Below are 72,089 nucleotides of genomic sequence, written 5' to 3'. Positions count from 1 at the left end.
AATTTCTTTTGTTATTGTAAAAACAATAAAACAAACCAGGGACCGAAAATAACAGTTATTTTTTAAAATGCGAACAAAAAAATCTTCATGTTAGAGACATGGGACACCAATAGTGTCATATACCAATAGATTCGTACTGAGGAGCCCATTAAGGATATTGAGTCATCTTGAGAAAACACTCTCAGTTCCCATGTTAAGGATTATTTTTTAACGGAAAAAATAAACGTTGATTTTTAACTGTTAAAAATGATTTTTATTTTTTCCGTCAAAAATAACAGTCTTTTTGGGACTTTTATTTTTTCCGTCAAAAATAAAAGTCTTTTTGGGATTTTTATTTTTTCCGTCAGAAAATAAAAGTCTTTTTGGGATTTTTATTTTTTCCGTCAGGAAATAAAACTTTTTTTATGTAAAGAAGTTTATACAACTTGTAATCAGTTATAAAATTACAATTTATAAATCTCTGTCCTTATTACAATAAGTGTACACATAAGTAATCAAGATCAAGGGTAAAAAATATTTGTTATGAATTTTTAAAAAATAGTCTAGTGTACCAAATCATGAATATAAATTAAAGAATCATTCCCCTGACTATTAGGTCAAAGGTTATATAACTGGTACCAAACTCTATATGTTTATTTACGTAAAAAGACTTTTATTTTCTGACGGAAAAAATAAAAATCACAAAAAGACTTTTATTATTGACGGAAAAAATAAAAGTCCCAAAAATACTTTTATTTTTGACGGAAAAAATAAAAGTCCCAAAAAGACTGTTATTTTTGACGGAAAAAATAAAAGTCCCAAAAAGACTTTTATTTTTGACGGAAAAAATAAAAGTCCCAAAAAGACTGTTATTTTTGACGGAAAAAATAAAAGTCCCAAAAAGTCTTTTATTTTTGACGGAAAAAATAAAAATCATTTTTAACAGTTAAAAATCAACGTTTATTTTTTTCGTTAAAAAATAAATAATTAAAGTGGATTTTTTTTATTTAGGTCACATAATAACAGTTATTTTTTACCTGATTTGATATAAGTTATAACCGTTACGGTCCCTGAAACAAACAAATGAAATTGTTGTAAAATAGACAATATCGATTGTTAAAAAGTTACAGAATACAGGGGCAGTTTTCCAAATTGAATGCCTGTACTTTGAATATTTTGTCTAAGGCAAGAACAACATACTACCTCATAATGTAACAACAACATACTACCTCATAATGAACAACATACTACCATGTAAGTGTTCCGAGCGATTAAAGGTATTTTGAATGCATACCACGCTGTGGAGGGTATAAAAAATTCGGCCCGGCCGAACTCAACAATCTTTTAATTGTTTTATGAAAATTGATGACCTTAAAATCATTTAAAATATATATTTAGCTGTTACTGGTATATAAAATCAATTACATTGTCTGGCTGGCCGGGTAGAGGCTCGACATTTATCGCTCTGCTGTTATTTGGAGCATAAAGTAATTGGCCACAATTCGTAGCGGTACAAGGTCCACAATTATCATGCATATTAAAATTATTAACCTATTTTTTTAAGAAAATGTAAAAATAAATTTGCCAATGACACGGATTAATTTCGTGTTGAAATTGAACCAAAAAAAAAAAAAAAAAATATATATATATATATATATATTCAAGCATTGATGGCATGGGAAAAATAAGAATAAGAAAAAATACCGCAATAAAAAATTGAATTAGATCCATAGGCATTTGATCGACCCCGACATCTTATACAACAATGGGGGCTTTCTCCTCTTATCAGTAATTGCTGTTTTTTTAATAGTCTAATAAGACTACTAAATAATGCGATTTGTGTGTATGTGCCATAGCAATGTGAAGACAGGCTGATCTAGTAGCATCAAGTTGAGTGATTGCATGGACGATATGTCAATCAAAAAACCTGGGTGAATGGAAAATTTTTCTGTCCTGCGTTGCATTTTTTATGTGTAATAAAATACTAAGGGATATTATTATTATTACTTTTTATTCTATGCACGTGTATTTGTTTTTATTATTTCTTTTAGATGATAGTTAGGATATTAAAAATACTTAAAAGTTAGTTTGGTCACCTTGACCGCATTAACGTACATGTATAAAAATAACAGTTTCTTTGGTATTTAAATGTATATTTTGATTTAACATCTATCGGATACAAAAGCTAATATAAAGCTTTCTGCAAATGTTTTATGTTATAAAAAGCTTCTGTTAATATTAAGGTGAGTTTACAATTAACACTAGTAAAACTGTTAATTGGGTAATGCTTTGTTAAGCTCAATGCCAGAATATTTTATCAATTTAAAATCAAATAACATAAGAAAAGATGGGCCGATGGTAGAGAAAAATAATTTTTAATGCAAATGTCAAATGGCCCAGTAAACACTTAGTGTTGCATACTCCAGAAATGTTGTCGACAATCACTCGATCAATGAGCAAAAACAAGGGATACGAGTTTCAGAACCACACTGGTAGTACAAAGTTTAGATAAAAGTTTACATAAAGTAGACATTACTAATCTCACGACAAAGAAGAATCTATCTGATATTGAACAGATTGAACCAGAAGATTTGTCCTGTGAATAACAAATTCGCCATGGGTGAATTTTATGAGTTATGACGAGAGATGGGCGGTGGGTAAATACCCATTTGTGGGTATTTATTTGGGTATTTACTATACTGAATCGGTAATACAAAATCTTAAACCCTATTTCCGGGTTTATGTTATCAAATCGATTTAGAATGGATAGTTTTACGATACTTTAAAGACGTGGGTAAATACTTCGGTGACTAGCCGAGTATTTACCCAAAAATTGGCCCACACGTTTTTAATGTCTCAGCAAATATTGGAATGGAAAATGGGATCTCTGGGTTCAAGTTTTGATATAGGCCCCATATTACCGTACTTCCCGATTTAAAGTATTTTTATACCCTTAACCACACTGTGGTATAGGGTATTATGTCTTTGTGCATATGTTTGTAACAGGCAAAAGGAAACGAGTTAGACATATGGTCCATATTCTAAGTCGATTTATGCATGTCCGTCCGTCTGTCTGTCCATGTTAAATAGTAAACAAAGTACAGGTCGCATTTATGATCCGAATTGGATGAAATTTGGCATAGGTCACCTATTTGACCCAAGGACAAACCCTATTGAAATTGGGTTTGGGGTTTCGTTCGATTTAAGGTAAATGGTGTACCTAAGTCCCTATATATCTTGCGATTTGCACGAAATTTGGCACAGCGTAATGAATTAGGTCTAGAATGATGTGTTAAGTTTCCTGAAAATTGGTTCAGATTTATATATAGCTCCCCTATATATTTTCGTCCGATTAAATGTAAATGATGTACCAATATCCCTATATATCTTTCGATTTGCACAATATGGGCATGGAGTACTGAATAAAATCTAGAATGATGTGTGCTAAGTTTCGTGGAAATCGGTTCAAATTTAGATATAGCTCCTATATATTTTTTCTTCCGATTTTGTGTAAATCGTGCACTAAAGACCCAAAGTTTGTCCGATTGCCACATAATTCTATACAATGAACTGTAGTTATTATAAAGTCTTGTTGAAATCGATTCAGATTTAGATATAGGAGCACCAAACTCCTCATGTTTATTAGATATTTAAAATAAATCAACCAAATAATCAACGGGTGTCCGGTTGACATTTGCTTTAAATTGATTTACATAATTTGTCCCATTGTAAGAAGCAACTCTATATCTGACCAACTCTATTTTCTTCCTTCCTTTTATGTCATTTTTTAAATGACATGTCTTACGTCAAAACCTATGGGAAAATGCATATATACTCCTTCGAACTCGAGTACTGTCCATTTATTTGAACCGTAAATTACATGCCACAATACGCAATGTTTCGGCCGTCAAATATTCTACAAGAGGTTTCAGATGAAGTCGTCAAAGACAAGACATCGATATTTGTATATGTTCATCGCCATTTTCCTCTTATGCCTGAATTTTTGTGTTTTTAATATACTAGCCAATGGGCTGTATCCCCATAAGAAATTGCCCACCCACACACGATGAGTTCCATTTTGTAGGATGGTGTAATAAATATATATTTTATTTAAATTACCCCACAAAATATTTTTTTGTTTTGTTTATTTAACGCAAAATTTGTTTCAAAGTTTCCGGTTTCCGAGATAAAAGTTATTAAATGTATTTGCTTTGTATTTTTTTTTTGCAACATATATAATTTATGGTTTTTTAAATATGAGTCTGAGCAATTAAATAATATCGATTACATCATAAATTTTAATAACAGCAACAACAACAAACAACAAATTTATAATGTAACGATTTGTTTTTGTTTTGTTTAAACAAAATCGTTGAAATTGTCATAAATCAAAGGCAATGACTGTGAACAGAAACTGAAAAACACACAGCAGCCAAACAAGTGGCGCTTAAATTCAAGAACATTGTCAACTGAAGTAGAAAAATTATTGCAATTTATAATTGAAAAACAAAAACTACAAAATCTAACTCCCTCTAACAAAAAATGAAAAAAACAACTAACTTTCGAACAAAAAAAAAACAACTTTCATCAAACAAAAAAGGCAATAAAAATTATTTTTAATGGTCTGTGAAATGTAATTAAGAAATTAGAGTCAGTATTTTTCTAATTTTTTTTCTACTTCTATTCATTCGAAGGTATATTCATTTTAACGTTACATTTGCAACATATATATTTACCTTAGACATACCATATGGGTACTTTTATCATATTCTATATACGAGCAATGTGTTAGCGTGAACATGGGATTTAATAGGAATTCTAATGGCGGTGGAGTCTAAATTGCTCGCTTATAACAACTATAGCTTATTGCGATCAATTCCGCCAGTTATATGCGATATCCACTAAAGTTGATACTGGCCGATATTGGTTCATTTCTAGCTCTGTTGCACCCCCCACTATAACATAAAGATTAAATTCGGAATAATTATATATCCAAAATTATCAGGAACGAATATAGCCCAAAGAAACGTGTATATATTACCATTGGAATAAAATGCATGAGGATGTAATGGGAAAGAACAGGCAATTTCTTTTCCGTTAACGATACAGGGCAAACTCTGGAGATTTCAGGTTACTATTTTTGGTCGAATCTCAATGATGGGATTATCTATAATCGTGGTATTGGCGAAGTTCGCTTAATTTTAATTGTCTCTAGTTATTTGTATGGCAAAAGTTCGGTTCAACCGTATTATAATTTGATCTTAGATCTATAATTTCGTATATTGGTATGGAATTGTCGAATGGGACATATTTGACCCAACCTTCGTAGCCCACCCCATAAAATGCTATGTCGATTAAGCCATTCCGTATGTCTGTCCGTCTTTTGAAATCACGATAGATATCGCAATATTTAAGATAGAGCTCTGAAATTTTGCACAGACATTGCTAATACTTCTAGGATGTTGGTTATGGGTCCACATTTTTCAAGCTAATCAGCTACAATTTTGTATTTTGCGTTCTCACTGGCTAGGATATCCTTCTACTAAAAATTATGAATGCTAATCCCCTTTTTTGAATTGGCTGCAATTCAATATATAGCTCGCATGTAACGGTGCCGACCCATATTCGGTATATGATATTAACCGCATTTCGCTACTGATATAGCTGTAATTTCGTATAAAGGGTTCTTGAATGTTGACATACATATATACAGAAAATGATCAATATGGGTCTATGTTTGTAGGCGTTTAAAGTTTTTACCAGCATTTTCCCATTGCAGGGGCTTAAATTTGGTGAAGCACATTTTTTAATCTATATATGTCCCTATATCTTTATATCACCCATATCTTTCTCACAGTATCTACTAGTCCCAAAAGTGCTTGGGATAAAATATTCCGTCTGGACTACCTCAACACATTTCTAATTATTATAATAATTTAGTTTTATTTTCATTTCAAAATGTTTGTAGTTTCTAAAATTTCTATTATTTTTGTGTCGCCCAAACAAATATGGTTGTTGAAAACAAACCCCAAAAAGGAACTAACCTAACTAATTTGAAATGTTGTAAAATTTTGTAATGAAATCGTTCTAATAAATGACAAACAAAAATGTCATTTAAATTTAAGTATGAGCGAGTGTGTGTGTGAGTATGCAACAAGTACGTAATGTACCAGCGTCACATGCTTTTACTAACTTCCTTTACGGAAATTGAATTTTTAATACCAAAATAAAGACAAAAAAACAAAAATTACCGTAAATATGTAAATTGTGGTTAACAAAGAAGTCGATCAACTCTATCGCGCACACTCACAACTCATTGAACAACGATTACGAATAAAAGTAAAATTACTTTGATTTATGTCAACCGAGAGAAATTATGATTTTCTGTTTTGTTGTTTTTTTATATGGCCTGAATAATTTTGTAATAACCAATTTGTTGTTGTAATTGATAAACAAACAACCGATTTGTTATTTTGTTTTGAGGATTTTTGAGAAGTGCATACACATTACGTCGATGAATAATTTATGTGCTAACACGTGCTAAATTTTAAACGAAATTTGAAAGACATTTACGAAATTACATCATTTACTTCATCAAAAATTTAGTTTAACAAAATTAAACAATTAATTTTAAATAAAGTTGCTAATTTGTCTCAAAATTATGGAAATCTTTACAGACTGCATGTCATTTAGATTGTAATGAGATTAATATGTGCGATGATATTTGTTTTGTTGTTATTCTGTTTGTGTGTTATTCTGTTCAATTTCTTACGAGGGATGTCCATGAAAAAATATTCTTTAAAAAATCCCCGCCTCTGATAGCCTTTGAAAAAAAATATTCTTTAAAAAATCCCCGCCTCTGATAGCCTTTGAAAAAAAATATTCTTTAAAAAATCCCCGCCTCTGATAGGCCCTTAAAAAAAATATTCTTTAAAAAATCCACGCCTCTGATAGCCTTTGAAAAAAATATTCTTTAAAAAATCCACGCCTCTGATAGCCTTTGAAAAAAATATTCTTTAAAAAATCCACGCCTCTGATAGCCTTTGAAAAAACTATTCTTTAAAAAATCCACGCCTCTGATAGCCTTTGAAAAAACTATTCTTTAAAAAATCCACGCCTCTGATAGCCTTTGAAAAAAATATTCTTTAAAAAATCCACGCCTCTGATAGCCTTTGAAAAAAATATTCTTTAAAAAATCCACGCCTCTGATAGCCTTTGAAAAAAATATTCTTTAAAAAATCCACGCCTCTGATAGCCTTTGAAAAAAATATTCTTTAAAAAATCCACGCCTCTGATAGCCTTTGAAAAAAATATTCTTTAAAAAATCCACGCCTCTGATAGCCTTTGAAAAAAATATTCTTTAAAAAATCCACGCCTCTGATAGCCTTTGAAAAAAATATTCTTTAAAAAATCCACGCCTCTGATAGCCTTTGAAAAAAATATTCTTTAAAAAATCCACGCCTCTGATAGCCTTTGAAAAAAATATTCTTTAAAAAATCCACGCCTCTGATAGCCTTTGAAAAAAATATTCTTTAAAAAATCCACGCCTCTGATAGCCTTTGAAAAAAATATTCTTTAAAAAATCCACGCCTCTGATAGCCTTTGAAAAAAATATTCTTTAAAAAATCCACGCCTCTGATAGCCTTTGAAAAAAATATTCTTTAAAAAATCCATAGCCTTTGAAAAAAAAATTCTTTAAAAAATCCACGCCTCTGATAGCCTTTGAAAAATATATTCTTTAAAAAATCCACGCTTCTGATAGCCTTTGAAAAAATATTCTTTAAAAAATCCACGCCTCTGATAGCCTTTGAAAAAATACTCTTTAAAAAATCCACGCCTCTAATAGCCTTTGAAAGATATTCTTTTAAAAATCCACGCCTCTGATAGCCTTTAAAAAACAATATCCTTTAAAAAATACACGCCTCCGATAGTCTTTGAAAAAATATTCTTAAAAAAACCCAGCTGACATGTGTTTTTTATAAATTTGTTTCGAATTCCCTATATTTGTTATTAAATTTTTCCAAAAGAACTCGTAATATCGATTATCCTTAATATAGAATTCAGAACACATACTTAACTATGGTCATTGGTATAAAAATACATTTTCACACTTCAAGGTTATAAATACACATTATTTTTATTTTAAACTTTACAAACGACAATGTTTGGCTTTGTTTAAAGACTTAGCATAACACTTCGTTAATATGACTTAATATTACCGGGTAACATAACCGGTTACTTAGGAAATTTTTGTATTGAATTTAAGTAGAAATTAATTATATTAAATCATTTAATAATCAATTTGTTATTAAAATCAGTTGAAAGGGATAAATAAATGAAGTACCCAGCAACAATAACTTGGCAAAGGAAACAGGATTGTTTAAAAGTTACCTACCCTGGATGTCTTACAATGATATGATAACTAATTCCTAATGAAGTATCAATGCAATTTACTTGAGTTCACTTGTTCCCTAAATAATCGAGACAATAGGCGAATATTCGTCATTCATAACAAAAGAACCGCAAACTGATGAGAATCTGCAGGTAGTTCCAAAACAATAACTTAGCCCTAATCCTTGATGAATAATGGCATCTGACTAATAATCTAAAAGAAAATTCCCCCTGATTTCCCATATCTCATTTTTGTTCTATATAATTACCCAGTATGGGTACCAAAGTACTACATATTACATATATCGGTGAAATTGACATATTTTGAAAGTTGTAGACATTAGACTGCCTGTGGCGCTTAGATATGATTGAATTTGTCACCATTTATATGTATTTTTGACATTAAAAACACACTTATTATTTTCATGTATTAATACACAAATTCTTTGAAAAAATGTCAAATAAAATTTCAAGAGTAATTCATTTAATTGCTTTCGTACACCATTAAAAGCGTATGGCAAATGATGGATCCGCTATCACACGTTCTATTAATAAAAAAACAATATCTAAACCCAAAAATTAGAAAATATGTCAAATTAATATTGATTTTTTGAAAAAATTCCATTTTATTGATATTATATTATTTATCGTTGTTTATTCTCAAGAAAGAAAAACAAGAACTCGTGTACTTATTTCAATCGCGATGCAAAAAAAGCACATTGGCGCAGTTAAGATTAATTTTTTTTTGACGGGCACTGCAGTCTAATGGATTGAAAAATAGGTAAACAATTGATGAGATAGTGATTGGCATTTTTTTTCTAATATCTCGTGAGTAGTTAAGTGTGTCCTATATATATATATATATTTTGATATTTAAAATGGTGCATCACATGATTTTAGTCACATTTCATAAAATCGTGAATTTGCAAAACCTAAGGACTTTCGTACCCTTGAAAACATTCTTCAAAAAATCCATGCCTATGGTAAGCTTGGAAAATATTTTTTAAAAAATAAGCAACCGTTGAAAAATATTTTTTAAAAAATAAACGCCTTTATTAACCTTTGGAAAAATATTTAAAAAAAATGCACGACTTTGGTAGACTCTAAAAAAAAATCTTTAAAAAATCTACGACTTTGGGAACCCTTAAAATTTCACTCCTCAGGTAACTGTTTGAAAAAAATATTCTTTATAAAATCTACGCCTCTGGCAACCTAACAAATTCACGCTTAAAAACAAATTCCTTAAAAAATTAACGTCTCTATTAAGGGAACCCCACCCATTCTCGATTTTAATTTTTCAAGATTTTCAATGGGCTGGTAAATGAATACAAATGCTTGTTAAGGTTTGTAACTTTGCACATATATAATTGAAGATTTAAAAGAGAAGAAAAATAATTTACAAAAAAATTTTGTTATTGTTTTGTTGTTGTTTTTTGTAATTAAAGAAAAGTCCTTATTTTTGATGGCGGGCATGATAACTCCTCACTGGAACATCGGAATCCGAAAATTCCAACGGTGTTAGAAAGAGTACATGTCTTTCTCTCGTATGAACTAGGATTATTGACTTCGCTATAAAATTAACAAAATGGTGGACCTTTGAAAAAATATTTTTGGAAAATCACCGATTTTTTTTACCTAAATCCAAGTTAAAAAATAAGGAAGATCTTCACCGATTGGCTTTATCCTAGTTCATGCGAGAGCTATACACTCCCAGAGAAACGTTGCAAAATTTGGAACCGATTGGATTATTAGTTTTTGAGTTATCGTGCCCGCCATTCGCAAAAAAAAATGTTTAGAGAAAAACGCGTTTAAAGTCATTTGATGCTGACACAATAAATCGGCTATATCTTCAAGAGTTCTAGAGATTTTCACTTGAAATTTTGTAGAGACATTCTTTAATCAGTGTAGATTCGAATTATATAAACAAAGATTTTGACCCCGAGAATGCGGGGGGGGGTCCCCTTAAATCATTAAAAATATTATTTTAAAAATCCACGCCTCTGATAATGCATGCGAAAACATTCGTTAAGAAATCCAAACCTTGAATAAAAGTTATTTAATTGTTTATTTCATAACTGTTCCTTGTTCTGCGAACAACTATCATAACCTTTCCAGCTAATTTCCAACAACAAATACTGGTATTACCATGAAATGTCATTCTTAGTTCTAAATGATTTCTAGCAAACATCTATGAGTAATTGTTAGCTAAACAAACGACTTGGCATTGCTATATTTCAAGATATTTGACTTCATTTAAATAATACAAGACATTAGCTTAATATTTGCCATATTAGCATATCATTCAAGGTTTAATACGATTTTGCAAATGAGATAGTTTAAGTTCGGCAGTACTTGTTGACGTATACATGCGTGTTCTTCCCCGAATATAAAGAACAAATTCGAAACAAATATATTGAATTAATATAAGATGTATACTAGCGACCTTTGATCTTTATATCGTATATAGATGTAGAAGTAAAGTGGGACCTAATGGGTTGGAAAATATATAAATATTGAAATAACAAATTCTAAATACATTAAATTTTCGAGCTATCACTTGATTTATACACTTTTTCGTGCGTTCAAACAAATTGTCTAACACCTTCTTCGCTTCGATTATGGCATGATTGAATCATGATTTTTGAACGCTTCAAAAGCTTTGTCTATCGATGAAAATCGATGACTATGCATTTATTGTTGATGTGCGGGACTAAAGATAAGTCATTGTGGGTTGCGTAAGTCTGTACATAAAAACGCGACAAATAGCATGCGAATTTAAAAGGGAGATCAGTGAAAATATCTCCAAATTGAGATCAATATTGAACGACAAATCTAAATACTAACTGATGGAAACATCGACAGCGAAGGTGCTTCGCTAATGTTAGTAGCGAAACACACATTCAAACCTTTTAGGCTTTTCGGCTTGACCAACTGGGTTAGTGACATGCTAAACTGCAGATTGCATGGCCTAACCCTTAGATACATAGTAGGAAATGGGATGCCAAAAGGAAGCTCCTGTTGGTTGCCAATATAAATTGTACATTAAGGGCCTTAAACCAGAAATGTTTTGAACCATACTGTTATTGCGTTATGATACTGTTTTGAGGGAATGTATAAAATCTTGTAAATATATAGAGAACTAATTATTGTAAGGCCTATCCATAGTATCCAGGTTGTTATAAATTTTTCGAAAGAATTCGCAAAAATATGTTCACTCAATACATACAAACACGAAGGCAAAATCGGACATAATTTTTGTCATTAAATATGTACAGCCTACGGGTGCTTAATTTCCATCCAGAAAGAAAAAAAAAATAACAGAAATCTTCCTTTTCAAATGGAAATGTTGTGTCCTTTCGAAAAGCCAAAATTCGAAATCGAAATGATAGTCATCCCAAATATGGTTAAATATTTTAGAGTAATTCTAGATAGGAAACTTCAATTTTTGCACATTGGAAGTGAATATGGGAGCCTTCATTTGCTGTAACCCGATTTCATTATTTTTAAGATTTTAGCCGATTTTTTCAAACGAAATTTATAATAGTGCTAGTGCTATTAATTATACCCTTCACCACACTGTGGTACAGGGTATGGTCTTTGTGCATATGTTTGTAACAGGCGAAAGGAAACGAGATAGACACATGGTTTCTTTTTGAGAATATGTAGATATAGATGTTAAATTGTAAACAAAGTACAGGTCGCATTTATTATCCGAATTGGATGAAATTTGGCATATGTCACTTATTTGCCCCAAGGACGAACTCTATTGAAAATGGGAAAAATCAGTTCCGATTTAGATATAGCTCCCATATATATTTTGGTCGATTTAAGATAAATGGTGCACCAAAGTACCTATATATCTTTCGATTTGCACGAAATTTTGCATAGCGTACTGAATTAAGTCTACAACGATGTGTGTTAAATTTCGTGAAAATCGGTTCCGATTTAGATATAGCTCCCATATATATGTTCGACCGATTTAAGGCAAATGGTTCACCAAGGTCCCTATATATCATTCGATTTCCACGAAATTTGGCATAGCGTACTGACTTGAGTCTAGAATGATGTGTGTAAAATTTTTTGAAAATCGGTTAAGATTTAGATGTAGCTCCCGTTTATATGATCGACCGATTTAATGTAAATGCTGTACCGAAGTCATTATATATCTTTCGATTTGGCATAGCGTTCTGAACTGAGACTAGAATAATGTGTGTAAATTTTCTTGAACATCGGTTGAGATTTAGATGTAGCTCCTATATATATTTTCGTCCGATTTAATGTAAATGATGCACCAAAGTCCCTACATATCTTTCGATTTGCACAGCGTACTAAATTAAGTCATGAATGATGTGTGTTAAGTTTCCTGAAAATCGGTTCAGATTTATCAGGCATATTGGGCTATGTGGCTTTACAAATATCGTACACGTTGATAACTTGTATTTATTCCGCTCTGAATCGAAACTTGCATATGCGAATTAAATTCAAATTTGGCAAAGTTCAACATTTGTCTTCATTCTAGGAACAGTCCTTTCGAAAGCAGATTTTTGCTGTAGCGATGGATAATTAATCCACACACCTACAATTGCTTCCATGGTATACACATGTTTTTGCGCAACCGATTTTGGAAGCGTGTTGATGGCTCAGAACGTTAAGTGGTCTGGCAACATTTGTGTTGCTCCGAGGACATAGGTTCACGGCTAGGGCTCGAAATTAAATTTTGTTATTTGAATTTTGCCTTGTAAGGGCAGTGATCATTTGAAATTAATTTTAAGTGATTATTTATACTTTCGAGTCTTGATGATGCTGTGAAAAGGAAAGCCAGGAGAAGAACATTATTATCGGTATTGTTAAAATTAAAAAAAAAAGGTAATAACTTGAATTTCTTCCGCCCTGATGCGAAACTTGCATATGCGAATTAAATTCAAATTGGCATATTAGATATTTGATAAACAAAAATATTGGTTTATTTTTTAAAATAGTCCCCCGCAAATATCCTGTTTTATATTCGGTATATTGAAGTTCCTACCCCAGTTTTCCAAACTGAGTGTCTCTAATTTGGAATATTTTTGTTTTATAACATGAAAAACGTACTACTGCATAATACAATAAAATAAGGTCCTGGTCGACCTATTGATTTCGGAATGAGCCTGGTGGAGTAAACAATTTTGACCCTTTTAACGACTTTTTCACTCGTTTTTTTCAGTATCGATTTGTATATAATTTGTCATTTCTTATCTAATTTTCTGTTTGTTTGTAATTGTAACTTACACTTCTTGTCACTGGTGCTTGCCACATCCAGTGCAGTGGCAGTAGCAACATCCTTTCCGGCACCGACAGAATTCACGTTCATTGAACCGTTTTTATTTAAAATATTTGGTATTTTCATTTTGACACAAGTTTGCAGGGCGGTTGTTGGTGTCTGGTGAGGTATTTTAAAACCGTAATTAAATCAAACAAAAATTTTAATTGCACATAAATTAGAATATTCTGTTCATTTCACGTTTTTGTTTCTTTCTATATTGTTTTTGTTATTTTTTTATTGTAAAAATATATTATTGTTATAACAACTTTTTTTTTGCTATGTTGATCAGTTAATTATTGTTGTAACTCAACTGAAACAAACAAAAAAAAATCAGTTCGCAATAAATTTCACATAGAACACCAGACAAATAATGGGAGAGATTGGTAGGTAGGTGATCGCACACACGGGTGGCAGTTATTGGTGGCAGTTCGCAAAACTTTAACTATATTCCGTGATTTATTTTTTAATGGTTATTTTGTTTTTAGATATATTGAATATTTGAAATTTTCTCTCTGGCTCTCTGTAGAACACAAGTGAAATTAAACACAAAAATTCGTTATTGTCATTAACCATAAAAAAATTGTCTCCTGTGGCAATTAGAGGTGTTCGATTGGTTGTGTTTTAAATTAGTTTAAAACTAATTCTCGTTTTTTTATATTTTTCACTTCGTTGCTTTTGTATTTTTTGTTGTGTGTTTTTTATATTTTGTATAATTCTTTGTTCATTTTGTGTTTGGTTTTGTTTCTTTGCAAATTGTTTGTGGGAATTTTGTTTCCAGTTGACTGGAATTATTATTGGTGGTTCTACCGCCCGTGGGTCTGTCTGTTTCTTTGCATTTAAATTAGATTCTTTCTTTTCTTATTGTTCTTTTGGATATACAACTGTTGGCTGTTGCTGGAGTTGCGTTCGAACACCTTGATTGTGATTTTATAATGAATATTATATTTTAATTCGATTTTAATTTTGATTTTCAAATGCCACCGCCGTTGTCGTGTTTGCCGCGACAATTTCAACCTGACTGAACATTCTGTTAGCGTTACAATTCAATTTATATTGTCTGTTGATTTGTTGCTGTATTCGGTATTCGTTGGCCCGGCTTGCTTTCGAAGTATTTCTTTCTTTTATATTTATTTATGTTTTTTGTTGTTGTTGTTGCTGCTGCTGTTGTCTTTCTTCTTATTAATAAATATTTTGATTTTTGTTGTTGTTATTAAAAGCGCGTACCGCTTAGCTAAGTAGCAAGCCAGCCGGCCAGCCAGTATATGAGGATCTTGTTAAGCGTTCGATCGCACCTCTATGGCTGAACGGTGGTGTTAGCTAGGCGGGGGAGATCGCTAAGTTGTTGGTTGTGTGTTAAGTGCTGCTGTTGCTGCTGCCGATACGATAGCTTGCTTTAGACCTGCTACTGCCACCACAATTATTTACCTGTCTACCTTCCTTGCAATTGATTGGTGATAACTTATCCAGGTTGTTTGATTTTTCGATTTTTTGCTGCAAGGCATTGTTGAATATCCGTTTTTTTTTATTTACGAGCATTTCATGTTCAATTGTCTATCTATTCGTCAAAAGTTTTTTTATTATTGTTTATAAAGAAATTAGATGTATGGGTAGTTTTTGTGTGACAGGGTTTTTATTAGCATTATCAGTTGTAATTAATTGTAAGTATGTGTATATTAATTATGTATGTAAGATGTACAGATACATCATATCAGAATGTCTATGTCTACGATCCCTTGAAGACTTAAAGGATAATAAAATTAATTCGCATATGTTTGTTGTTTTTGTAATTAAAGATTTTTTTTCTTTTCGATGGCAGGTATGATTTCCGACCACTTGGACGTCCGAATCCAAAAATTATATTAAAATTTTTGGAAAATTCTCTATTTTTGACCACAAACCAATAGGATTAGATTATCCGTAAAACACTATTTTGAGAAAAGAAAAAAAAAAACGAGATTAAAGTTTGAGAAGCACTCTTGCCGTCACTTGATGCGAACACAATAAATCGGCTATATATTCAATAGTTGTTGAGTTTTTAAAGAGACATTCTTGAAGTAGTGCGGGTTTTCTATTTACCAAAATTGAATTTTTGAAACCGAAGAGGGGGGTCGGATAATATTTAGGAGATCTCTGTTTTTCTAGTTCCTCTAGAGAACATAATTTTTAGCCGAACTTACACATAGAAGAGGGTCTGGAAACGAATAGGCGTGGCTCTTTTCATGTTTATCGGACCAACAAATTCGTGTACTAGTCTCCTATTTTGGACACGTCTATCATTCGAACTGGGTGCAATTTTATATTTTGAGTATAATATAGGTCTGGTGTTATTTATAGCATCAATATTAGGATACCTTCCGAATTGTAATAGCAAAACTACATAGACTTCTTGGTATAACCTCCATATAACGGTCCCCTTTTTATTGTCGGTGTTTTGTGGGGTTAAAAACGAGCATATGGCTAGCTGTGGAGTAGTCTATGTCTTGTTGAGTGGGGTTACAAAACTAACCCTCGACTACAAGTGAAGTAGCTGCTGTCTAGTCGAGTGGGGTTGAAAAATTAGCCCTCTGATGGAATAGAAAGGAGTTCTTTTTCGTCTGGGTCAAGTGGAGTTGAAAAACGACCCATTGGCTTCAAGACGAAATATGGGGCAGCCGCTGTGCCAAGCTATCGTCAACCTACGAAACCGTCATTTCTGTGTGCCGTCGCCGCTTATTGGGCTGCTTCTGTGTGTCATCGCCGATCATCGGGCCGCCGCTATACCAAAATACCGACTACCAGTGAAGTATCTGCAGACTAGCCGATTGACAAGCCCTCGGCTGCCAGTGGAAGTAGTTGTGTTGTAGTCGCTGTCTAGTCGAGTGGGGTTACAAACCTAGCCCTCGACTACCAATGAAGTAGCTTCTGTCTAGTTGATTGGGGTTCGTCGTTTTGGTCTGGGTCAAGTGGAGTTGAAAAACGAGCCATTGGTTTTAGTGCAAAACATCGGGCAGACCGTGGTCTACACCTTCTCGGATCCACATTGTGTAATGAAGAACAATCAAGTTATCGTTATTAATAGAAAATAAAATCTTGTTATAATGTTATAAAATGCCTTGTTAACCACGAAGTCATCCATCAACGTCCTTCTCTTTGAGGTGGTACGCTGGCAACGTAAGTACTTTGATTTGTTATAAGAGACATTTGGGTATGAAAGGTTTTTTTTGTAAAGATTCTATAAATAGCTTCTGAGGAGAAAATCCAAAAAAAAAAAAACTAAAAAAAAAAACTAAGGGATGAGGATCATTGGCAAGATCCGAAACTATAGTCTTTACTGGTCCTAATGGACCATGAACAACAAAAAAAAACAACAACAAACTGGGATTCAGCCTGAATGTTTTGCGGTAACAAAAAAGTTTTAAAAGTACGTTACGCGCTCTTTCTCTCTCACTCTCTCTCTTAAAAACCTAAAAACGAAAAAAAATTATTATGAAGACCCTGAACCCCGCTAAACCTAACTTAAATAGGTTGTCACATTTTCGGCATTTCTGTATTTTGTGGTCTATTTTATTATTTTTGCTTCCTAGTGAGTTAGAAAATCTGGAAAATATTATCGGTGTAGGTAAAATTTTGGGTATATTGAGTACATAATGCCAGCAGTCTTTCGTTACACCTTTCAATATCATTAGCTACAGCTTAGTCGAGTTCCAATAAATGTCAGTATTCCGAAATGGGCCGATAGTTCACATATTCGGACATGACTTAGTTTAATAAAAATTATACGTTTATATTTCATGATTTTTAAAAATATTGACATTTTGAGGAGGAGGTGCTTGAAAGAGGAAAAATTTAGATTCCATTTTTGAGATTAACGTACGATATGTATCAAATCGTATACTTTATTGGCATAATATAATATTTAAACTTTTTTAATATTTTTATCATCAAACTTGGTATCATCAAACTTGCTATTGGACTACAAAATTCTGTGTTTTGAATTGAATTATTTTTCGATATGTTCAAGTTCCTCGTCTAGCTTTTTCACCTGAGTGCCTATAATTCGGTATTTTAATAACCTACTAACCTACTACTAGTCAATGACATAGACCCGATATAGAGGTCCCTACCATCGATAGACACATTCTAACTAGTTCACATCAAATATGCCGATACAATGTCAAAAGTTAATATTACTCATCAATTGCATTATAACTGCATCCTCAACAAAACAACAACTACAAAAATATACAAAATTCAATGACAATAATTGCACTTATTTTCTATATAATCGAACAATAATGTCCACTCACGATAAGCAATCTTAAAAAACACTTGGTGATTGATTATCTTTTGAAGATGTTACGTTTTAGATTTGTTTGTGATATGAATAAAACAAGCATGTCATTGCCATTATTGCAAATCAATAATTGTTAGTTATTTAATATCGATTTATTGACGTGCTGTTGCTTTTTTCATTATTTATTTAAAATTAAAATTAAAAAAACGAAATCAATAAAACAATTCACTTATTTAGTTCTTAAGTATTGTGTCACGGCTACAGAGACTATCTCAAGTGCTGTAATGTTGATATATATTCTCTATATTTTCGAAAGAAAAGTACGACGTTTAACTAAATACTCATAAGGTATCAATTTCATTGTTTATAAATAACAACAGTAATTGTTATTAAAAGTCAGTTAACCGTAAAGTTTTCATATTTTTATTTATCAAAAATTTGCTAAATACTGAAGAGTAAAATCAATTTGTGATGACAATAATATTTATTGGAGAACATATATATATATATTTATAACTGAACATATCAAGTTGTAAATGTGTAAAAGAGATATTGCAACTTTCTAAAAGGCAATTTATATCCTCCTTACATAGTTCATCATTAGCGTTACGGCATAACTCCTCTATCTGCTTAAGATATTTATATTTAGCGTCAGGGGGTACTGCTGCCAACTAGAACAAATACCTCTGAATAGTAATAACAAGTAAATCCCACACAATATCAATGCGAAGAATTACTTAAAAATCACAAATCTTTGAATTTATAAATTAATGCAAATCTTAATTAAAATTAATGAGGGTGATTTACACCAGAGATGATAAAGTTTATTGTAATAATGACGTTTTCGACACAGATGTTTAACATATACCATTAATCAAAAATTTCGAATACCTTTTTTATTTAATCGAATTATTTAGAACCTGTGTTACATTTTTTTTAATTTTTATACATTTATATTAGTAGACAGACCATCTCTGAATGCCGGGTATTTTTTGCGACATTAGCATCTTCATTTCCACTAAATTATGCAAAGTAATTTAATAATGGAAATTATTGAAACAAACACAAATAACAATAAAAAAAAATTTTCCACTTCCAAAGATAGCCATCCCATATGTTAATATGTTGGGGTACATGCACAAAGAAAATTTATGTTTTGTCATAAATATTCAATGTAAATCACTCTTAAATTAGGTATTTAAAGTATTATGCGATCACTACCAATAAACGTGAATAGTAGCGAAGATGTACAGTAGATCTCAAATGTGAATGTATATTTAATAAGAAATGCTTTTAATTTGAAAAAATATAAAAAACAATATTTTTTTAGAATCCACTAAAACTCCTGTCTGCTCGATTTTTATTAAATTTTAGACAGGAGACCGATTTTAACCTAGGCGAGTGTCAAGTTTGACGTAAATCGGTTCAGATACATCTATATGTCCCAGATATAATTTCGACAGCTTTGATATAAATTGTACTTTAGAGACACACCCAATTAAGTGTCGAATAAAGTATTTCAAGTTTTCAAAAAATCTTCGCAAAACATTTATTTTTGTTCCCTTCTCCACAAAGTGTTGTGAGAGAAATAGTCTTCGGAGACACCAAAATTGCACATAATTGGCTGTTACAGTATCGTCTTTGCCAAAGAAAAACTGTAAAATGTACCGAATTTTCTCTTTGTTCACTTCCATTTTTAACACAATGTAACTCACAACTGAAATTGTTTGATCGATACTTTAGGAGAAATCTATCAGTACAACCATCTGCCGAAAAAATAATGGGGTTCTTTGTCCCCATCCTAATATATAACGTTTTTCTCTCTACCTGAAATGGACTTAAAAAAACTGAATTCCAGGCCCATAGTGGGTCATTCCCCCCTTTTGGAATTTTTAAACTAAAGCCTTATTTTCCCATCGAAATGGCTGTAATTTAGCATTTCAATTATTGCAAGTTAAAAATTCATTTTGTACACAATATTAAGACCGCTCCCAGTTTTCGGTATTTTTATAGATTATGTTTATAAAATTAAAAAAATAGGTCCATGTTTAGATCTAGTGAAGAATCCTTTCTGACACAGAAAGTTTAATGCCACGACTCGTTTTAGATATTTTGAAGGTTTTCAGAAAATAAAAGACATATACTCAGATATTTTTATACCCTACACAACTATGTTGTCAGGGTATTATAGCTTTGTGCAGCCCCAAAAGTTTGTAACGCCGCGAAATATTGGTCCTAGACCCACCGATCGCCATATCTCGACTAGCTGAGTCGATCTAGACATGTCCGTCCGTCTGTCCATTATAATTTGTAAACACGATACAGGCCACAGTTATGGACCAATCTTCACGAAATTTTGCATGTAGGATGGGTTCTGGCCAATGAAGACCCCTATTGTTTTTGGAAAAGATCGGTTAATATTTAGGGAATGAAATGGACCAAAAACTTTATTTTTGTTGGTTATTCTGATCGCTCCAGAGACCGCAATTATGGTTCAAATCCCGCGAATTTTTGCACGGAGAAGGGGATCGAACCTGTTTTGATAAAGATCGGTCAATATTTAGCGGGCCAAATGGACCCTAACTTTTGTGTGAAAAATGACAATATTTGTATTCTATAGCGTATATATTTACCACTGAAGGACATAGACCCGAGAAGTTGACAGTATATCCAAGAGGAGTGGTTGAAATTTAAATTGATACCAATTATATTGTCTTATAGCCTAGACAGACGACAGCCTTAATTTGCATTAACAGCCTTAATTCAAATTAACTTGTACATTATCCTCATTTTTAGGTGTTGTTAATGCACAAAATCAAACTGAATTTATACTGAATCTGGAATCTGGACAAGTAATTAGAGGGGCTGTACTGATTATTAGTAACATTTGCTGACCTCTAGCCAGTCAAAGTGTGCAAATATCGCGAAATATTACCCAATATAGAACCACAGAATGTAAGATTTTCATGGAAGTTGTGTAGGGTATCGTATGGTCTGCCCCGTCCGACTATACTGCTCCGCTCACTGGTTAAATATAGGCCAATTTTTTTAAACAGCACCAAATTAAAAGACCTTTGTATATACTCTCCACCTTTGTGTATATGTATACTTTTGTTGACATAGCCCCGATATAAACACGCCATCCCACATTAAGTATTCTGAAGGTAATAATTAATTTATTCTAATCAAGACGTTATAATTAACCCAAAATTACGAAAATTTATTCAGTATTTTGATATTGAAAATCTTGTATTGTGATAACAAGGTTACGGTTCAAAAAAAAAAAAAAACCCCAAGAATTCAAGTTACAAGCATTTGGCCAGATTCCCTTCACCGTGTGAAATGTGCGACGTTCTGCATATAATAATGGCTTCTAGAGCGACTAGAAAATTTGACGACCCTTAAATATTATCTCAACATAACCGGAACTCCATTTAAAATTTCAAAAACGATCAGTGTCCTCTGGTGGTAATACTAAGACTAAACAATATCATAACTCATAGACACCTTTACACAATTGAGTATGACTCCTACATCTACATAAAACAATAAAATTAGTATCAATTTTACAGGTCAACCACTCTTCTTGGATAATATTTACCGATATTCATCAAAACTTTCTCTGTGTAAAATTTCATGATATTCGGATCATAATTGTGGCCTCTAGGTCGACCTGGAAAACAGACAAAAATAAAGTTTTGGTCCATTTCATGCCCTAAACCTAAACCCGTCCTACATGTAAAATTTAGTGTCGTAGGACAGTCCTAATTCCTGAAAACTGAGGAGCGAGGAATCGACACATTCGGGTCTTCGGCAACACTTTCACTTACAGCAGCGATTTTTTTATATTTATTTTATATTGGGGCTGCATAAAACTATAATACCCTGACAACATAGTTGTGTAGGGTATAAAAACTATGCCACAACTCAAAATCTTGACCTAGGCGAATTTGTCATTCGGGGTTCCTAATGCACTTTGCCAAGGGCTTTCATAGCCATAAGATATGTTCAACCTGCAGACCATGAGCTCCATTTTGTCGCATAATGTTGTAGGCTTATGCATGCCTTTTTATAACCTCCACCATAGTATGGAGGGTATATTAGTTTTGTTTTTCCGTTTGTAACGCATCGAAATAATCATTTCCGACCCTAAAAAGTATAATATTCTTGATCAGCGTAAAATGCTAAGACGATTTAAGCATGTCCGTCTGTCTGTTGTAATCACTCTAGCGTCTAAACGAATTGAGATAGAGCCCCAAAATTTTGCATAGAGTCTTTTGTCTGCAGGCAGGTCAAATTCGAAGATGGGCTATATCGGCCCACGTTTAGGCATAAATCCCATCTTATTGGGTATTTTGGGAGTTTTGATCGTATTTTTCAGCTGTAATTTAGTAATTTGAGTTCTTATTGGGTACCAAATCTCCCCACAAAAAATATGAATATAGGTCAATTTTTTGCATGGTCCCCATATGAGAGTACCCCAAAGTTTCGGTATTTTTCTTGAGCGCGTTTTTTAACCGAATTTGCTGCAATTTGGTATTTGGTAGTGGTATATGGTAACAAATCTCCCTACCAAAAATAATTAATATTCGCCCCCTTTTTTCCGCGTTTTGAGTTTGGTTTTAAGACTCTGTTGTAATCATTTCTCCTATAGCCGCATTTAGACCTAGCCCCTGTGTGGAGGTTTCAGAAGGAGTGGACCGATATTCCCCATCTTTGAATTTGAACTAAGTTTGGAAGAAATAATAAGATGGGCAAAGTGTGGATGAAATCTTAAATTTTCTAAAACGGATTTGGTCAAAGAAACATACGGTCTATAACCAAAATTTCGATGAAGCACATTTTCACCGTGTTAAATTGTATAAACCTTCATTAGCCATAAGGCTGAGGGTATAATTATCCATTAAAAATTTGTGAAATTTGTATTATGGTTTACATAATCCCTTTTTAGAAATGTCGGTATAGCTCCACTTTTTGGTATGTTCCTTATATTTTCATTTCAAGTATCTGTCAGTATATCTATGGTGGAGGGTATCCAAAGTTCGGCCTTCCGAACTTAACGCTTTTCCACTTGTTACTATGTCAAACCTCGAAAACCAGAGTCTTGCCTTCCTTTGTTCCGGGTGCAACAGCTTGACCCAGTAATAATGTTAATTTCAATTTACATAGCATCTTCCAACAATAAAAATTACTAACAATAGAACAATTGAAAATAAAAATCGACTGAAGTGCAAGTCATCTGAAGAGAAATGGTATATAAAAATTTTACTTTCTCTTTGATAGATTTTTCTCAGAATCGATTGTCATTGAAATCGATGGCATTACAACATTTTCCCTTACTGGGAAAATAATAATATTGATTCGTAAGTCAATAGAAATGAGGAATTCTCTCAAAACGCAGCATAAAACAATTAAAACACTTGATCGACATATAAACAAACTACTGTTTATGATTGTTGTATAGTTGCTGCTGTAAAATCCAGTAATCATGAGTAATCGTTAATTTGATTGTCACTTTGTTGCCTCCCCTCAGTTGACAGGTTACAGTAGTTGTGAAAAGAAAACGGTCAAGTGAATAATTTCACATTCACATTTTGTATGTGTGATGCTATAATAATTATTGTTGTTGATTTTTACATTGAGCTGTTGATTGATGTGAAAGTATTTGAAATTGTTATCAATTAAATCGAGAGAATTTGAAATCGGATTTAATTGTTAGAACATAAGATTGTTGGGTGATTGATACATTTGATAATTACCGTTTGATGGCGTGAAAAGTTAAATATATGGTTTAAATTTATTTATACACTTAAGTGGTGTACGGTGTCATATAGTAACCTGAGTCCGAATTTGGTCCTTTTCTTACAAGTAGTTGAAAATATAATTGAAAAAATAAGTAGTTTTTAGATTTTCCAAAATTATGAATATCTCCAAATGATTATGTTGATATTTTTGAACGTCGCAACTTGAGATAACTCTGTATAAAATATATATTTACCAATTTCAATAAACAAATTGATAAAAATGCAGTTAATTTGTTTTAGAAGTATGCATTTCATAAACATATTTATTAAGTGTTATTATTATTTAGTATATCAGAAAATAAGGAATTTTCAAAAGTGACATTAACAATGACAGCAATATCAAGAGATAAGTAAGAATTGTAAAAATGTCCATTGTATTGTTGATACAAGTTGCAGAGGTTAATCACATTTTTCGCGTCTGAAGTACATAGGAATTTTCCGGTGTGAAAAAAATATGAAGAAGAGCTATGTCAACAGAATATCTATCTGACAGTTAGTAAACGTGAATGACTTTACGGCATTTTTTGTTGCTGTTGTTGTTATTATTATTTTTATTTTTTACAATTTATCAGATAGCCAAAACACGTAAATGTAGAACAAGTATATATGAACGAATAATGCGGCACGAGGTGACAACTTAAGTGTAGGCCAAGGCTCGATAAATGTCTGTTTGCTCTTTACACAGTAAGTGTTTTGGAATGATAAATATCCCTTGGACATTGACGTAAATTCTGAGAGTGGTTAGGCAATAATTGACATATAGAAATCTTAAGGATTTGAAATTGTTAATTTTTTGTTAAAAAATTAACTCCATGTTAAAACCAGTAAGGAAAGTAGTAAAGTCGGACGGCGCCGACTATATGATACCCTTCACCACTTTGGATATATTCAATAGACGAATCTTAACAGACGTCTCATTTTTAAGGATTAAAGTACCAAATTTCAGCGAATTCGGTTGAAAAAAGGGCTCAAGAACCCAAAAATAACGACAATTGGGGGTACCCTTATATGAGGGCTAACCGAAAAAATTGACCTATATTTTTAATTTTTTGTGAAGAGATTTGATACCCAATATGAACTCAAAGTAGTAAATTACAGCCAATTCTGTGAAAAAATCCGGTCAAAACCCCCCAAAAACTGAAAATTGGGAGGTACCGTTATATGGGAGCTACCAGAAAAAGTGGACCTATATCTATACTTTTCAGTGGAGAAATTTGGTATCCAAAAAGAACCCATTTTACCAAATTTCAGCGAATTCGGTTGAAAAACGCGCTCAAGAACCTTAAAATATTGAAAATTTGGGTGGTACCCTTATATGGAAGCTATGCCTAAACGTGGACCTATTTTCACGAAACTTAACACACATCATTCTAGACTATGTTCAATACGCTGTGCCAAATTTCGTGCAAATCGAAAGATATTTAGGGACATTGGGGCACCATTTACCTTAAATCGGACAAAAATATATATGGGAGCTATATCTAAATCTGAACCGATTTTTCCCAATTTCAATAGGGTTCCTTGGACCAAATAAGTGACGTATGCCAAATTTCATCCAATTCTGATAATAAATGTGACCTGTACCTTGTTTACAATTTAACATGGACAGACAGACGGGCGGACGGACGGACGGACGGACATGCATAAAGCGACTTAAAAAGTGATTCTATGCATATTCTCAAAAGGAACTATGTGTCTATCTCATTTCCTTTTGCCTGTTACAAACATATGCACAAAGACAATACCCTGTACCACAGTGTGGTGAAGGGTATAAAAAGAAACAATATAAGCCGTTGAAATATTTCCAATCGTAGACCAATTGTAAATATACTCAATATTGTGTAATTCCTTTAAATATCTCGCCTACAAAAGACCTAAATTTTGAAACATTTTAGCATAAGTCACATTCCTCCAAGACTAACTTCGTTTAACCCCTGTCATGGAAAAACTGCATTAGCATTGCCTACATAAATCGAAAACTTAGTCGATACTTGGATTTTTATACCCTACGTAACTATGTTGTACGGGTATTATAGTTTTGTGTGGCCCAGAGAGTTTTTGGACCCACATTTTAGTATACAGATCGTCATATCAGGACTAGCTGAGTTCATTATAATTTGGAATCACAGTACATGCCACAGTTATGGACCAATCGTCACGGAAATTTAAACATAGGTTCAGTTCAGGTCCAAGAAGACCCCTTTGAATACCTAATGATCCGTTAATGTTTAGAGCCGCTCTAGACGCCACAATTATCACACGAACATCATGAAATTTTAATCGGAGAAAAGAAGCTGCCCCAGCATGACTATTTTCATGATAATCAGTCAATATTTATCGGGTCAAATGGACTAAGAATTTTATGTGAATAATTGCAATGATTTCTTCTGAAGAACATAGACCGGAAAAACGAAAACCTTTTTTTTAGTGTTTTTTTTTTAAGTTACTCTATATACCATAATTATAAGCCCAACAGCACAACACTACTTATAGAGAAGGCAATCTGGCAAATTTATTATAAGGGCTGTTTTGACAACATTCAGTGTGTTCAACTCTGGAACAATATATTCGGATAATATGTCAATATGAAGAGGAGCTAATCGGTCAAGAGGGTGCCAATATTGCGAAATACTATTCAGATTCGGAATATACATGGCCAGAAAGTTAGAGTTCCGTGATAGTTGCCCAACTATACTGCTCCGCTCATTGATTACACCCTCAGCAATATGGCTTATTATACCCTCAGCCCTCAGGCTAATTAAGGTATATACACTTTGATACGGCAAAAATGTTCATAGAAATATTGGTTTTAGACCCCATGTTTCTGTGGACCAAATCCGTTTCAGACAATTTGGAGTCTTTTCACAAATGTCTGTGTGTCCGTCCGTATGTCTAGCCGTCTAGTGTGCCCGATAGCTCTTGAAGGGAATAACCGATTTCATACAAGCTTTGCACATCGTATTATTTGTTCCAACTCCTTTCGGTACCTCCCTCATAAAATTTTCAAAATTTTGCTCAAAATTAATTTTATCATATCAGGCGATCCGAATTTCCGATTTGAATCAAACTTTGCACAATCTAGTATCCTTACCAAGTCCGAAAATGGGACCCATTGGTTCACTCCATCTTGTACCTTCTCCACAAAGTGTAAAAATGTTCAATATTAGGCTAATGGAATGTCGGATTTGATCCAAACCTGTGCATCGTAACATTTCTTTCAAACTCAAACTGATTTCGAAGATGGGGAAATTTCTCTTCTTCTTGTATCTTCCCCCATGATATGGTCAAAATTGTGTTGAAAATACTTTGTATAATAGCATGCCAATAAAGCATCTGATTCAAACCAAACATCGCATAACCTAATATTTTAACCATATGGGAGATGGGACTTATCGGTCTACTTCTTCTAGTATCTCCCACACAAACTGGATCGGTTACAATTTTTGTAAGTCCTGTGCATCATCGATTCGATCGTTCCGCTTGATCTATCCCTGCTATCAGTGAAAGTGTCGCCCAAGACCCGAATGTGTCGATTCCGTTCTTAGAATTAGGACTTCTTACGGCACATTATGGCACACTTTGTATTTGATCTACACTTACATCCATATAAAGTCTATCTCACTTAAAAACTTTAACCAGCTCACCATTCACAAAATCGTAGATACGGATAGAAAGAATTTTTAGGAAGAATGAAGCACCTTGCTCAGTCTATAAGTATGTGTATAAACAAAATTGTCGCATTTGGGGTGTTCAAGGAATCCTAGGAAGGCCAACGAATCAATCCTTGCAAAAGTTTTCGAAGATATATAGCTACCATATAACGAAACAGTTTCTGCAGTTCGGGACCCACCAAAGCAGCATAAATTGGCCATTCAGGGTGCTCGTAGGTTGAAAAGCATCTTTGTAGAAGCTCTTCGACGTATGTCCATATTTAGACATTATCCCCATTAAAAACTTTTGTATGTCCACAACATGATGGAGGGTATGAAGAGTTCGGCCGAGACTAACTTCATGACATTTTACTTTTTAACCTTTTTTAGCTTATCTAATTTTTATATGTAATTACGCAATTTTAGTACACTTATGTTAACACGTATACATAAATACGACATATAATAGTCGCTCAATATTACCTCTGATTGCATTTGATTCAAATGTATTTATTGAAACGAGCCTAACAAAGTAAACAACAAAAAAAAAAAACCGTGAAATTCAGTAATTTTATTAGGTACTTTACTCATGGTACTTTTTTCAAGACATTCGACTACAACATATCTACACATGGAAATTTGAATATAATCAGAAGAAACAATAAATAAATGATCTACATTGATCTTCGATTTTAATGGCCATCATGTGCAGATTCTTTATGACTTTTATGACAATTTTGATAATATGAGTGCATTCAAATGTTTTGGGCATGAAAAAGAACGGTAGTACCTTGCAAAAAAAACAAATATTCTTTAGCAAATACCAATTGGTATTTATAAATTATTTCCACTGCTACCATATTCGTCTCCACAAGCTCGTAGGCCTCATCATATTTCAAGTTTAGGATCAACATGTACGCCACGTCTCACTGGTCACAGCCAGTGTTCCGCCAATGATAATCAACATTAAAATATGAATTATATGCCGCTTGGCAATTGTTTATCAAATAGAATCAACAATCAAAAATTTTACATGATCGTTTGTATGCAAAACAGATTCGTTCTCATGTGCATTTATTTTTTGTTTTTCATTTAAGTCAAAGTGGTAGCCTTAATTGTTTACGGACTGCTTGACTAACTGACAGACAAATAACTAACAAAATTTGCCGAAAAAATAAACAAAATAAATATTAAACAAAAAAACAGTAATAATAAAATAAAGATAAATAAAACACTATAACGTCATGAACTTGAATTTTAAAAACCGGCGCTCGTTACAGAAATGGCAGTGATGACCAAATACGTTTGCAAAAACCACCGATTACTAACCTACATGCTAATGACGTTCGATGGACGTTTTATAAAAAACGTTGTTGGAATTTATAAGATAGCTAATGTGAATGAACAAAAAACAAATACTGATTATAAATAGGGAACTAAGAAAAAATAAAAAATATATATTATAATTGTTTATACCCTACACAATATGTTGCCAGGGTTTTATAGCTTTGTGCAGCCCCAAAATATTGGTCCGCGAAATATTGGTCCTAAACCCATGAAATTTTGCATGAGGAGTGGTTGGCCTTTAAATTGATACCAATTATATTGTTGTATATATTCGGATGTGTGAGTTACAAGAAAATATTTACAGGTTTGTACGTATTCTGATATTATTTAGTAACCTATTATCACACTATAGGGCGGAAATATAGCGATGATCAGTTTGAAATTTTCCACGAAGTTCCAGTTATGGTCAAGGACAAAGCCTTCGTGATGATTTAGTAATTATTTTGGAATCATTAAATTTTTTTCCATTCGACCTATAGGCCACAATTCAAAACCGAACATCACAACACAACCTATGTTGAAGGGAATCTGGACAAGTACACAAGGGCTGTGCTGAAAATTAGTTGACATACATCCGCAGAAAATTTGAGTTCCGTGATAGTTGTGTAGCATATGGTATGGTCGGCCCCGTCCGACTATACTGCTCCGCTCACTGGTTTAAATATAAAAATAAAAAATGTCACAGATTGCACTGTGCAACAATATTTTGAGGGGTTTATTTTCTTGAACTGCAAACTAAATACAGGGTTATTAATTTAGTGGTTTCAAAAGTAAACGTAAATAAAACACATATACAATATTTTTGTTATACAAAAATTTCAATGGTGTCAAATCACATGGTCTTGGTGGCCAGTTGATATCCTCACTTGAGTTGGGTAGCATTTGACAATGTCTTCTTGATACCACATAGTTTCCAAGTCGTATTTAGTAATAGCACCCAACAAAAAATGCCGGTGTTCATATGTCCATAACGCTCCGAATTGACGGTCCAATAACACCTTTGGACCAAAGAACGAATCAAACAGGGACATTTTCTGGATGCAATGGCTTCTATTCAATTACTTGGGGACTTTACGACGATTTTGTTTATGAAGAAATGCGTTGCATGGCTGATTCCACCTTCTATTTTTCAATCTACGACGTTGTGAATTTGTCAAGTGGTTTCAGATTTTGCGTAAGCTGGACTATGGATGTATGTGCATATCTAAATGATAAATACGTTATAAATAAAGTGCCGTAAGGTAGTCCAAATTCCTGAGAACGACGAGAAACCGACTTAATCAGTCCTTCGCTTACACTTTCACCTACATCAGGGATATTTTCAGCGGAACGGGCGCCACAATGACTATACCCTTCACCACACTGTGGTACAGGGTATTATGTCTTTGTGCATATGTTTTGTAACAGGCAAAAGGAAACGAGATAGACACGTGGTCCCATTTGAGAATATGCATAGAATCTCTTTCTGAGTCGATTTATGCATGCCCGTCCGTCTGTCTGTCCATGTTAAATTGTAAACAATGTACAGGTTGCATTTATGATCCGAATTGGATGGAATTTGCACAGCTCATCTATTTGGCCCAAGAACGAACCCTATTGAAATTGAGAAAAATCAGTTCAGATTTAGATATAGCTCCAATATATACTTTAGTCCGATTAATTGTAAATGGGGCACCAAAGTCCCTACATATCTTTCAATTTGCACGAAATTTGGCATAGCGTACTGAATGAAGTCTAGAGTGGTGTGTGTTAAGTTTCGTGAACATCGGTTCAGATTTAGATATAGCTCATCATTCGATTTGCACGAAATTTGGCACATCTTACAGAATTAAGTCAATAATAATGTGTTTTAAGTTTTGTGAAAATTGGATCAGATTTAGATACAGCTCTCATATATATTTTTTCGTCTGATTTTATGTAAATTGTGCACCAAAAACCATATATATCTTTCGATTTTCACGAAATTTGGCATATCGTACTGAAATAAGTCTAGAATAACGTGTGTTAAGTTTCGAGAAAATCGGTTAAGATTTAGATTTAGCTCTCATATATATTTTCGTCCGATTTAAGGAAATGGTGTACCAAAGTCCCTTTATATCTTTCGATTTGCACGAAATTTGGCGCAGCGTACTGAATTATGTCTAGAATGATGTGTGTTAAGTTTCGTGAAAATCGGCTCCGATTAAGATAAAGCTCCCCTATATATTTTCGTCCAATTTAATGTAAATGGTGCACCAAATATCCAAAGTTAAGCCGATTGGCACCAAATTTTGCACAGCATACTGAATTAGGTCCAGAACGATGTTTGTAAAGCTTTGTTAAAATCGGATTTATATATAGCTTCCATATAGTTTCGTCCGATTTTAAGTCAATTGTGCACCAAAGACCCAAGGTTACGCAGATTGTCACCAAATGTTGCACAACGTACTAAAGTTAGAGTAGTCTAACATGTGCCAAGTTTTATTTAAATCGGTTCAGATTTGGATGTAGCTCCCATATATGTTTTCCTTCCATTATAAGTAAATGATGATTGTTCCATATTTGGATATAGTTCTTATAGTTCTGACTTCGTGTTTATTGGGTTCCAAATATTCAACGGGTGTCCGATATATATTTGCTTTAAATCGATTTACATATCGATCGATTTACAATCGATTTGTCCTTTTATAACAAACGAATGACATATATTCACATATTTTAGAGTATTGGCATACTGTCGAGACTTCTGATGTAAGGAATAATGGGGGATATATGGAATATACCAAAAAGTGGATCTATACCGACAATTGTGTCAAGCGATTGTTGTAAGCCATAATGCACACGAATTTTTAAAGGGGATTTTTTAATATCTCAAAATCTCAACCCTAGGTCCGATATTGATGACGCATGGTAGGGAGGAAAATGTGTATAAATTCCTGAAAATACTGCAATTTAGAGGGCAAAGTTTTATGCGGGGATATACATAAAGGATGACCATTATTGATTACATAGTGTAGGCATTAAAATTCCATATTATGTAGGGTATAAACTGAGGGAAGTTTGGTTCAATTCCTACATTCCATTCGACTGATATTGAATATATTTATAAAATTTGGATCCTTTTTGGGGGAGGAACCAGAAGGAGTTGACCAATGGTTTGGTTTAAAACGGATGATCCATTCGCATGATATTATAATTTTTTTTTTTTTTTTTGCATAAGATAGACTATTTTGTGGGGAGTATAAATATGCAAAGTTTAGTATAAATAAGCAAAGTTTGGATGAGCAAAGTTTGGATTAAATTGGATACTCCCTTCGAGATTTATCGTGCGCATCAGCCGGCCAGATAGACGGACATTTGTAAATTTACTCCAAATAGTCTGAAACGGATTTGTCCAAAGAAACATGGGTTTAAAACTAATATTTTGAAGAGGCTCATTTTTACCATATCAAAGTGTATATACTCTCATTAGCAATAAGGCTGAGGGTATAATTAATATAAACATTAGTGTTATATGGGGACTACCCCTAAATGGGGTTAATATAAATAAATTTTGGGATGGAGATTTGTTACCAAGTACGACTACAAAATACCAAATTACAGGGAAGTCGATTGAAAAAGTGGACCTATATAATTTTTAGTAGTGGGGAATGTGGTACCAACACGAAATGGGGGCGACCATACAAAATGGACGTATATTTATAATTTTTAGTAGAGAAATTTTGTACGCAATACGAAAACAATGTACCAAATTTCAACGATTTCGGTTTAAAAACGAGCTCAAGAACTCCAAAATACCGAAAATTTGGGGGTACCCTTATATGGTGTCTATGCTTAAACGTGGACCGATATATCCCATTTCGAACTTGACCTGCAGACAAAAGACATCTCTATACAAAATGTTAGCAATCTATCTAAATTCATTTAGAGGCTAGAGTGATTACAACCGACAGACGGACATGTTTAAATCGTCATAGAATTTTACGCTTTACAGTTTCTCAAATAGTTTATAACAAATTCCAATTTGAACTATTTTTTCCCTTATCAATATCTTTCCGATTACTTTTTATTTACGATTTCACTTAATATTTCACACATTTTTGAGCAACTTTTAAATTATTAGGGAACAAACAATAAATTAGGAGAAATACGGGTGTTTTGACGAGATTAATAGTAAATGTTTACGATGCCGGCTACCGTTTAGGTTACTATTACGAAAAGTTTCGCCGAATGATTCACACAATTTAAAGTGTTTTGGATGATATTGGTCTGATTTCCATGACTAAATTTTGGCGAAATTAAGGTGCAAATTTTTACACTTACAAAATGAATTGATTTCTTTTAAAAGTGGCCACTATTCTTTTCTTAAAGGCCTATTTATAGTAAATATACTGAACAAATGTTTGTCTATGCGAGTATTTTTGAGTCGAAGGCAAATAGCGATGAAATTTGGCCGACAAATATAATCGGCTTAAGACGAATTCTATTAATATTATTAATAACCAGAACAAATAACAATAATGTTAATATTTTCTACCCCATTTGTAGTAGCAACAATGTTTGATTTTTTATTAATTTTAATTTAATTTATTTTTTTCCTGTGGAATCTTCAATGTTAACAATATATCCACCGAAAATTTAATTGGAATCTTCAATGTTAACATTATATCCACCGAAAATTTAATTTAACAATAACCATGTCTACTCCTCCCTCGCGTGTTAACAACTTGGCAACGCAACATTCAAATTATATTTATTGAAGCATACTTTGGGGGATAGTACGAAATATAAAACTGGTGAAATAAAAAAGCCATGCAAGAATAGAATTTTTTAATAATTTATATCGTTTTAATTTTATTGTTTATATTTATAACAATATAGTTTAATAACAAATATTCAAGCAAGTATCATATATCACATTACATTTCTATATAAATATATTGTACATATTTACAAAATTACATATACTATATTTTTTTGAAGGCGCTTAATCCTAACCTATATTTTATTATTTTGATAATCAACTTGTTGGTGATTGGGCATTGTTTCTAAATCACTAAAATTACTTTTATAGCTATGCCATTCGTTGTCGGTATCGTCGGACGGTAGGTAATCTTCAGAATTCCAGGATTGTGTTTCAGCGGTGCCGAATATTATGAACAATAGATTACCGACAATAAAAATCCCAGCAGCTATGACAAATACCACTTGCCATTGATAGCGATTGTGCTGAAAATACAATTTTATTATCTTTAAAAAAATACTTTTTTAAAACCACCAAGCCTGTGACAGTCGTTAAACAAACATTTTTATTAAAAAATCCAGTCTTTAAAAAATCCACGCCTCCGATAGTCTCCTTGGAAAAATATTCTTGAAAACCCCCACGCCTGTGACAGTCTGTAAAAACCCCACGCATGTGACAGTCTTTAAAAACCTCACGCCTGTGACAGTGTTTAAAAAATCCACGCCTGAGACAGTCAGTAAAAACCCCACGCATGCGACAGTCTTTAAAAACCTCACGCCTGTGACAGTGTTTAAAAAATCCACGCCTGTGACAGTCTGTAAAAACCCCACGCATGTGACAGTCTTTAAAATCCTCACGCCTGTGACAGTGTTTAAAAAATCCACGCCTCTGAAAGTCTCCTTGGGAAAATATTCTTTAAAAAATCCACGCCTCTGATAGTCTCCTTGGAAAAATATTCTTTAAAAAATCCACGCCTCTGATAGTCTTCTTGGAAAAATATTCTTTAACAAATCCACGCCTCTGATAGTCTCCTTGGAAAAATATTCTTTAAAAAATCCACGCCTCTGATAGTCTTCTTGGAAAAATATTCTTTAACAAATCCACGCCTCTGATAGTCTCCTTGGAAAAATATTCTTTAAAAAATCCACGCCTCTGATAGTCTCCTTGGAAAAATGTTCTTTAAAAAATCCACGCCTCTGATAGTCTCCTTGGAAAAATGTTCTTTAAAAAATCCACGCCTCTGATAGTCTCCTTGGAAAAATATTCTTTAAAAAATCCACGCCTCTGATAGTCTCCTTGGAAAAATATTCTTTAAAAAATCCACGCCTCTGATAGTCTCCTTGGAAAAATATTCCTTAAAAAATCCACGCCTCTGATAGTCTCCTTGGAAAAATATTCTTTAAAAAATCCACGCCTCTGATAGTCTCCTTGGAAAAATATTCCTTAAAAAATCCACGCCTCTGATAGTCTCCATGGAAAAATATTCTTTAAAAAATCCACGCCTCTGATAGTCTCCTTGGAAAAATATTCTTTAAAAAATCCACGCCTCTGATAGTCTCCTTGGAAATATATTATCATAAAAAATCCACGCCTCTGATAGTCTCCTTGGAAAAATATTCTCTTAAAAAAATCCACGCCTCTGATAGTCTCCTTGGAAAAATATTCTCTTAAAAAAATCCACGCCTCTGATAGTCTCCTTGGAAAAATATTCTCTTAAAAAAATCCACGCCTCTGATAGTCTCCTTGGAAAAATATTATTTAAAAAAATACATTTTCATAAAATCTATGCCTCTGATAGTCTTCAGAAAAAAAATTTCATAAAATCCACGCCTCTGATAGTCTTCAGAAAAAATATTCATTAAGAAATCCACGCCTCTGATCTTGAAAATTTATTTTTTTAAAAAAACCTCGCCTTTTTTACCCTTAGAATACTATAACTAAAAAATCAACACTCACCACATCCGTAACAATAAATCCCACAGCAAGTGGTGACAACAATGCCACAATACTGGCCACCGTATTGATTATGGAATACAACAACCCAGCATGAGTGGGTGACAAATCAATAACATTCAGCGAGCTACCAATTGTCTCGCCACTATTTATGGCATTACTGAGCGTTATTAAAAACAATGCCATCTCATTGTTGTTCTCATCCAAAAATCCAATAGCAATGAAACCTAGGGCGGGTATCCAAAATGCGACGCTATTGAATATTTTACGTAATGTGGTCAGCGATACAATTTTACGTTCCTGCAAAACATCTGCCATGAACATAAACACATAGGACATTAACCAACTGCCAATGAAGGGCAAGGCCGAGAAGAAGGCATTCGTTTTGATTTCCACATTAAGGACACCATGAAAATATGAGGGTATTTGTGATTCCAAGGTGGTTAAACCCCACATTTCGGCAGATCTTGTAATCAGCAGAGCCATAAAGGGTACCGATGTGAATATTGCCTTCCACGGTACAGCGATATTTCCCTCATGAAATGTATCCTCGTGGGCATTCGATGAGGTGATATAGAATTTTTCGCTGGCCGATACAAAACTTGAGTCGCCGGGATTGCTGGAACCAAACACCTGCCATAACAGGAACCAAACGATACAAAGTCCCGCTGAGCTATATGAAATTCCTGGCCATCCCATACAACTTTCAGCAATTATACCACTCAAACCCATGGCCAAGACCATACCACAATCGTAGCCACTTTGACTTAATCCACCCAAACGGTTGCGTTCTTCTAAAGGTGACCATTTGGCCAGATGATCGAACACGCAGGGCATTACCAAACCTTGTGCCAATCCCAGTAATATTCGTATGACGCACAAAGCCTGCCAGCCACCCCAGTTAACGCACCACGGCGTAATGGCACTTAACACACCGGAGAAGAATATTGCCATGCCCATAATAAATTTGGCACCATAACGTCTGCACAGAAATCCGCCGGGTAGCTGGGTCACACAGAATCCCCAAAAGAAACTCGACAGGATATAGGAAATTTGTCGTTCATTCCATTTGAATTCCTGAAGCAACGACAAATGACTGTATTATTTTATAGAATAAAATATTGAATTTAACTTACGGGAAAATTAGGATTTGTGCTATTGGCATCTGTCATGGCAACCACAGCAACTCCGATATTCACACGACTAAAATGCATAGCCACCAATGCAATAAAAAGTAGCGAAGCTTGAACGTACCGTATCAACATAATGAGGCCTAAATAAATAAAAAAAAATATATATAGGGAATGAATATTAAATATGTCATATAAAAAAAAAAAAAATTGGGGGATGAAAGACTGAAATTTCCCGGAACTTTGAAGTCCCATAACACATTCCATTGTAATCACCTTATTTATTTCAATTATCACTGCATTTATTTTATTCCATTAAAAATCAAAATTTCTATTTACAACTCGTGTTACCCAAAAACGAAAAGAAGAACAAAGCAAACAAAAGAACAGTTCTGAAAGATAACACAACATTTTAGTACAGAGTTTGATAGATAACAAAGAGAAAAAGAGTACAATGTGTAATGAGAGTAATATGTACTAAAAGTGACCACAATATCATCACTACATTGTGTGGGAAAAAAGCTAAGTCCAATATTAAAAAAAAAACGGTAAGGAAAGTAGTAAAGTCGGACGGGGCCGACTATATGATACCCTTCACCACTTTGGGTATATTCAACAGATGAATCCTAACAGACGTCGCATTTGTAAAGGATCAGTAAAATTAAATTGGATCCATAAACAAGTCATTCTGCAACCGATACAAAATTTTTCATATGGCCAGATATAGAAGCTATATCTAAATCTGAATCGATTTCAGGAAACTTACACACATCATTCCAGACCTAATTCAATACGCTGTGCCAAATTTCGTGCAAATCGAAAGATATATAGGGACTTTGGTGGACCATTTACATTAAATCGGACGAAAATATATATGGGAGCTATATTTAAATCTGAACCGATTTTCACGAAACTTTGCACACATCATTCTAGACCTAATTCATTACGCTGTGCCAAATTTCCTGCAAATCGAAAGATATATAGGGACTTTGGTGCACCAGTTACAATAAATCGGACGAAAATATATATTGGAGCTATATCTAAATTTGAACCGATTTCCAGGAAACTTAACACACATCATTATACCTAGTTCATTACACTGTGCAAAATTTCGTGCAAATCGAAATATATATAGGGACTTTGGTGGACATTTACATTAAATCGGACGAAAATATATATGGAAGCTATATTTAAATCTGAACCGATTTTCACGAAACTTTGCACACATCATTCTAGACCTAATTCATTACGCCGTGCCAAATTTCGTGCAAATCAAAAGATATATAGGGACTTTGGTGCACCAGTTACATTAAATCGGACGAAAATATATATAGGAGCTATATCTAAATCTGAACCGACTTTCATGAAACTTAGCAGACATAATTCTAAACCTTATTCATTACGCTGTGCCAAATTTCGTGCAAGTCAAAAGATTTCCAGGGACTTTTTTGGACTATTTACCTAAAATCGGGCGAAGCGATATATGGGAGCTATATCTCAATCTGAACCGATTTTCACGAAATTTTGCACACATCATTCTAGACCTTATTCATTACGCTGTGCTAAATTTCGTGCAAATCGAAAGATATATAGGGACTTTTGTTCGCCATTTTCCTTAAATCGGACGAAAATATATATGGGAGCTATATCTAAATCTGAACCGATTTTTCCCAATTTCAATAGGGTTCGTCCTTGGGCCAAACAAATGAGCTGTGCCAAATTTCATCCAAATCGAATCATAAATGCGACCTGTACTTTGTTTACAATTTAGCATGGACAGACGGACATGCATAAATCGACTCACAACATGATTCTATGCATATTCTCAAAAGGAACCATGGGTCTATCTCGATTATTTTTGCCTGTTACAAACATATGCACAAAGACATAATACCCTGTACCATAGTGCGGTGAAGGGTATAAAAACATAAAAGAGTTTAGTGATAAGTGAGTGACTGACTGACAGACCATCGCCTAAACGAAATGGCTGAAGCTAGAAGCTTGAAATCTTGAGTGTGGGTTGTTGTTGAAGTGTAGGCGTGAGATAAGCCTGAGTACTAAATGGTACCCTTTGAATTAAGCAAACGGGAAAAGCTAGAATTCTGAAAATCGGAATGTGGGTCACTTATGGAAAGTTAGAAAGATATACAAAAGGATTCGACCCATAATAGGTAGCTATTAATATCCTGAAATTCGTAAATGAAAATAATGTTGTGACTGAGGGATCATCGCTCAGACGGAAGGGCAGCAGCTAGAACCTTGAAATTTTGAGTGTGGATCACTGATGGAAAGTTAAAAAGATATACAAAAGGATTCGACCCATAAGTGTATGAAAAGTACAAAACTTTACAAAATTATAGCTAGAATCTTAAAATTGCATACAGGTTGGAAAGTTGGGTTTATGTATGGAAACGATTTGAGAAATTTGTATTTACATGTATGAAAGTACTATATGGTACTAAATATGGAACTATTTGTATTAAGTTGACAATATAAAAATAGAATTCTGAAAATGGGAATTAATTGGAGTACAAGATTGAGGTAGCTATAAAAATCGTACGTATGTATAAGAAAATAACTAAAATTGGTACAAGTTCGATTTTGGTGAATATGTAGAGCTGGAGTCTTGAAATTGGGAATTAAAATGACCGTTTTAGTGTAGGATTTAGGTAGTTTAGGAAATTTGTACTTATGGGTACGAAAACTACTAACGAAAAGCACTAAATGGTACTAATTATGGTACAATGGTTTGTGTGAACGGGCAGAGGAGGAATCCTCAAATTAGGAATTAAAATAATTGTTGGAAGTGTAGAAAGTATGTAATTTTGAAAATTTGTAACTATGTGTACTAAAAAAAAATTGTATCAAATTTAGATTTGAGTGAACGGATAGAAGTGCAAAGATTATGTTTGAAATTAAAATTACTGTCAGAAATTGGGAAATTAAAATGACTGTTTTAGTGTAGGATTTAGGTAGTTTAGGAAATTTGTACTTATGGGTACGAAAAGTACTAACCGATACTAAGTTTAGTACAATTTGAATTTTCGGTGAACGGATGCAGCTGAAAACCTGAAAATAGTAATTAGGTATCAGAATTTCGTACTTCAGAAAACGAAAAGCACTAAATGGTACTAATTATGGTACAATGGTTTGTGTGAACGGGCAGAAGGGGAATCCTAAAATTAAGAATTAAAATTAATGTTAGAAGTGTAGGAGGTATGTAATTTTGAAAATTTGTAACTATGTGTACTAAAAAAATTGTATTAAATTTAGATTTGAATGAACGGATAGAAATGGAAAGCTGATGTTTGAAATTAAAATTACTGTTAGAATACATAATTGAGGTAGTGTAGGATATTCGAAATACGAAAAGTACTAAATATGGTACAACTTAGATCTATGTGAACGGATAGGGCTGGTATTCTGAAATTGTTACTGTTGGAGTTTAGAATTGAGCAAGTTTTAGAAAATCGAAAATTACTAAATTTGGTACAATTGACTTTGGAAAACGTGTAGAACTGGAATCCTGAACGCTGCAACTAAGACCACTGTCGGAGTGTAGCATTGAGATAGTTTTGGTATATGGGTATGAAAAGTGGAGAATGGTACCAAATCTAGTACAATTTGGATTTTGGTGAACAGATAGAGCTTTGACTTATAATTACTATTTGAAAGCAGGATTAATTAAAGTACTAAATTTTATGCAATTTGGACTTTGATGGTATTTAGAATAATGTTAGAGCATAGGATTGATGTTTAGAAATTCTTTTTTATGAGTACGACATGCATTGAATGGTACTAAATTTAGTACAATTTGGATGAGATTTGGAATTTAGATTACTGTTGAAGGGTAGGATTGAACTATGAAGACAGCTTTGGAAATACGAATTTATGTGCACTAAATTTGTTACAATTTGGATTTTGGAAGTGCCAAAGGGTTTTTGGTACAAACTCGTACCAAATTTAGTGAAATTAGAAGTACGATTGATATATGCAGGTAGTCATGAAAATTTGAACTTTTGTCTTCGAAAAGTGCTGAATGGAACTAAATGTGGAACCTGTATATATTTGCCAAAATATATAATTGGAATTCTGATCACTTTGGAATCTGTATAATGGAAACCATTAAGCGGAGCAATATAATCGGACGGGGTTGACCATACGATACGCTACACAACTACCACAACCTGGGCAATATTTTGTGATATTTGCATCCTCTTGACCGATTAGAGATCGGTCCTTACACTTACATATTTTCCGAATATAATATTAGTAATATTCGGACAGCCCTTCTACAGCCATACAGCCTTTTTTTAATTACTTGTCCAGATTCCCTTCACCTTGGGTTGTTTTGTGATGTTCGGTTTATAATTGAAATCTATAGATCGACTCGAAAAAACACAAAAAAATAAGTTTTCGGTTCACTTCATCCCTTATGATATGTCCTTGATTTTCATCACCGAAAATTATATACGTTGTCCTTGATCATAACTGGAACCTCATGCAAAATTTTAAAGGAGTCAGCGCTATATTCCTTCCGCCTTCTAGTGTGGTAATTGGTTACTAAATAATATCTGAATACAAATCCACATCCGAAAGGTCAACCACTTCAATATAATATCAACTTCTTTGGTCTAATTCCTTCAGGAGTGAATATATACGCCATAGAATACAAATCTTGTAATTTTTCACACAAAAATCAGGGTCCTAACCGTTCGTTAAAAACAAAATGTCTGTAATTTGGTCATAGGGCAAAGTTTGTTCAGAGGGTATCAATATATGTATTATGTATTTTGAACGCCTTGTCATTGTTTGATTTAAATCAAATCATTTATTCATAGAATTTCGATTTTATTATCATAGCCACAAATACTCTTCCTCTTGTCATCATTCTTTTCAAGATAATCCACGGCAGTCCAGGGTTGTGTTTCAGCAGTACCAAAGAGAATATAAAACAAATTGCCGAAAAAATAAAATCGCAGCAGCAATGATGAACACAATTTGCCACATAGAGCGGTTGGTCTGAAATTTAATAAAAAAAAGTTTAAATTTTAATAAAATGTCACAACAAAAATATATGCAATTTACACTTACCACATCGGTAACCACCACGCCCACAATTAAAGGCGAAACCAAGTTAGTAATATTAGCAATAGCATTTACCAGAGACATCATGAAACCAGCATGATTGGGCGCCAAGTCAATCATATTTAAAGCACTGCCAATAACGTTACCACTATTTACGGCCACAATCAAAGTCATCAGAACAATGGCCAAAGTTTTATGTTGTTCATTTAAAAATCCAATAATAACCAATCCCAGAGCTGGCAACCAACTTCCTAAGCTATTAAATAGTTTGCGTAATGTTGTTAAGCTTATTTTAGTTTTATGTTGCAGTATATCGGCTATGAACATATATACATAGCCCATAATCCACATGGCTATAAACGGCAAGGCAGAATATAAACCATTCGATTTTATATCCATATTGAGCACGCCGCCAAGATATGATGGTATTTCAGCTTGCATAGTCGATAAACCCCAATTTGTGGCTGATCTTGCTAATATTAGGACACAGAATGGTATTGAACGTAAAACAGCATTCCAGGGAAATGGTATTTTCTTTTTATGAAAATCATCATCAGTGTGTGAAATTTCCTATACAATATAACTTTTTTCTTGGGGGCTAATAAATTTTGATTCTTCGGGATTATTTTCACCAAAAATTAACCACAAAACACACCAAGTGAATCATATAGCCGCCGATGTGTAATAGATACCAGGCCAACCCCATGGACCTTTGGCTATAATACCACTTAGGGACATTGCCAATATAGTACCAAACTCAGCACCGGACAAGGTAAAAGCTCCCAAACGATTACGTTCCTTTAATGGTACCCATTTGGCCAAATGTTCATAAATACAGGGAAAAGGTATTCCTTGAACCACACCTTGTGTAATGCGTTTTAAACAAAAAATACGCCAACCTCCCCTTCCAATACACCATGGCGTAGCGGCACTCAACAATGCTGTAATACTGGTGGCCACGCTCATTCACAATTTAGCTCCAAATTTTTTACACAAATATCCCCCGACAAATTGTGTACAAACATAACTCCAAAAGAAACTGCATATAATATAAGAGACTTCCTTTTCGCTCCATTTAAATTCCTAAAAAATGTGAAAATATTTAGAGCATACAATTTAAGGGACTCTACACGGTCGTTACTTACAGGAAAATCGGGGTTAGCTGCTCCGGAATTGGTCATGGCCACCACTGCGACACCAATATTTAAACGACTGCAATATATCGAAGTAACATTAAAGAACAGTAGGAAAATTTGCAAATGCCCCATAAAGAATATTATTGATCGGAATACAATTCTGAAATTAGCCATTTCCGTCCGTCTGTTGAAAACCCCACACAACCCAAAATATTTAAGATAAAGCTTTCTGCATATACATTGCTACTGCTCTTAGGATGTTTGATATTGCAAACGAGACAAACCCGTCGACGTGTAGGTCCCCAAAAACTATACCTCCCAAATGTCGGAATTTTGGGGAGTGTTGCCACATTTGTCTAGCAAATGTTTGGGAATAGTCCCCATATAATGGTACCCACCAATATTCGGTATTTTGAAACCATTGGACACGTTGTTCAAGCAAATCAGCCGAAAGTTGGGATTTTGGATTCTCACTAGGTATACAATGTCCGTACTAAAATAAATTTGGAAATTTTGTTATTTTTTGGAGTTGGGAACCTTTTTCAACGGAATCGGATTTAATTGTATGTTTAGGATTCTCATCAATATTGGCGCAAGTTTCCAGGTAAACACCATGCCCTATTATCCGGGATTTTTGAAGTCTTTGGCGTATTTTCCAACCGCTTTGACTGTCAATTGATTTTTTTAGGTTCCCTACCAAAATTTATATATTGGTTTACGCTCCTTATAGCGACAATCATCAATATCCGGTACATTGAAGGCTTTAGCAAAATTTTCCACCGATGTGGCTGTAATTTGTTGTAGAGGGTTCATGAAGTTTGACATATTTTTATACAGAAAATTATTACCAAAAAATACCATTTTCCTAGATTTTGTAATATACTTGATCTTTCCGTTGGATTCGTGACCTTCCCCTTCTACGGGAACCATCAGTACGCTAGCTTTTATATGCCTTTTGAGCTGGGGCATTCTCATTCATTTGCACAGCATGACCTAGCCACCGTAGTCGCTGCAACTCAATACGACTGACTATGTCGATGTCCGCGTATAAATTGTAAAGCTCGTGGTTCATTCGACGCCGATATTCACCGTCGACGCAGGTGGGCCCGTAGATATTTCGGAGAATTTTTCTTTCAACCGTAGTCGCTGCTGCTCAGTACGACTGACTATGTCGATGTCCGCGTATAAATTGTAAAGCTCGTGTTTCATTCGACGCCGATATTTACCGTCGACGCAGATCGGCCCGTAGATCTTTCGGAGAATTTTTCTTCCAAACAACCCAAGAGCTGTCTCATCTGCTAGTGCAAGTACCCATGCTTCAGATCAATATAACAGCACGGGTAGTATCAGCGTCTTGGAAAATGTGAGTTTGGTCTGGAGGGAGGTAGCCTTGTTTCTAAACTGCTTACTTAGACTATAGTAGCATCTCTGAATTTCAAAACGAGTAACGAGTTGTTTGGTGTACAGAGTGGTCATTTCTGTCCACCTTTGCGTCTCCAATGACCTTTTCCAGTAGGATGTTAAAAAGATCACACGACAAACTGTCACCTTGTCTGAATCCTCGTTCGGTATTGAAGGGCTCCAATAGGCTATCCTGTATAGCCGTATTAATTTTGCAGGAATGCCGAGCGTAGACATGGCTTTAAACACCTCTGAATGGATAGGGCTGTCGAATTCGGCTTTATAGTCGACGAATAGGTATCCTTCCCATCGCGTATAAAGTGCTATCCAGCGTGCTGTGTGACCGACTGAAGCCAATGGTCAATGACATTATTGGACCATACCAATGCGGCTTCAGACCTGGCAAATCCACCATTGACCAGATTTTCACTCTGCGCCAAATCCTGGGTCTGTGGGTCTTTTCCATAATTTGGCGCAGAGTGAAAATCTGGTCAATGGTGGATTTGCCAGGTCTGAAGCCGCATTGGTATGGTCCAATAATGTCCATTGGCTTCAGTCGCTCACACAACACGCTTGATAGCACTTTATATTCGATGGGAACGAGACATATTCCTCTATAGTTGGCACATATATATTTGTCTCCTTTTATGTGCTCGGGAAACAGGATGCTGATGGTCCAATCATTGGGCATGTATTCCACTATCCAAATTGTACTAATAAGCTGGTGCATGATCCTGGCCAGCATCTGACCACCGCTTTGAATAACTCGCCTAGCATCCAGCTGCTTTATTGTTCTTCTTGGCTAGGTGGTATACACTCTATACCGGCATCTCTTATTGGCTCTAGGGCATCTTCTTCATCGCCACTATTTGATACTTCTGGTATTTGATACTTCTGGCTTTTCAAAATGCTCCCTCCACATCCTCAACACGCTATCTTTATCTATATCTGTCATGTTAACATCTTCATTTTTACAGGAGGTTGTGCCTGCACCTATCATTTGACATATCATTTTCCTGGTGAACAAAACGCTTCTATCCGGAAGTTATTTAAAATAAAAACAATTTATTTAATTTTTAATTATTTGAATTATTTTATGCTACAAAAAAATAAATAAAATTTATTTAATTTTTAATTATGTGAATATATTATTATTCAATTATTTGAATTAATATATATATATATATTTTATATTCTCTGTACATTATTATTTTCAGACTTCAAATTTCCGTCATTTGATTCAAAGCATTTAACTTTTATTTGTAATATTTCAATATTATTATCATATCCATGAATAGTCTTCCTCCTTCCAGCCTCCTTCTCGAGAAAATCGACAGCATTCCATGGTTGTGTTTCCGCAGAACCGAAGAGAATATAAAACAAATTGCCAAAGAAGAGAACGGCAGCGGCAATAATGAAAACAATTTGCCACAGAGTACGATTAGTCTGAAAAAAAGAAAATAATACAAATTTGTCACAAAATTTCCAAATTAAAATAGACGTCACCCAACTCACCACATCTGTAACCACAACACCCACAACGAGTGGTGATATAAATGGTGTTACATTGGAGACAGCATTTACCAGGGACATCATGAAACCAGCATGATTGGGCGCCAAATCAATCATATTTAAGGCACTACCAATAATGTTGCCACTATTCAGGGCCACAATCAAAGTCATTAGAATTATTGCAAGGGTTTTGTGGCGTTCATCTAAAAATCCAATTATCACCAATCCCAGTGCTGGCAACCAACTGCCTAAACTATTGAAAAGTCTACGTAATGTTGTTAAACTTATATTGGTTTTATTCTGCAATATATCCGCCAGTGACAGGTAGACATAACTCATTATCCACATAGCTATAAAGGGTAATGATGAATACAGACCATTCGATTTAATTTCCATATTTAGCACTCCACTAAGATATGATGGTATTTGAGCATGTATGGTGGATAAACCCCAATTTTGACATGATCTTGCCAAAATAAGAACATAAAAGGGTGTTGATCGTAAAACCGCATTCCAGGGGAATGCTATTTTCTTTTTATGGAAATCATCACTGAGCGCCATTTCGGAGGCTATGTAACTTTTCTCTTTGGTGCCAATAAATTTCGAGTCATCTGGATTATTTTCACCAAATATTAACCAAAATATACACCATGAAAAACATATACCAGCCGAGATGTAATAGATACCGGGCCAACCCCATGCGCCTTTGGCTATAATACCACTTAGAGACATTGCCAATATGGTGCCGCAATCAGATCCCGATAAGGCGAATGCACCCAAACGATTACGTTCCTTTAATGGCACCCATTTGGCCAAGTGTTCATAAACACAGGGAAATATTACACCCTGTGCCAGACCTTGTACGATTCGTATAACACATAAAATACGCCAACTTCCCCAACCCACACACCATGGTGTTGCGGCACTTAATAATGCGGAAATACTGGTGGCAACAATCATTACCAATTTCGCTCCAAATTTCTTGCACAAAAATCCACCAGGAAATTGTGTGCAGACATAACCCCAAAAGAAACTTGATATTACGTAGGAAATTTCCTTTTCACTCCAATTGAATTCCTAGAAAATGGAAGTATGTAGAGTATATATCTTTGAGGGAATTCAAACATGTGTTACTTACAGGAAAATCAGGATTAGCTGTTGCCGCATTGGTCATGGCAACCACAGCGACGCCAATATTTAAACGGCTGCAATAAATCGAAGTGACATTAAAGAAAAGCAGAACACTCTGGACATGTCGCATTCCAAGCATGGAACCTAAAACGAGAAAATATCAAATTTTTATGACAAAAAATTCTTGGAGACCAACAAATATCATTGCAGAGTAATGTCAATATAGGCCTATGATTCTACATAGCCCCACTGCTTAGTTATGGTCCCATGGTTCTGATTAGGTATTTTGAACGTTTTTGTCGTATATTTCACCCGACCGTAATTTGGCATTTTGGATAGGTGGATAGAATACATATATATATATATAATTACAAAAACACGTGCCCGATTGCTCTTGATTTTTTTTTCAACTACACCACCCCAATATAAATTATAATATGTAAACAAAAAATCTGGGTCAACCACCTATTCACATATACATTTTGAAATATTAATTTTAATTTTGTCACTGACGCAGTAAAATATAATTAGGTATGGTCATGAATAATGATTTACGGCTCTTATTTAAAATGTGTGTGTATATTGCATTGTACATTTTATTATTTTTAATTTTTTATTTAAAATAACAAAAATGTCTTAATTTTTGTTAAAGAATTTTTTATTTTCGAAATTGCACATTAAATCAATATATACATTTAAACCAAATACCCAAATTTTTTATGAGTTTTTATTATTGTTATAAAATTATTTTATTGTTTTTTTTTTTTTTGCATTTAAAACAATTTCACACGTTTTTTGTTCTACCTTTGTTAATATTAACAGGCATGTCTTGAAAAGACTTTTATTTATTTTCTTTAATTATAATTATATTTTTTGTTTAAATAATTTTCGTTAATTTTATTGAGAGATGTTTTTGCACGTCTGTATATGTACTTCGTTGATTTGGAAATGATCAGGTAGGTGAAGTCAATATTAATGTACACTTGTTTCATATAATGTAAATTGATTTGTAACAATCGTCAATAAATAACACTGTGTAACAAATATTTTTTGGGTGAAATTATTGATATTGGTGAAATCTATTAAATATTTTGTTTAAGGGGGAAACACATACAAGGATTGGCTTTGTATGAAATACCAATTTATAAAGTAATATCAGTGTCAAAATGAATTTTCAACGCCGTTCTCTTGTATTATTTTACAATAAACACTCAACTTAACATGCCAAGCCTGAAGTCCTCTTATGTGTTCCCCCCTTAGATGTGCAAAAGTAGCTTTAACATGGTATAAAATAACTCCTCATAAAAATTCAATATACATCCATGTTTGGAAATAAGCCACATTTACGATTCGCATGCTCACCGTAGGATGTGATTTAAATCGATCAGATATGAAGGGTATCTTCGATCGCGTTCTTTCCAGAGGGTTGAACCATCAAAAACACTATCACTTGCATATTAGTGGACAATTTGGGCGATAAAATCTACCCAGATTACCTCCAGGTCTTCCACAGGAAGAAGACCTCCTGCTCTCCTATAGGAAGGTCTTCCACAATACCTGCAGCTCTTCCACAGGAAGAAGCATTTCTGCAGCTGTTCCACTGGAGAGAAGAATGCCTCCAGCTCTCCTATAGGAAGAAGAATACCTCCAGGTCTTCCACAGGAAGATGAAGACCTCCTGCTGTTCCTCCTGCTCATTGCCACGGACGGTATATTGTTCAGATATCAACATCTACGACTTTATGGACGAAAGTCCTAAAATTGGTGTCATTCATCCTGCAAATATTCAAAATGACACAAATATTTGTATATTTCTTACCCTGTATGTCGGTAACTTCACAAACAGGCTTTCAGAATATATTTACCAAATTTTTTCTGTTTATATATAAACTCGTTTTCTCTCCGACGTAATTTTTTTCCACACGTTTGCATGTAACAGCATTTACAAATAATTATATTGAATAATGTGTAGCTGACTGTATACTTAATTGATCGTAGTATTTTCTAATTATAATCAAATGTAAATCTAAATTTCGTATTCTACCTCATGTCCAAAACGGTGATGTTGTTAATACAACAACATCAGTCTACGAGGGTTAATTAACCCTTTCAGTGTCAAACAAAATTTTTGTCGGAATAAAAATCTAAAATTTTGTATTTAAAATCATATAAAGGAACAGAGTTTAGAAAAAATAGCAATGTTCATTTGAATCCTCGGCTAGTTTCGTCTGTCTTTCAGCAAAAAAAAAATTAATAGTAGCGGTACATAGGATAACCGAAAAATCGGAAAGAAAGAGAGTACTTTTAAATGTCGAATATATTCGACAAAAAAACTGAAAGGGTTAAGAAGTATTCCATTTTTTTTTTAATTCAGATCTACCTATTTTATGTTATATATTTGGTTGGGGAAAAAGAAATCCATTATTTTTTTATATAACACTTTATTTAACATGCTTCGGAATGTCCGATTTGGGCCAAAAATGCACCGTTTTGTTGTATGATTTGTTGCCATTTTAGAGGTAACTTCATAATGCCCCTCTAGTAGTCGATTTTCACATTCCTCCCTAGCAGTGTTGCCAAAACTTTGTTGAGAAAAAATGCTAGATTTTGTTGAAAAAAATGCTAGAAAGTGCTAGAAATTTAAAAAAAGTGCCAGAAAAAAGTGCTAAAAAATTAAAAGAACAAAATTGGTAATATGTAATAATGAAATATTCATCAGAGACCCCATTTATTCTTAAATGTTATTCCTTGTCGATTTAGCCATGCCCGTTCGATTGAGGTCGCAATAATGAAAACAGAGCTTTGTAAATTTGCCCATATATTACATTACTCCTAGGACATTTGGTATTGGAAATTAAATATATCGGCCCTTTTTGGGTGCACCATACCCCAATATTTAATTTGTTGAAAGTTTTGGGGACATTTTTAACCTAATTTTCGGTTTTGTATTTCGGATTCTCCCTGGGTAGAATATAGGTAATATTTAGGGGTAGCTGGTTAACGGCAGCACCACATTACCCCACAGTAAGTGTAATTTCACATTGCGGGATTTTGGAGGTTAGCATACATATATGAAGACAATTATTAATCAATTTCAATCAAACACCCGTTCTAAATACATATGGAAGCTATGCACCAATTTCAACAAAACGCAATAATAATATTAGGAGTTCGGTGCAACATTTATGCAAAATCGGGTGAACCTATATCCAAATCTGAACCGATTTTTCCGAAACATACCTTCCATCATTCTAGACTCAATTCAGTACCCTATGCCAAACTTTGGACTTTGGTGCACCATTTACATTAAATCGGACGAAAATATATATGGGAGGTATATCTAAGTCTGAACCGATTTTCACGAAATTTAATACACATCGTTCTGAATCGACTTTTCTCAAAATAAATGAGCTGTGCCAAATTTAATCCAATTCGAATCAAAAATGCGACTTGTACTTTGTTTACAATTTAATATGGACAGACAGTCGCACGGACGGGCATGCATAAATCCACTTAAAAATTGATTCTATGGATATTCTCAAAAGGAACCATCTGTCTATCTCGTTTCCTTTTGCCTGTTACAAACATATGCACAAAGACATAATACCCTGTACCATAGTGTGGTGAAGGGTATAAAAATATATGTTTGTCGGAATTTTTATATTTTGGTCCTGTTCGGTACTCCTAAGTGGTTATAACTTAGCATTCGGGATTTCCGGTGAATAAAAAACTTTTTTCAGAAAATTTTGCAATGTAAGAAAAATATGATAATAGATTGGTGCCAAGTCCAGAGTGTATATCGGATGCATTAAAATTTCCTGGACGATGTTTCGACTGCTAACATTACGGTCAACTTCGGTAATTTCTCCGATTTTCGCAATTTTCCTGAACAGAATCTACGAAACCAAAATTGCACATAATTGGATGTTACAGTATTGGAACCATGAACACACAATTTTAGCCGCTTGGCTTGCATTTTCGCCTTTGTCAATGAAAAACTGTAAAATGTATTAAATTTTCTCGTTGTTCACATCCATTTTTAACACTCTGTAAGTCACAACTGAATGCGCAAAAAAAAAATACTGCGAAATGTCACCCTTCCAACGAGAAATTGTTTAATCGATACTTTACGATAAATATATCAGTACAACAATCTGCCGAAAAAAAATGAATTTCTTTTTCCAACCTAAAATTTTCTTTAAGAAAAACGTGTTTTGGACAAGGCGGCCAAACTCTTAAAATAAGGAACAATTTTCGGACCTTATACCTCAAAACATGAACCTCAAAAACTTCGAAATGCCTAATTAGATTCCTTAGGTTGGAAAATGCGGCAAAAACCTTAGAAATTTTCAAAATTGCGGGATCTTCATATTGGGGGCTTTGTAAAAAACATGAACCTATAATGATATTCTGTCCAGATATACGTCTACCCTCAGAGCCCCGAAATAACAAATTCGAGTCTTATATGTTAAAAAATTTGTCTAAAGCCCTCAAAATTCCTCAAAAATTTGTGGGATCTTTATATGGGTCTATGTCAAAATGTACGTCAGTCTCCGAAAACCTGGTAATATAAGTTACAGCACTTTCGGTTGGAAAATGTCACTCAAGCCTTTAGAATACCGAAAATTCGGTTGTACCGTTATATGGAAGCTACAAAACCGCATGGACCGGTGCACCCTATTTGCTATACCAAAAACATCCTACGTGTAATAGCACTGTCAGTGTAAAATTGCAAGGCTCTATCTTAAATATTGCGATTTTTATCGCGGCCGGCTTGTGTAATTGTGTAATTTTTTTTTTGTGAAATTTTGTATGTTTTTCATTCAAATTAAGAAATATGAATTTTGTCCATAATTGTCCCGAAATAAAATAATATCAAATTATTTTTACTTTTTTCAATTAGAGTTTTTACATTTTCTATATATGTTCTATAAAATACTAATTTCAATACAAACTTACAGCTACTTATAAACTATTAATATAAATTAATTTTTGATTTTCTCGTCATTTGCGTTGCTTTTACTATCCTCGATGGCTTTCGGTTTGGTGGCATTACCATTAGCTTGTGTTTCGGTATCCTTGGGTAAAAGGAAATCTTCTGCATTCCACGGTTGAGCATCCGTTCTGCCCAATATTATGAAAATTAGATTACCAACAAAGAATATAACTGCGGAAATGGCAAACACAATTTGCCAATCAGTGCGATCACTCTGGAAACCCCAAAAAAAGAACATAAGAAATTAAATATGGAAAATACATTTTTCCATGATTTTTGACTTACCGAATCTGTCACAATTACACCGACCAGCAAAGGTGAAATCAATGGCATAAAATTGGCAATGGTATTAATGATGCCCATCAGAATGCCAGCATGATTTGGCGACAAATCAATGGTATTGAGACCACTACCAATTGTCGCTCCACTATTTACTCCCACAGTTGCGGTCATTAAAACAATGGCCAAGGTTTTGTTGTTATCATCCAGAAAGCCCATTCCAATTAGACCAATTGCTGGTATCCAATAGGCAATGCTGTTTATGGTTTTTCTTATGGCCGATAGTGAAAGGATTTTTTTGCGTTGTAAAACATCTGCTATGATGACATAAACATATGACATTGTCCACATGGCCAGGAAGGGCAAAGCCGAGTATAAGGCATTCGATTTAATTTCCATACCCAATACACCATGCAAATATGAAGGAATTTGAGCCTGCAGCGTTGTTAGACCCCAACCTTCTGCACAACGTGATATCAGCAAAGCATTAAAAGGTACCGACAAAAATATAGCCTTCCATGGTACTGGTATCTTTGTCTTATGGAAATCTTCTCCATGATCCATAGATGATTCAATGTAATTCTTTTCAGTTTCTTTTATAAAACGAGATTCGGTGGGATTATTTGCGGCGAATATAAACCATAAAATACACCAGGCAAAGCATATACCAGCTGATACATATGAAATACCCGGCCAACCCATTGGACCCTTTGCAATTACACCAGTAATAGCCATTGCCATCACCGTACCACATTCAATGCCTGTTTGACTCATGGCACCCAAACGATTACGTTCCTGTATGGGCGACCATTTAGCCAAGTGTTCGTGTATACAGGGGAACAGCGTACCCTGGAAGATACCTTGGATGATTCGTATAGCACAGAAGGCCTGCCAGCCACCCCAGTTAACGGCAATCGGAGTCACAGCACTTAATATTGCAGAGAAAAATGTCGCCAGACCCATTGTCAATTTGGCACCGAATAGCTTACACAATGCACCGCCCGGAAACTGTGTAAATATGTAACCCCAATAGAAACTGGAGAGTATATAGGAGATTTCTTTTTCATTCCAATCGAATTCCTACAAAAAATAAAAAACACACATTATACGGTAATTGCTGAAAAAGACATCGGTTAATTTACATACTGGAAAATCGGGATTTGTTGTTGCAGCATTTGTCATGGCTACCACAGCAACACCAATATTTAAGCGGCTGATATATACCACAACAATATTCAAGAATATGAGGAGAGCCTGCATGTGGCGCATGCCCAGTATGGGTCCTGAAAGAAAAAAATCAAATAGAGTTTTAGATATTAATATAGGAAAAATAAAAAAATACACGTTGAAATCGGCGGGCCAACCTCCCTCTGCCATGATTTGGCTTTCAAAACCCCAAAAATCGGTAGGGATCTCAGGAATATCTTCTTTTTCTAAAAAAAAAACTTTGAAAGTTCTTCCATTTAAAGAAGGGCTGTGAATACTAACATAAAATCTTCTATCCATAGAAGACATATCTTCTTTATACCTTGAAGATCTCTGAATATCTCTGGAAGGTCTTTTGTAGAAGGCCAATGCCAACTGAATGTCCTTTGGGACTATTGGTAAAATGCCTGTGGAAGGCATTTAAGACCCTTGAAGATCCCTGAATATCTACGTAAGGTCTTTTGAAGAAGGCCAATGCGAACTATCCTATATACAGAAGACAGTGGGAGGCTTTCTAGCTTTAGAAGTCCTTTGGAACTATTGGTAAAAGGCCTGAGGAAAGTCTTTCATATATAAAACACCTTTTAAGCACCATATAAGATATTTGAATGGGTTTTTTCGTATCGCTACATGTGAATACCTGTTAAATACCTCTGGAACGTTTTCTATAAATAGAATAATGGCTCTGAAAGGTATTCTAGTCATAAAACTTCTTAGATTTTGAGTACGACTTCTATCTACAGAATACATGTGGAAAAGCTTCTATTTATAGAAGACATCTGGAAAATCTGCTATGTATAAACAGACTGTGTGAGATATTTTGATTTTTGACTATCTGTGTAAGATTATCTGTCTATTGAAGTGCATGTATTCCATAAATACAACTTGAGGACCTACTGGAGGTCATTAACTAAAGAATCCCCTTTCAAGCTTTCCTCATGGTGTCGGATCGGACGTTTTAAGCATTGATCGCTTATGTTTGCTGAAGACCTATTAGAGGTCTTCAACCTGTTTCAAGATTTTTTTCCTAATGGTAGATTGTTGTTCCGACATAACTGAACACCATTTTGCGATTTTTCTATCCCTATATTTTATTATTAACAACGGAAAGGTACAAGTACAAGGGTTATCTTATGAAAATATTTGTCTCAGTTCAAAGCACCTGGATTGATTGGTATTTTTCCTTAGCCATATTTGTTTAGTACTTTCAATCAATTTCATCAAATCAAACAAAATCATAAATTATTTAATAATTTTTTTATTGATTGGGTTTGTTTATTTATTTTTGGGGTTTTTTTATTTGTTTGCTATCTCAAATGCTGAATTGGCGAACGTCTCTATGGATAATCTCAATAAACAAATCTGTCAAATAAATACCGTAATTATGAATTTTAATTTCTTTCGGTTTTTATGTGATAGATAGAGACCACTTCTAACCTGCTATAACACTGTTCACACTAATAAGAATAACATAAAATCCAAGAGTTCTGCGTCATGCGCCCCTCATCTTATCATTGACGAATCGCGTTGATGTCTCCGCGTTGATATTTTAATCTTTGACATATCCGCTGGCCATTTCCACAAACACTTGAAATTCCGAACATTTTTATGACCTATAATATGTTAAATTAATTAATACCATAAGTGCGAAATAAAACTGTCCATCGAAATGAAGTGAAACTGTGAAAAAGTTATATATTAGGGAGTTAAGTTATTATAAACTGAAATTTATATAGATTGATAAAAAATAAATATAAACATTTTTTTAAAAATGTAAACAAACAATTTGTGATCAACAAAGAAAACAAAAATATATAACAGAGACATGTTTGGACTCTGAACTGAGTTATGAATTTTTAGATTTATCAGGAGAAGCTAGAAAATCAATCTTTAGCATACACAAATCGGCAAATTGATGGAGATGGAAATCGGCAAATAAAAATAATATGGATTGAAGGTTTGCATAGATTTGTATACCCTTAGTTTTATGGCTAATGGGGGTATATACACATTGCTTAGGGAAAAATGTACCTCATCGAATTATGGGTTTTAGACCTTCTCTCGAAGGGAGTAACAGATTTCATCAAAACGTTTTTCTTCCAAACTTGTTTTAAGTTAAAATATGGAACCCATTGGTCCACTTCTTCTGTCCCCCAAAAAGGGTAAATTTTTTATAAATCCATTATTAAGCGAATGAAATCCTAAATCAAGTTCAAAAGTGGGACCCAATGGTCCATTCTTTTTGCTACATCACCCTTAAAGGGCCAGCTCATTACTTGGCGAACCTATTGAAATTTGTGAAAATCAGTTAAGATTTAAATACAGCTCCCATCGTCCGATTTTACGTAAATGGTACTCTAATCTCCCAAGATATTTTCGGTTGAGACCAACATTTTGCACAACGTTTAAAATTGTGTGCGTTGAGTTTCGTTTAAATCGTTTCAGATTTAAATATATCTCTGATATAATATTTTTGTCCGATGTTATGTAAATTCTGACATAACCTTTAACATTTTTTTGAAAAGCCAATGCCTAGATTTTTTTTTATAAATCACTTTTTTAATCCTCTCCTTGAAATCCTGGCTTTAAAAAACCGTTAAAAAACCCACGCCGTGAAATCCTGGCTTTAAAAGATCGTTAAAACTTCCACGCCTTAAAATCCTGGCTTTAAAAGATCGTTTAAAAATCCACGGTCCTAAAATATCACAAAATCACAGTAGCAAATCCTAAAAGATCACAAAAATTTAAAAATTTTTTGAAAAGTCAAAACTTGTTTGAAATCCTTTTAAAAGATTTACAAAATCTCTTCTTGAAATCTTCACCTGAAAAGAAATGCAGGCTTAAAAATCCAAAAAAAACAACCCTTGAAATCCTGGCTTTAAAAGATTGTTAAAAAATCCACGCCTTGAAATCGTGACTTTAAAAGATCGTTAAAAAATCCACGCCTTGAAATCCTATCTTTAAAAGATCATTAAAAATCCACGCCTTGAAATCCTGGCTTTAAAAGATCGTTAAAAAAACTCACGCCTTGAAATCTTGGCTTGAAAAGATCGTTAAAAAATCCACGCCCTGAAATTCTGGCTTTAAAAGATCGTTAAAAAATCCACGCCCTGAAATTCTAGCTTTAAAAGATCGTTAAAAAATCCACGCCCTGAAATTCTGGCTTTAAAATATCGTTAAAAAATCCACGCCCTGAAATTCTGGCTTTAAAAGATCCAGGCTTTAAAAATTAAGAAATCCACGCCTTCAAATCCAGGCTTTAAAAATTACACTCCTTCAAATCCAGGCTTTAAAAATTATACTCCTTCAAATCCAGGCTTTAAAAATTACACTCCTTCAAATCCAGGCTTTAAAAATTACACTCCTTCAAATCCAGGCTTTAAAAATTACACGCCTTCAAATCCAGTCTTTAAAAATCCACGCCTTAAAATCCAGGCTTTAAAAATTACACGATTTGAAATCTAGGCTTTAAAAATCCACGCCTTGAAATCCAGGCTTTAAATATATTGAAAAAGTGCACGCTTTATGTTATCTCAACTCCTTCGGAAGATTATAACCGACGTGGGGACCGACATGGCTGGATCATACGTGTCAAGAAATTACGATTTGGCAAATTTTTCCAATATGGGTAATTCATTACTAGGAAAATATCCTTGCAAATATGTCTGTATATGGACCCTATTATTATTGTATAAAGTAAATTGTTATATTACCAGATCACTACAACAACATCGAAAACCGTTTGCTACTATAGAAACACAAACGAACACACAAATCGGAAAAAAATTAATTTTATATTTCCAGTCGATTTCACTCTTAGAGTAAGCACTTTCACTTTTTCGAACATTTTGTCCGCGCTCTTATTTTTCAAAAAGGGAAACTCGAGAGCCCTCCCACCGAAAACAAATAATAACAACGTTTTGTATGATTGTAAATAATGTAAAAAATATAAAAAAATAACTTAAAAACAATTTCTTTATACAATAAAAATTCTTTCAGAATGAGGTCATTTTGACCGATTTTAGGCAATATAGGTATATACAAAATTCCAGTCTTTCTAGTGTTAAAGGAACCCCCATTATGGATTTTAAATTTTCAATATTTTCAATGGGCTAGTAAATGAATACCAATGCTTGTTAAGGTTTGTAACTTTGCAACTCTTTTTAAGTTTGAGAACCACTTCAGCTGTCACTTGATGCTATCACAATTAATCGGCTATATCTGTACGTTTTGTTGAGATTTTCACTTGAAACTTTATAAGGTCATTCATGAACATAGAAGGATCTGGCTAAACCATTCTGCGAGAATCAAACAATATTTCGAAAAACCACTTTGATTTAGACCATACGTAAGGATATCCTCTATGGCGCCCGAATTTAATACCGTTTTCACTTTTTTATTTATATTCTGCTAATTTTTATCTCTCATATTTATTTATTACCTTTATTAACTTCGGCTACCGTCATTATATTTTTTACTCTGTCAATAATATTTTTGCACTGAAGTTGATTGTTGTTGTGCTAATTTAATTTATATTACAAAACAAAAAATTTCCGTTGTCGCCGTTTTTTTGCATTTCCACCGTACCGAATTCTGCCAATGTCCAAGCCACACGACCGACTATAAACGTTTGAAAATGGTTCGGTACGAATGTTTTATAGTAATTTTGGTTTGTTCCACAAACATTTGTGACGAAGGGAAAATTTATACTATTATCTCGAGTAACACAAATTACGGTGATAAATTTTAAATTGAAAGTGATAATGTCTACCGTTTGTCTAATGCATTTATTGGCCGAATTGTTTATGTTTATGTTTTTTTCGGGTTTTGTTTGTCTTGATTTAGCCAAGTTAATACAAAAAACAGTGATAAGACGAAGTATATAGCTTAAAGGTAGTTTTCGTATTAGTAGCTTTGTTTGGTTTACTTATCAATTATAAATCTTATGTTTAATATCGGCATTACCCCCCATGAAGAGGAATTTGGAGTGTGGCATATTATGAAGTGTTTTATCAATCATGTATAGTCTTAACGCCCACAAAAACATAGGTATATTGAATGCTTTATATGTCAAGGTCACAAGTCATGATGATGATATATTTCTGCAAAATCGACTTGATTATTTTATAATGGCTATACAAGGATTCTAGGCAGTGAAAAACTTATCCGATAAGGTTACAATAAGGTTGCTGTCTAAACTTATCCAAAACAATCACCGTAAGAATTTAAATTGAGTGAAATAAAATGCATATGTTTTAATTAAGAATGATGTGAATTTTAAAATTAGTTACCTATGAAATTTAAATTATTATACATTCAATAAAAATTTTTCTCCACTTGAGAGAAATAAAATGCAATTCGCGGCCTATGAAAATTAAATTATTATACATTTAATATTATATTTTTCAGCACGAACACATAATAACACATTTTCAATTGTACTTCTAATTTCACTAAATTTAGTACCAGTTAATAATACATTTTCGGTTCCCAGCTCTCTTCGTTACTCAAATCCAAATTGTTGCAAATTTACCATTTATTACTTTTCATAGACTCTTAAAAATCCTCAATTCTACACTCCAACAGTAACTTTCAAAAAAAAAAAAAGGTCAGGAACCCCATATCCGTTCATTTAGATCTAAATTGTACCATATTTAGTACCATTTAGACCTTTTCGTACTTATATGTTCGAATTTCCAACACGACCTCATATACGACCTTATATATTCTATGAGTAATCCGGGGTCAATGACCTTTAATCTGGATTAAACCCTAATCCGGGGTCAACGACCTTTAATCCGTATTAAACCTTAATCCAGCGTCAATGACCTTTAATCCGGGGTCAATGACCTTTAATCCGGGGTCAATGACCTCTAATCCGGATTAAGCCTTAATCCGTGGTCAATGACCTTCAATCCGGGGTCAATGACCTTTAATCCGAATTAAGCCTTAATCCGCGGTCAATGACCCTTATTTCGGGGTCAATGACCTTTAATCCGGGGTTAATGACCTTTAATCCGGATTAAGCCTTAATCCGGATTACTTTTTAATCCGGATTAATTTTTAATCCGGGGTCAATGACCTTTAATCCGGATTAAGCATCAATTCTGGGTCAATGACCTTTAATCCGGGGTTAATGACCTTTAATCCGGATTAAGCCTTAATACGGATTAAGCTTTAATCGGGGTCAATGGCCTTTAATCCGGATTAAGCCTTAATCCGGGGTCAATGACCTTTAATCCGGGGTTAATGACCTTTAATCCGGGGTCGATGACATTTAATCCGGATTAAACCTTAATCCGGGGTCAATGACCTTAATCCGGGGTCAATGACCTTAATCCGGGGTCGATGACCTTAATCCGGGGTCAATGACCTTTAATCCGAGGTCGATGACATTTAATCCGGATTAAACCTTAATCCAGAAGCAATGACCTTAATCCGGGGACAATGACCTTAATCCGGGGTCAACGGCCTTTAATCCGGGGTCAATGACCTTAATCCGGGGTCAATGACCTTTAATCCGGGGTCAATGACCTTAATCCGGATTAAGCCTTAATCCGGGGTCAATGACCTTTAATCCGGGGTCAATGACCTTTAATCCGGATTAAGCATTAATCCGGGGCCAATGACCTTAATCCGGATTAAGCCTTTATCCGAGGTCAATGACCTTAATCCGGATTAAGCCTTAATCCGGGGTCAATGACCTTAATCCGGATTAAGCCTTAATCCGGGGCCAATGACCTTAATCCGGATTAAGCCTTTATCCGAGGTCAATGACCTTAATCCGGATTAAGCCTTAATCCGGGGTCAATGACCTTAATCCGGATTAAGCCTCAATCCGGGGTTAATGACCTTTAGTCCGGATTAAGCCTTAATCCGGGGGCAATGACCTTGAATCCAGATTAAGCCTTAATCCGGGGTCAATGACCTTTTAATCCGGATTAAGGGCCATTGACCTCGAATTAGGTCATTGACCCCGGATTAGGGCGTAAACCCCCCGATTAAGGGTCATTGGCCCAGGATAAAGGCTTAATCCGGATTAAAGGTCATTGACCCCGGATTACGGCTTTATCCGGATTGAAGGTCATTGACCCCGGATAAAATATATAAAAGAGCTTAGTGATAAGTGAATGAGTGACAGACAGATCATCGCCCAGACAAAACGGCTGAAGCTAGAAGCATGAAATTTTAATGTAGGCGTGAGATAGGACAGAGTTTTTGAAAATTCGAACTAGAAAGTGTATGAATAGTACTAAATATGGTATCCTTTGTATTAGGCAAACGGGTTGAGCTGGAATTCTGAAAATTGAAATGTATATTGAGGTAGGTTTAAAAAAAATCGGTCTTATGTGTATGGAAATTACTTTATTTGGTACATGTTGGATTTTTATGAAAAGATAGACCTGGAGTCTTGAAATTGGGAATTAAAATGGCTGTTGGAGTGTAGGATTGAGGATAGTTTGGGAAATTCGTACTTATGTGTACAAAAAGTACTAAATGTTACTAAATTTAGTACAATTTGAATTTTTGTGAACGGGTAGACCTGAAAATTGGAATTAATTATTGGAATTTTGTACTTAAGGATATGAAAGCAACTAAATGGTACTAAATATGGTAGATTCTGGTTTGTGTGAATTGTTGTAAGTGCAAGATTAAGATATTGTGGTAATTTTGAAAATTCGTAATTATGTGTACTTAGTTGATACAATTTAGATTTAAGTGAACGGATGAAATGAAATTACTGATAGTATACATAACTGAGGTCGTGATGGAAATTCGAACGTATAAATACGGTAATGGTACTAAATATTGTACAATTTAGATCTATGTGAACGGATATGGCTGGGATCCTGGTACTAAATTTGGTACACTTTGGGTGTTGGTAAACGGATAGAGCTGGAAGCCTTAAATGTGGATTTAAGATTATTATTGGAGTGCGTGAATGAGGTAGTTTTTGGAAATTCGTAGTTATTGGTACGAAAAATACTAAATTTGGTACAATTTTAACGTTGGTGATCGTGTAGAACTGCAACTAAGACCACTGTCGGAGTGTAGGAAAGAGATGGTTTTGGAATATGGGTACGAAAAATAAAGAAATGGACTTACGATTGCCATTTGAATGCAGGATTGAGGTAGTTATTTTTTAAATTCGTACTTAGGAGTACAAAATGTACTAAATTTGGTAAAATCTAGACTTTGGTGGAATTAAGATTACTGATAGAGTGTAGGATAGAAAGAATTTTTGATATTATTATTTATGATTATGAAAAGTACTACATGGTATTAAATTTAATTATTTGACCCACATATAACTAATTTTTTGTAAACTTTATATTTATTTCTAGTATTACAATTAAATTATAAAATTATTTGTTTGTACAAACTTACAACTACTTATACTTATATACATTAATTTGTTTTCTCTTCATTTATGTCATTTTTACTATCCTCTATGGCTTGCGGTTTTGAGGTATCATCATTAGCTGAAGTTTCTGCATCTTTGGGCAAAAGAAAATCTTCAGCATCCCATGGTTGAGCAACTGCCGTGCCCCATATAATGTAGATTAGATTTCCCACAAAGAATATTATTGCAGAGAGGGCAAACACAATTTGCCATTGAGAACGATTACTCTATAAAATAAAACAAATATAATTAATTTACAAACTAAATTAATTTATAAATAAATATACTCACCGAATCTGTCACAATTACACCCACCACCAACGGTGAAATCAGAGGCATAAAATTAGCAATGGTATTGACAATACCCATCAGAATACCCGCATGATTTGGTGACAAATCAATGGTATTCAGTGAACTACCAATTGTGGCCCCACTATTCACACCAACAGATATCGTCATTAATGCAATGGCCAAGGACTTTTTATTTTCATCCAAGAAACCAATGGCAATCAATCCAATTGCCGGTATCCAAAATGCACAGCTGTTTATGCATTTTCTGATCAACGACAATGTTAGAATCTTCTTACGTTGTAGTACGTCTGATATCAAAACATAAACATAGGACATTGCCCACATGGCCAGGAATGGCAAGGCCGAGAATAAAGCATTCGATTTAATTTCCATACCCAAAACACCATGCAAATATGAGGGGATTTGAGCCTGCAGTGTTGCTAGACCCCAACCTTCGGAACAACGTGCCACCAGCAATGCATTAAATGGTATCGATAAAAATATCGCCTTCCATGGTACTGGTATCTTGGTCTTATGGAAATCTTCTGCATGTTCCATAGATGATTCTATATAATTCTTTTCAGCTTCTTTGGTAAAACGTGATTCGGTGGCATTATTTGCGGAGAATATAAACCACAAAATACACCAGGCAAAACATAAACCTCCCGAGACATATGAAATACCAGGCCAACCCATTGGACCCTTTGCAATTAGACCGGTAATGGCCATAGCCAATACGGTACCACATTCTATACCCGTATGACTGAGTGCTCCCAAACGATTGCGTTCTTGCAGAGGAGACCATTTGGCCAAGTGTTCGTGTATGCAGGGGAACAGCATACCCTGGAAGAGACCTTGTATTACTCGTATTGCACAGAAAGCCTGCCAACCACCCCAGTTAACTGCAACTGGTGTCACTACAGTCAGTACTGCAGAAAAAAATGTCGATACACCCATTGTCAGTTTGGCACCGAACAGCTTACACAATGCTCCACCCGGAAATTGTGTAAACACATAACCCCAATAGAAACTGGATAGAATATAGGAGATTTCTTTTTCATCCCAATCGAATTCCTGCAAAACAAAAAATAGTACAAATTTTTAAGTATTGTCGGATTACCGTATTCGAATTTGTATACATACTGGAAAATCGGGATTTGTTGTCTCGGCATTTGTCATAGCCACCACAGCAACACCAATATTTAAACGACTGATGTAGACAACAACAATATTGAGGAATATTAGAAGTGCCTGCATGTGCCTCATGCCCAACGTGGGTCCTGAAATAAATATAACACGAATACTAATTAAAAATTTTAAAAAGTAATAATAATTTATAAACACTTTTCTATGGAAGACAAGTAAAAACGTCGTTAAGTGCTAACGGACCCATCTGTTTATACTCTACACCAGGAGGTGCGTATTCCAAAGAATTAAAATCGTTCGGAGCAAGTTTTTAATGTCAAAATATATTATAAATAATCTACGTCCCAGTTCCTCTAAAATAATGTGAAATTGATGGGAAAACCGCCGTATAGGCCGTAATTGGCGCCCAACCATTACCGCTATTCCCACAAACTAAGAAATTCGCTTCACCATAGTATGGAGGTTATATTAATTTTGTTGGTAACTCATCGAAATAATCCTTTCCGGCCCTATAAAGTATATAGAGGAGTATTCTTTATCAGCGTAAAATTCTATGACGATCTAAGATATCCGTCTGTCTGTTGTAATCACTCTAGTCTCTAAATGAATCGGCAAAATTTTGCAGGTAGGTCAAGTTCGAAAATGGGACATATCGGTCCATGTTTAGGCGTGGTTCCCATAAAGGCGACCGATTTCGCTGAATTTTGGTACATGTTTTCCAACAAAAATATTAAATATAGGTCCACCATTTTTGGTAACCCCCATATAACGTTGCCCCCAATTTTCTGTATTTTGGAAGTTTTGATTTCTTATTAGGATATATGTCCATTTTTTCTGTACCAAATTATTTTGGGGTCCTTGAGCGCGTTTTTCAACCGAATTCGCTGAAATTTGGTACATTGTGTTATTATTGGGTACCAAATTTCTATACTAAAAATTTTAAAAATAGGTCCGCTTTTCTGGTAGCCCTCATATAACGGTTCGTGCGTATGTTTGTAACAGCAAAAGGAAACGAGATAGACACATGGTTCCTCTTGAGAATATGCATAGAATCACTTTCTAAGTCGATTTATGCATGTCCGCCCGTCTGTTAAATTGTAAACAAAGTACAGGTCGCATTTATAATCCGATTTGGATGAAATTTGGTACAGCTCATTTATTTGGCCCAAGGGTTCGTCCTTGTTCGTCCTATTGAAATTCGAAAAAAATCGGTCCAGATTTAGATATAGCTCCCATATATATTTTCGTCCGATTTAAGGTAAATGGTGCACCTAAGTCCATATAAATCTTCCGATTTCCACGAAATTGGTGTGTATTATAATCGGTTCAGATTTAGATATAGCTCCCATATATTTTTGTCCGATTCTATGTTAATTGAGCACCAAAGCCCCTATATTTCTTTCTATTTGCTCGAAATTTGGCACAGCGTACTAAATTAAGCCTAGAATGATGTGTGATAAGTTTCGTGAAAATTGGTTCAGATTTAGGTATAGCTGGCGTATATATTTTCATCCGATTTTATGTCAATGGAGCACCAAAGTCCCTATATTTCTTTCGATTTGCTCGAAATTTGGCACAGCGTACTGAATTAACTCTGGAATGATGTGTGCTAAGTGTCGTAGAAATCGGTTGAGATTTACATATAGCTCCCATATATATTTTAGCTCGATTTTATGTTAATGGAATACCAAAGCCCCTATATTTCTTTCAATTTGCACGAAATTCGGGACTGTGTACTGAAATGAGTATGAAATGATGTGTACTATGATTCGTGGAAATCGGTTCAGATTTAGATATAGCTCTCATATATATTTTCCTCCGCTTCAATGTAAATGGTGCATCGAAGGCCCTATATATATTTAGATTTGCACGAAATTTTGAATAGCGTACTAGTCTAGGTTGCTTAAGTATCAAGTTTGCTTTAAATCGATTTACATAAATTTGCCACTTTGTCCGCAAACGACTCAACATCTGCCCGAATGTAAAGAAATTTGGCATTGGTTTCAGAGAGGCATGTGTATGGATTGATGTTAGTCGGTTTACGTATAGATAAAGATTACATATGTATATTCGTTAAATTTTATGTCAATGTTCCTTGGAAAAGGCGACGGGTACATATGTAGAATATACCCAAAGTGGTGAAGGGTATAATATAGTCGGCCCAGCCCGACATTACTACTTTCCTTACTGGTGTATATTAAAATAGTTAGCTGATTTGTTCGTGTGTTAATGTTGTCCCCATATAGGCGTATTCTGTTATAGTATAGGGGATAGACGTTACTCGAAATAGTCAGTGTTTACCTACAAAGTATGAAATTCTAAATCGGTTTGTAGAATTATGGGCAGGTATCTGTCAATGTACCTATGATATAGTGTGTTTAAAGTTCGGCCCGGCCGAATTTAACGCGCAAGTAGATACTGTTGAAGCACCTAAACCCATGTTTTGGAGGTGTGTCGACAGAAGAGAAATGTGTGTCGACAATTGCTTTTAATAAATCATGCTGTACAAAACATAAAAAATAATAAAATTGTTTTTAAAAATAAATAAATGTATGACAGCTCTGATAGTCCCCCTTCAAAAGTTACGCACTTTTCGTTGATCATTTGTTTTTTTTTTCTAAGACCTATTTAAAGAGATCTTTAACAAAAAATTGGTCAAATTATAAATAAATGTGATGATGTTAGTTTATGTCTACTAAATATATGAATTTATTTGTTATCTTAATTTGATTGACATTTGTCAGACACTGGAATTTATCACATTTACGTATTTCTAGATATGTTTGTGGCATAAGAATTTAGTCATTATCTATCATATATACAAATTCGTTATGTATTTCTTTAAATATCCAAATAAATGCGTAAACTTATCTTTATTTGCATTCCAATATTTAACAGCAAAAAGATTCTACTGTGATTGAAATATGCAAGGACTTCAACATTTCTTCAATGCCTCAATCGATTGTTTATGTTTTCATTTTATCTTAGCCATATCACAATGGCAATCGAAATCACTTTCAATAAATCAAACAAAACCATAAATCATTAACCGTTTGCATTTTTTTTATTTTCATTACTATATGTTTATTATATTTCTGTTTCTCTTATCTTAATGCAATTGGTAGTTTTAATTGGTCAATGGACTTTATCGCAAATATGTCTAAGTAAATAAAAGTTTTATGGGCATATTTCCTTTGCAGTATATACAAAAAAGTCTGAAGAAAACTCATTTGTTTATAAACATTTATAAATAAAACTAATTTAGTTTCTTTGTATTGTTTAGTGCATGCACGTCCATTCTTATCTGCAAAAGAAAAACCTTGATGTCTCTGCTATGATATTCTAATCGTTGACATAATTATTTAATTTTTGACCATTTGCAAAGAAAAAAAAACATTTCAAGTGCTTTAATAGCTTTAAGCAATTAATTGTATTTAATCGAATTGATAATCTCTATATGAAGTGAGACTGACACAGTGTTATGTATATATTTTTAGCAACGAAATAAATATAGAATGCGAAAATTATAAATATTTGAAGAAAGTAATAAAAAACACAAACGAGGACTTTAAATTCATATTGTTGTTGTTTATTTTTTTGTTTTTATTTTATTCATTTATTTATTTTTTTTTTTTTTTTGAATTCTTATGATAGCATATCGATTGACTATCAGAGTAATAAGGGTAGATTTTGTAAATAATACTCGAGCGTTGAATTTTGAAAAATATTTTAAAGGAACTATAAGCATTACAAGCGTTTTTTTTAACTAGTATTTTGGAGGACTAGCAGAGTTATAAGCTTGGATTGGGTCCTAGACCCACCTTTTAGTATACCGATCGTCATGTCTCGACTAGCTGAGTCGATCTAGTCATGTGTGTCCCTCCATCCGTCTGTTCATTATAATTTGTAAACACGATACAGGCCACAGTTACGGGCCAATCTTCACGAAATTTTGCATGTAGAATGGGTTCTGGCCAATGAAGACCCCTATTGTTTTTGGAAAAGATCGGTTAATATTTAGGGGAGGCCGCAATTATGGCCCAAAACACCGCGAATTTTTTTTATGTAGAAGGGCCAGAGAATAAGCATGCATGTTTTGATAAAGATCGGTCAATATTTAGTGGGTCAAATGGACCCTGACTTTTGTGTGAAAAATGACAAAATTTGTATTCTATGGCATTGTATTTACCCCTGAAGAACATAGACCCGAGAAGTTGATAGTATATCCAAGAGGAGTGGTTGACCTTTAAATTGATACCAATTATATTGTCGTATTTACTTGAAGTTATGTGGGAGTTACATTTAAATATTTGCATTACCACACTAAAAGGCGGAAATATAGCGCTGATCGCTTTTAAAAGTTTCCATGAGGTTCCGGTTATGGTCAAGGACAACGCCTATAATTTGCGGTGATCATCATGTCGATCTATATGCCACAATTGTAAGCAGAATGAATCTGGTCAACTAATTTGATGGGCTTTTGTACCAACCAAGACCTTTCTGTGTAAAATGAAAACAATGGATATTATAATATAAAACATAATTCGAAAAAGATGTCATGGCAAGAAAAAAGAGCTATTGACCTCTAATCGGTTAAGAGGGTGCAAATAGATATAGATCTGCAGAAGGTTAGAGTTCGGTGGTAGTTGTGTAGGGTATCATATGGTCGGCCCCGTCCGACTATACTGCTCCGCTCACTGGTTTAATAATATTTTGGAGGGATTATCAGCGTTATAATTGTGGAATTTTAAATAATATATTAAAAATGCTATAAGCTGTATAAGCCTCGCATAGATTTTTTCTGAACCAAAATTTTCAGAATAATATTTCGTAGGGACTGAATTTGTCATACTGTTTGTAAAGCCTCGAAGTATTCATCGGAGACCAGTAAAGAATAATAATAAATAAATTCTATTTGGATTTAGTCATGTCCGTCCGTCTGCAGATATCATGATCGAGTTCGCAAATGTATAAGATAGAGCTTTGATGTTTTGCACATTCACTGATAGTACGCCTATGATGTATTATATATGTCGGTCCACATTTCCGGTTTGCCCTCAAATAATTCAAAATTTTTTACGATTTTTTTTTTTTTGCTGAACAATGTTCGGGAAAAGAACAAAGAAAAGTCAGTAAGGAAAGTTGAAAAGTCTTGAAATGAAAACTCACAAAATTAACTGTGTGAACTACATGGATATTTGAACTAATTTAAAACAACCCATAGATATAACATACTAAAATATATTTCAAAATTTACCTAGAATTTCACATATATAAATCATGGCCTAGTTCAGTACTCAGTGCAAAATTGTTTCTCAATCGGAGATATTGAGACTTTGTTGCATCATTTACGTAAATCGGACGAAACTCTATATGGGAGCTATATCTAAATCTGAACCAATTTTTTCCATTTTCAATTCGGTTGATAAATGCGACAGGTACTTTGCTTACAAAAATACATGTTCAGACAGACATGCGGACAAGTGACGGATATGCATAAATCGACTCAGAAATAGATTCTATGCATATGGCTGTTACAAACATATGCACAAAGACATAATACCTGTACCACAGTGTGGTTAAGGGTATAAATAATTTCTAAGACATTTCAAAATATTCGTATTAAGATAAACAAATGGTCTTGTGTTAAATCTCTTGCTATTTTAGGTATATGGTATATTTTAGAAAAATATTATTCATTCGATTTGACTAAAGATATATCATCTCAAAAATAATACGCAATAGTCGCAAACAAATATAGCCAGCTTTTTCTTCAAGAACTTCAGTTCTACCAAAAAAAAAAAAAAAAAAAACATCCAGCTGTAACTGAAAACCTTGAACTATGACGAATTAGTCCTTTTGAGTTTTAAATATACTCGCCGAGGGCGAACATAATAATTATCGAAATATTCCAAAAAAAATTGTGATAAAGGAGCTAAGAATTAGAATTAGAATAGGGGCTACAACGTATATCGGCAATTTAAAAGTTTAGGTCGTAATGCATTTCAAAATATTCGGATTAAGATTTCTTGAAATCCTTGCTATTTTAGGTATATGGTTGACAATATTACAGATATAAATGTCAGTCGGAGTGTTTTCGGTCCCCTGTTCCTGAAATGATTGAAATGTAATTTAAAACAGGATTATAGCCGGTCAGAATATTCTACAAAAATGTTCGCCATAAAGTTCAAGTTGTAATGCAGTTGTTCTGCAAATGCCTTGTTAACCAAGTCAGACATTTAATTATTAAAGTTTTTTGGTAAAAAAAAACTATTTTGTTGTGCCTTACCCCTCAGCGGACAATGCCATACATTTCCCACCAATAAATAGTTGTTTTTATAAAAACAACCAACTGGGATTCAGCCTGAATATTTTTTTAGGGTTTTACCCGATCTTATTCCACGTTTGTGCTAATTTTGCCACTAGATGTCGTTTTAGAAGGATGGTAAAAAGGACAATGAGAAATATTGCCACACGTTTTTGGGTTACCTTCCGACGTAAAAATTCCGATACACTTGTCTTCTATTTTTAGCCACGCTATCATATTTTTTGGAATTTCCCAATAATTATCAAAAAAATTTAAATTTATTGTACAGTGTTATATTTTGGCGATATTACGGCGTATATTGGATATATATATGTCGGAATTATTGGTATAGACTGTTCATGTTATTGAAAGTTCTAGTCTCTTGTTCCGTCCAAAGAGGATACTTTTTGGGCGGAACTCGGTATTTCGTTTCCTCATAGGACAAAAAGCCTGTGTTAAGATGAAAGAGATAGAGAGATAAATTATCGGTCTAAATTTAGATATTTCTGCAACTATGCACCGAAGACACAAGTTTGGTCCGATTGAAACCAAATCTTGCACTGGAGATGGACTTGCGTGCACCATACAATGGTGCATCGTTTGTACGATGGACAGACAATGTTGCCCATATGATCCAGCTAAATATAGAAGAAGGACAGACAGACAGACGTCCTTGTTCGTAGTAAATACATATTTTTCCTACCATCATATCCCTCCATAGTCCGGATTATGGGGTGTACGTGCTCCTCTCGTTATGAGGAGGTGGCCCCCTCGATCGGCAGAGGCGGGAATGAGTGGCGTGGGAACGATCGAAAAAAAAATTGATTGAATTCAGTTTATATGTAGATTCAATTCCAATATATAATTCCGCCCGATTTCATACAAATAATATACGAATGACTCTATATAAGTCCGATCGACACGAAATTGATCATTCAGTCAGGTTAACTTTTATTTATATGCCCATAATTTAAAATTTTATAATTTCACATTTATATATATTGGAGATAGATTTTTCCATTTTATAATAGTTTCAACCATTTACACCACACATCTGTATTTAAATAATTCCATGCACTTCCATTTCATGTAAATAAACTCCACAGTTATCAACTAATTTCCATAAATTTTCACTTCGTATTTGTTCAGCTTTGTGCTATCTATTTTTTTATTACCTTTATCAACTTCAGCGACCGTCATTTTCCCCTGCCAATAGAATTTTTGCAATGTAGTTTTTTTTTTAATTTTTTTATATTTTCTTTTTTTTTGCCTATTGCATTTCCACCGCTCACAAACTTTGCCAATGTCCGTTACAAACGACCGATTATAGACATATGAAAGGCGTCAAGTGCAAACGTTTTTGTGGAGTTTGTAGGCAGCGTGAAAATAAATACAATTATAATCTCAAATAACGATTAAATGGGAAAGGTGATAAATGCTACGATAATTTTATGTGCAGCCATATTCGTCGTCTACTTTTTACGATTTTTTTTTTGTTTAACAATTTTATGGGTCTAATTGTTTATGTTAGTATTTATTCTTGTTGCAATAATTTGGCCAACTTAATCAAAGTGATTAGAAGAAGAAGCAAAAATAAAAAAATAAAAACATTTGCTAGTAGTAATAGTTTCTGATTATGATGTGAATATTAAATATGTCGATTATTATATCGTTACCCCCCGTACTTTTATGTGTGTTATCAGCAAATAACGCATTTAATATTGTGGTTATTGACAAGGTCGGATCAAAGTTCAATTTGAGGATTCTAGGAAGTCCTCATCAGACGACTTCATTTTTACATATAATATTTTTATCAAATATTTATCTAAAAATATGGAAATAGTTAAAATAAAAATATTAGTTTTTTTATAAATTATTTACATTATTATTATAGAAATATTATCTTAATAATAAGATGATATTGAAATATGAGATTAGCATCGTGAACTTTTTCAGTTGACCCATATTATTTTCTTTACCCTAGCGTCATACATGTAGACTACGGACTGTAACTGTTATAATTCATATTGATGGTTCCAGACTTTGATTAGAATGCAACAATAACTGGCTGAGAATGGTAAATGGCAAGGCTAGAATCGATTGAAATTTGTTATCGAGAACAATACATACATACATACTTTTATTTAAGACAACAACCATTTAGAATGAAAAATACAGTAAACGTCAAATAAATGAATTTCTTGTTGTTGTCAATCAAGAGGGATGTGTGTGACACACTAAATAATTTAAGGGAACCCCACCCATTCACGATTTTAATATTTCACGATTTTCCATGGGCTGGTAAATCAATACCAATGCTTGTTAAGGTTTGTAACGTTGCACATATATATTTGAAGATATAAAAGAGAAGAAAATAATTTACAAAAAAATTTTGTTATTGCTTTGTTGTTGTTTTTTGTAATTACAGAAAAGTCCTTATTTTTTATGGCGGGCATGATAACTCCTCACTGGAACATCGGAATCCGAAAATTCCAACGGTGTTAGAAAGAGAACATGTCTGGCTCTAAAATTAACAAAATGGCGTACCTTTGAAAAAATATTTTTGGAAATTCGCCGACCAAAAACCATGTTAAAAAACCAGTGAGCGGAGCAGTATAGTCGAACAGGGCCGACCATATGA

The 72,089-nt window shown here is 33.9% G+C and overlaps 4 protein-coding genes and 2 pseudogenes across 4 annotated transcripts in view; all 6 read right to left on the bottom strand.

Annotated features, from left to right (window-relative positions):
- LOC133321980 (putative inorganic phosphate cotransporter) overlaps nucleotides 1-24,284 on the bottom strand; it is a 34,553-nt gene extending 10,269 nt beyond the window's left edge. The window contains exon 1 of the mRNA XM_061531049.1: nucleotides 24,276-24,284. The gene's annotated coding sequence lies outside the window, so the exon portion shown is untranslated. The remainder of the gene's footprint in view (nucleotides 1-24,275) is intronic.
- A 9,439-nt stretch (nucleotides 24,285-33,723) lies between these two features.
- LOC133321990 (putative inorganic phosphate cotransporter) lies at nucleotides 33,724-36,687 on the bottom strand. The gene is made up of 3 exons (XM_061531057.1): nucleotides 36,559-36,687; nucleotides 35,426-36,499; nucleotides 33,724-33,954 (listed from the first exon to the last, which is right to left on the bottom strand). Exons 1-3 carry the CDS (start codon nucleotides 36,685-36,687, stop codon nucleotides 33,724-33,726), a joined length of 1,434 nt encoding a protein of 477 aa, XP_061387041.1.
- A 4,700-nt stretch (nucleotides 36,688-41,387) lies between these two features.
- Nucleotides 41,388-42,294, bottom strand: LOC133321989 (putative inorganic phosphate cotransporter; annotated as a pseudogene).
- Nucleotides 42,295-45,365: 3,071 nt separating this feature from the next.
- On the bottom strand, nucleotides 45,366-47,646 carry LOC133321988 (putative inorganic phosphate cotransporter). Its single transcript, XM_061531056.1, has 4 exons — nucleotides 47,625-47,646; nucleotides 46,828-46,964; nucleotides 45,693-46,766; nucleotides 45,366-45,623 (listed from the first exon to the last, which is right to left on the bottom strand). Exons 1-4 carry the CDS (start codon nucleotides 47,644-47,646, stop codon nucleotides 45,366-45,368), a joined length of 1,491 nt encoding a protein of 496 aa, XP_061387040.1.
- Nucleotides 47,647-51,804: 4,158 nt separating this feature from the next.
- LOC133321987 (putative inorganic phosphate cotransporter) lies at nucleotides 51,805-57,766 on the bottom strand (annotated as a pseudogene).
- A 3,943-nt stretch (nucleotides 57,767-61,709) lies between these two features.
- On the bottom strand, nucleotides 61,710-70,648 carry LOC133321986 (putative inorganic phosphate cotransporter). The gene is made up of 4 exons (XM_061531054.1): nucleotides 70,624-70,648; nucleotides 63,139-63,275; nucleotides 61,996-63,069; nucleotides 61,710-61,931 (listed from the first exon to the last, which is right to left on the bottom strand). The coding sequence occupies exons 1-4, from the start codon at nucleotides 70,646-70,648 to the stop codon at nucleotides 61,710-61,712; spliced, it is 1,458 nt and encodes a 485-aa protein (XP_061387038.1).
- Between the last annotated feature and the right edge of the window lie 1,441 nt (nucleotides 70,649-72,089).

This window comes from Musca vetustissima, unplaced genomic scaffold, assembly GCF_032173495.1.
Source record: "Musca vetustissima isolate MV318-11 ecotype Yass unplaced genomic scaffold, APGP_CSIRO_Mvet_v1 utg77436, whole genome shotgun sequence".
Classification (NCBI taxonomy): domain Eukaryota; kingdom Metazoa; phylum Arthropoda; class Insecta; order Diptera; family Muscidae; genus Musca; species Musca vetustissima.
Note: the sequence above shows the minus strand (reverse complement) of the source record. Positions and strands in the feature narration are given on the sequence as shown.

Bases quoted from the DNA above. Each gene is read 5' to 3' on its own strand.
- LOC133321990 (XM_061531057.1), bottom strand. From the start codon at position 36,687: ATGTTGATACGGTACGTTCAAGCTTCGCTACTTTTTATTGCATTGGTG. The intron at 36,500-36,558 runs GTAAGTTAAATT...TCGTTGCTTCAG, and splicing joins GCACAAATCCTAATTTTCCC to GAATTCAAATGGAATGAACG. The intron at 33,955-35,425 runs GTGAGTGTTGAT...TTGTATTTTCAG, and splicing joins GATTTATTGTTACGGATGTG to CACAATCGCTATCAATGGCA.
- LOC133321986 (XM_061531054.1), bottom strand. From the start codon at position 70,648: ATGACGGTCGCTGAAGTTGATAAAG. The intron at 63,276-70,623 runs GTAATAAAAAAA...TATTTATTTCAG, and splicing joins GGTCGCTGAAGTTGATAAAG to GACCCACGTTGGGCATGAGG. The intron at 61,932-61,995 runs GTGAGTATATTT...TTTATTTTATAG, and splicing joins GTGTAATTGTGACAGATTCG to AGTAATCGTTCTCAATGGCA.
- LOC133321988 (XM_061531056.1), bottom strand. From the start codon at position 47,646: ATGCCTGTTAATATTAACAAAG. The intron at 46,965-47,624 runs GTAGAACAAAAA...TTCTCGTTTTAG, and splicing joins GCCTGTTAATATTAACAAAG to GTTCCATGCTTGGAATGCGA. The intron at 45,624-45,692 runs GTGAGTTGGGTG...TCTTTTTTTCAG, and splicing joins GTGTTGTGGTTACAGATGTG to ACTAATCGTACTCTGTGGCA.